Source organism: Dipodomys merriami, unplaced genomic scaffold, assembly GCF_024711535.1.
Source record: "Dipodomys merriami isolate MVZ:Mamm:240054 unplaced genomic scaffold, mDipMer1.0.p SCAF_9, whole genome shotgun sequence".
In the NCBI taxonomy this organism is placed as follows: domain Eukaryota; kingdom Metazoa; phylum Chordata; class Mammalia; order Rodentia; family Heteromyidae; genus Dipodomys; species Dipodomys merriami.
In genome coordinates, this window is record NW_027206512.1 from 10,574,467 (window position 1) to 10,646,555 (window position 72,089).

The 72,089-nt window shown below is 37.6% G+C and overlaps 1 protein-coding gene and 1 pseudogene across 1 annotated transcript; both read left to right on the top strand.

Annotated features, from left to right (window-relative positions):
- The first annotated feature begins 18,693 nt into the window (after positions 1 to 18,693).
- Positions 18,694 to 29,777, top strand: Dmp1 (dentin matrix acidic phosphoprotein 1). Its single transcript, XM_070013046.1, has 6 exons — positions 18,694 to 18,775; positions 23,930 to 24,004; positions 24,506 to 24,550; positions 26,114 to 26,146; positions 26,297 to 26,344; positions 27,545 to 29,777. The coding sequence occupies exons 2-6, from the start codon at positions 23,951 to 23,953 to the stop codon at positions 28,838 to 28,840; spliced, it is 1,476 nt and encodes a 491-aa protein (XP_069869147.1). The 5' UTR covers positions 18,694 to 18,775; positions 23,930 to 23,950; the 3' UTR covers positions 28,841 to 29,777.
- A 20,551-nt stretch (positions 29,778 to 50,328) lies between these two features.
- LOC138820941 (myosin regulatory light chain 12B pseudogene) lies at positions 50,329 to 50,976 on the top strand (annotated as a pseudogene).
- The last annotated feature ends 21,113 nt before the right edge of the window (positions 50,977 to 72,089 follow it).

The following is a 72,089-nucleotide window of genomic DNA, read 5'->3' on the forward strand; positions in this document are numbered from 1 at the left end:
TTGCATCTTGTCAAGATTTGTCCATTTTTCTGGGATGATAAACAGAAAGCTTTTTTTTTTTACTTTCTTTGTCTCAGCTAGTTCTCAGAGATATATTTCTGCTTAGTCCTTTGTCCGGGTGCCTGTGTGTTCTTTAAATATTACCCCTTCAAGATCACACTTAAAGAAGCTTGCATCACTTCCTTTATTCTTGCTTCTCTTTTGCTGATTACTGTCTATACCCTAAACACACATTACCACAGAGTCTGAGTCTTGGTATTTGGAACACAGATTTCCCTGGTCAAATTGGGCACTGTGACACAACTTTTCCACTCTCACTTCTCACTTGCTTTATGTAGACTGAGAGGTCAACCTGCTGTCTCTAAAACATGGCTTCTAGACATTCACCATGGCTGGCCAAGTCCTAGAAGTTAATCATTCCCTTCCTTAAAAATTTGAGTCATCCTGGGGCTGGGAAAGTAGCTCAGTGGTAGAGTGCTTGCTTTGCATGCATGAGGCCCTGGGTTCAATTCCTCAGCACCACATAAGCAAAAAGAAAAAAGCCGGAAGTGTCGCTGTGGCTCAAGTGGTAGAGCACTAGCTTTGAGCTGAAGAGCTGAGGGACAGCACCCAAGCCCAGAATTCAGGCCCCACGACCGGACCAAAAAAAATTTTTTTGAGTCATCCTGAAAGTCAGGTTTTGTGATTTGTGTGGTAGTGGTGGATCTTTAACTTCATGGGTATTTTCTCAGGAGTCTCTGTGATTGTGGTTGCTGAAAATTTAGTTATTCATTTGGAAAGTTTAGTTGTTCATTCCCTAATATTGTGTGTATGTGTGTGTGTGAGTGTGTGTGTGAGTGTGTGTGTGTGTGTGTGTGTGTGTGTGTGTGTGTGTGTATGTGTGTTGAACTCAACAATGTTCTCACTCGGTTTTCTTGCTCCCAGCTAGTGCTCTACCAGCTTTTTACTGGTTAGAGATGGAATCTTATGGATGTTTCTGCCTAGGCTGGAAGCCACGATCTTTCAGCCCTCAGCTTCATGAGTATGAAGACTACAGGCATGAGCCACAGAGTCCTAGCTCTGTTGCCCAGATTCTAAGGTCTCATCCCTTTCATTTTCTACTAATAGCACAGTCATTTCATTTAACAGATGTCGAGGCATTAGTCATGTTGATCATAGTAGAGAACAAAGAGAGATTTCCAGCACCTGATCTGTTCCTTGCTTATCTCTGCAGTTAGAGCCATGATATGTATATTATCTTCCACTGATATATTTGAAGATAATTTAGTTACCTAATTCCCAGTTGGCCAGTCAGTTGATAGATGTTTCTCAAACTATTTAGAGGGAATATCATTTATATATTTTTATTTCAAACTTATTATGGATTGACATTTTCATAAAATACAATAAAAATTAGTTATTAGGCACCAGTAGCTCATGCCTATAATCCTAGCTACTCAGGAGGCTGAGATCTACCAGCCCATGAGACTTTTATCTCCAATTAACTACCAAAAAAGCTGTAGTTGGAGCTGTGGCTCAAGTGGTAGAACACTAGAAACCAAGCTGATGGTTCATTATGGTATCTTTGGAGGCATTGTGGCCTCTCATGAGCCACCAGTGCCTGGCAACTCTAAGATTTCTAAAGCAAGTATATCCCTCATATATACAGTAATTCTTTTATTGATGGAAAAAACTAACTGAAGGCTGATTAAGTTGTGATGGCTCAATAATCTATCCCCTCTTTCTAAGAAAAGAACTATAGATATTTAAGATATTTCATTATAAATAAGAAATATCATAATTTTACTGGACATAAGAAGCACATAGACTGGTTTTGAACCATGATCCATGATCCTCAGATCTTAGCTTCCTGAGCTGCTAAGATTATAGGCATGAGCTTCTGGTGCTCTGTTTGACTTATTTCTTTGAGATAAGAATAACAAAGACAAGGTTGATGTTGGCTAGAAGAGAATAAGGGACAAAATGTATTAATCAAAGGTCAGGACACTGAACAAGAGACCTGTGTACAATGAAAAATATCTGCTCTATCAGTAAATAGTTTCTCCTAGATACTCCAATTTATCACTTGCTACTACTGCTTTCATGGATCTCTGGGTACACAGCAAAACCACAAGTGTAGTCACTGACAGAACTTTTCTAACTCCTTCTAGTTTTAATGCATTAGGATTAAAATGAAAGAAAAACACACATATTTGTTAAAGAATGTGCATAGCCTTACCTAATGACATGGGAGACACTGGTGGACCCCAGACTAATGTGTTTACAGTCTTCTTATGATACACCCTGGAAACCTGTGGAAGTGGAAGGTGGTGCAGAACAAAGAGGAAGATTTAAATGATAAAAAGGAATAGTGAAAAACAGACAATCTTCTACAAAAATGACTTTATTACAAACTCAGTTATTCATAGAAAAAAGTCACTTAAGAACCTTCTTTAGTTCATTGCAAAAAAGCACTTAATACATGAGCTAAGACAAAATATAGAAAAACTAGCCCTAAATATACCTTACCTAGAAAACATAGTCAATTATCATCCATCTGGCCTGTGTGGGATTTTTTTTTTTTTTTTTTTTTTTTTTTTTTTGTCAGTCATGGGACTTGGACTCTGGGTCTGACGAGCTCTTCAGCTCAAGGCTAGCGCTCAACCTCTTGAGCCACAGCACCACTTCTGGTTTTCTTAGTGGTTTATTGGAGATAAGAGTCTCACAAACTTTCCTGCCTGAGCTGGCTTTGAATAGCGATCTTCAGATCACTAGATCTGAAATCTGGCTCTTATAATGAACATTTCTAGTTTTCTTTCAAAAGAGAGTAACAGTTTAAAGAGGATGCAATCATTTTTTGTGAGGAGGCTTGCTACCTTTATGTGAATTTTGTTTGGAGTTTGACATGTGCTAAATATAACTTCTGCTCTCTGAGACTGTCTTTTTTAAAATTTTATTTATTTAATTAATTAATTTTTACTGGTACCAAGGCTTGAACTTAGGTCTTTGAACTTACTCTGCTCTCTTGCTCAACTGGCTTTCTCTCATTTGAAATATACTTCCAACCTAAGTATTTGGTGGTTATTTTGAAGGTGGATTCTTATGGACTCTTCTGCCCTGGCTGGCTTTAAACCTTGATCCTTCAAATCTATTCATAGTTGGGTGAATAGCTAGGATTTTAGACATGAGCTATCAGCACCTAGTCCCATTTGTGTTGTGTGATATTTACTGAGAACTACTTTTTCCTATTCATTAGGCATTATGAATAGGCTAACCAATGAAAATATAGCAAAGTCAGCCTAGTGCTGGTGACTCATGCTCATAATTCTAGCAACTCAGGAGGCTGAGAGCTGAGGATCACGGTTGGAAGTCAGGCCAAGCAGGAAAGTCCTTGGGACTCTTATCTCCAATTAACTACCAGAAAACTTGAAGTGAAACCATGGTTCAAAGTGACAGAGCACTAGCCTCGAGCAAAAAAGGTCAGAGACAGTGCTCAGGCTCTGAATTCAAGCCTCACGACTGGATATATGTATGTGTGTGTGTGTGTGTGTGTGTGTGTGTGTGTGTGTGTGTGTGTGTGTGTGTGTGTGTGTGTGTGTGTGTGTGTGTGTGTGTGTGTGTATATATATATATATATATATGAAATCCAAAAAATGCCCATGACATCTTAGAACCATTGACCCTATGAAAGGAGAGAAAGGGGGATCAGTGTGGAGTTTTCACATAAGAAACTTAAGTTTTGTGGTTAGTCTCTAATGAGGCCCACTGACATAGTTGGTGATGTTCTTTCAAATGACTCTCCTGTATGACAAAGCATTTCAGAATAATGATTAAAAGGCTAAGATAAAATTTGTACTGACCCCAGAATTCCTCTAAAACATCTCTCAATTATCTTTGTTTCTCCTCATTTTCGTTCTTGGCTCTTTCTAGCTCTTTGTTTTGGAAAAATGAGATATCTGGTTTGCCAAAAAAACAATAAGTACAGACTCCTGCACCCTGCTCCCCTGCACCTTGCCCCAAACTTGGCTGAAACTGTGATCCTTGAGGTCTCAGGCTCTTGAGTAGCTAAGATTACAGGCATGAGCTGCCAGCTCCTGGTAAGGAGGGAATTATTAATGAGGAGAATCTCTGATTTAGAAGAAAAGCATATTGAGGATTGGAATGGCCATATCAGTATGGCTAGAATACAAACAGAGTGAAATTATGGAAAAGAAAGATGAGTTAAGGAGGTAGACAAAAGTAATATAGTACAGCTCTTATATTTCAAGTGTTTTAATTTTTAATTTATAAAATAGTAATTTCAAAAAGTTGACCTAAAATAATAATAATAAGTTTGATGATGGAAGCCAGGCATAGTAACTCACACCTAGTATACCAGTGACTCAAGAAGCAAAGATGAGGATTACAATTTGTGATCAGTCCAGGCAAAAAGGAAGTTAGACCCCATCTCAATCAATAAACCAAGTACAATGGCACACATTTGTCATCCCAACTATGTGGGAGATTGTATGTAGAAGAATCATGGCCTGAGACCCAGGAAAATGGTAAACTTTACCTGAAAAATTAATTAAAGCAAAGGAGAGCTGGTGGTATAGAAGAGACCTGTGTTTAAACCCAAGGATCACAATAAAAGAATGGAAAAAACATTTTTGACCTAAAATTAATGAGAATATTTAAAAGCTGTGTAAAGATTAGTGATTTACACATCTGCATTTAACAAGGACAACTTGGATTTCATTCATGTGAATTCTTAAAGATACAGATCATGCCAAGAACAGAAGGCACAATAATATCCAAGAGAACTAGTATAGAGTTAAGTGCAAGAACTGGTGCATAGCCAAGTGAAATGTGTCCAGGTGGAGAATTGCTGCTGTTAGAGGTTTTTCTGATCATTATGCTTCTGCTCATTTACTTCAAATACCCCAGAGCAGCAAAACATTTTCCAATGAAAAGTCAGGAGTCACTTCCCCAGAGGGAAATGGGAAATGAGTCTGTGGGGAGAGAATCATGGAAGGTGAAAGGGCTGACTGATCAAGAAACACTGGAGCTGGGTACCAGTGGCTCACGCCTGTATTCCTAGTTACTCAGGAGACTGAGATCTAAGGATTGCAGTTCAAAGTTAGCCTGAGTGGGAAAGTCTGTTAGACTCTTATCTCTGATTAAACTTCAAAAAAGCTGTAAGTGGAGCTGTGGTTCAAGTGGTAGATTGCTAGCCTTGAGCAAAAAAGCTTAGGGACAGTGCCCAGGCTCTGAGTTCCAGCCCAGGAGCAGCACCAAAAAGAAAAAAAAATAGTACTGGACATTTAGACATGTTAAACTGTAATCTCCTCATACAATGTTTTAAAGTTCAGAAGAATAAAACCAAAATAAATATACTTACTTATTTTTGTGCTGGTTCTGGGACTTGAACTCAAGTCCTCAAAAATATCTCTGAGCTCTTTACTCAAAGCTAGTTGCTCTACCATTTGAGCCATGGCTCCACTTCTGGCTTTTTGGTCATTAATTAGAGATAAGAGTCTCATGGTCTTTGCTGCTTGGGCTGGCTTCAGACCATGATCCTGACATCTCAGCCTCCTGAGTAGCTAGCATTACAGGTATGAGCGTCCAGTGCCCAGCATTATTTATTCTTTAAGAAATTATTTATTAGCATATTTTGTGAGACATTATCTCAGTATTTAGCCTAAACTGATTGAACACTTTATGTGAAGTAGTTCAGACTAACCTTGATCTCATGTTCTTTCTGCCTCAGCCTCCCAAGTGCTGGCATTATAGACATGTGCCACTATGCCAGACCTACAAATTAGACTTATGAAAATACAATACAATTTGTTTTGCCAAAATATACTTTATTACCAAATTACACATGTGAATTTTTTTTTTTTTAAAAAAAACCCTCACAAGTAAAGGTAAGAAGAAAGCATTTGGGAGGAAATGTGTTGCAATTGTGAAAGGTTTTCTCTATCTCTGACTGGACTAGTCTTGTCAATGACAGAATAACTTTACATTCAGATTGAGATGCTCTTTTCTAGGCAGAGTAAGAATGGACACTTGGAACCCTTTCACCCACTGTTGCGGGGCTGAAGGAAGGAAGCTGTATGTAGGAAGCTGGAGATCTGATACTGTAATCTCGCCTAAGTATTAGTCGAGTTTGGCAGGGAAAAAAGTGGGACATAGTGTACCCAGCATTATCCATTCTTATTCACTAGCAATTTTCTCCAAGATGAGAACATTCTGAGATCTCCAGACTGGCAAAGAATCCATTTTTGCGGCAGATTGAAATCAACCTCATGCAAATAACCAAGTTGTGGTCTTGTAAATTCAAAAATAGCCCTACAGAGTCAACTTCAATTTTCAAATGGTTTTGTTTTCACAATAAGAAAGTTCAAAAAGTTATGTTTATCTACTTCCAAACCTCAAGGAATTAATTAGCCTTTTTAGGGAAAGGAGAAACTTTAAAAAAATTGAAAAATAATGTGGATATAAAAAATGTTACAAGTCCCCTCTGCACGGTACTTTCACAATTAAAAAAATGTTACAAGTGCTTGTTTACGTAATATTAGGAAAACAGACTGTGAGCAAGGTCCATAAAAATGGTGAAAGTACATTATGAGTTTATAGAACAGTTACTCGTAATGATCACATGCAAAATAATGATTATTTTTTATATGCCAGTACAGAAGTTTGAACTCAGGGGCTGGGAAGGTGGCTCAGTGGTAGAGCGCTTGCCTTGCATGCTTGAGGCCCTGGGTTTGATTCCTCAGCACCACATAAGCAAAAAGCTGGAAGTGGCGCTGTGGCTCAAGTGGTAGAATGCTAGCCTTGAGCTGAAGAGCTGAGGGACAGCGCCCAGGCCCAGAGTTCAAGCCCACGACTGGACCCCCCCAAAAAAAAGAAAAGAAAAGAAGTTTGAACTCAGGGCCTCACACTCTTGCTCAGCTTTCTTGCTCACAGCTGGCACTCTGGCACTTGAGCCATGCTTTTCAATTCGCTGTCTGCTAGTTAATTTGCTCAGTGAGTCTAGTTTACTCCTCATAATCTGGAACTGGGAAATCCAAGATTAAACTATGTTTAGACTACATAAAACCATCCAGCTCTGTTCTCATATGGTAAAGGGGGAAAGAAAGCACTCGTCCCAGTCATGTAGTGATCTAGTTCTACTACCATTACCTTCAAAGTTAGAATTTTAACACTTAAAGCCATAAGCGGACAAGGCACAGATACCTAGACAATAGCAATGTGAAGCGGAAATGTCCTTTAGCAGGGCATTGGTGGCTCACACCTGTAATCCTAATACTCAGAAGGCTGACATCAGAGGATTTTGGTTCAAAACAAGCCCAGTCAGGAAACTTGCTGAAAGTATTGTCTCCAATTAACCACCAAAATCTAGAAGTGGAGTTGTGACTCAAGTGGTAGAAGGCCAGCCTAAGGTGGAAAAAAACAAAACAAACAAACAAAAAAACAATGAATGGACAGTACCCAGGCCCTGAATTTAAGCCCAAGGAGTGGAAAAACAAAAGATACTTTAAAGAAGATACTTTAAGAAGATTCTTGTTTAATGAAGATACTTCTTTAAAGTGTGTTTATTAAAGAAAAATAGATCTTTACCAATTAGTTGGCAATATACATCTTTTAGTTCATAGCCAATGATTGGATAATACAAATAATGTTTTAAAATTGTCATGTAACTTCTATATGTGCATCAAAATTTTATCATATTTTTATTAACATATGTTAGTTATTAGCATACATTAGCATATATCACAAGAGGGAGTTCCTTATGAAAATTCCACACATATACACAATCTATTCCAATCAATATCAACCCTTCTAGCATTCTCTCTTTTCTCATCTGCCCTTCCTGAAACATGTCAATAGGTTTTATTGTTCTGTTTTCATACGTGCAAATATTAATCTACTTCAACCATATTCATCCTCATTCACCCTCTATATTAGCTCAATCCACTTCAGCCAGAATCCGCACCCTTTTTTAAATTACAATAGCTACAGACATGAATTTGTGAATTTTGAACTTGCATAAACTCAATAATATACATTGTAATAATCTTTTTAAAATAATCAACTGGTCAGAAATTTAGATATGAGAATTTGGCCATTTGAATCTTATTTTTTGATAGTGCTGGGGTTTGAACTTAGGGCTTTGTGCTTGCTAGTCGGGCTTCTTTCCACTTGAGCCATGTGCTCACAGATAAATTTATGTGTATAATCCATTTTGATCGTGTCATCTTCTTCCACTCTCATCTGTCCAACTTCCTTAAGTTTCTGAGTTCGTTTTCAGGTATGTACATGAGTATTATTGCTATACTAACTTATTCGTCTCTCTATTCTCCATTTGCCCCTCCTCTTAACACCCACCTCTTTTCAATCAAGACATGTCTTCATTCCCTAGTATTCATTTTGTTCGAAAGGGTTACACCATGGAAACACACGCCTGTGTTTATCATACATTAATCAGTTTAATCATATATACAAATATGGCTCTGCATGTGTTTTCATATATGCTTAAAATTTAATTTCACTTCCACATATGAGAGGAAAACATGTGTCCTTTGTCTCTCTGAGTTACTTTATTCAATAGAATTTTTCCTAGGTTCACTCATTTCTCTGCAAATGACATAATATTATTTCTGATGGATGAATAAAACTCCCTTGTACAGGTAACTTGATGGGCTGGATAAGGGGTCAAATGATGAGGGGGGAATAATGGGAGGGGAGGCATTGATCAAGAGGCATTATGCTTATAAGTTGACCTGTTGAAGTTAAACCCCTTTGTATAATGACTTAAAATAGAAAATTCTAAATACATACATATTTACATATGCATATGCATATATATATATATCTCCCCACGCACATGCGCGCGCACACACACACACACACACATTTTCTTGATCCATTTGTCAGTTGTAGGGCATCTGGGTTGTTCCCATAACTTGACTATGGTGAATATTACTGCAATGAACATGGGTGTGCAGGTACCTTTATCTCCTGAATTCTAGTCTTATTTATAAATGCCCAACGGTGGTATTGGTGGATCATAATATTGGTCTGGGTTTATTTTAGTGCATTTGTGTGTGTGTGTGGCAGTCTTGGGGCTTGAACTAGGCATCTAGACTCTGTGCCTGAGCTTTTGAGCTTGGTCCCTGAGTCACAGCTCCTCTTCCAGCTTTTTGTAGACTTTCCTGCCGGGGCTTGCTTTGAACCATGATCCTCTCAGCTTTCAGCTTTCTGAATAGCTAGTGTTACAAGCATGAGCAACTAACACCCAGTTCTACTTAGCATTTTGTTTTCTTTTAAGGAGTTTTCATATGAACTTTCATAGTGGTTGTGCTAATTTACATTCCCGCCAACAGTATTTTGGAGCTCCCTGTTCTGACATTCTCACCAGCTTATGTTGTTATTTATATTCTTGATGATGGTCATTCTGATAAGTTAGAGGGAATCTCAGTGCTATTTTGATTTTCATTACCTTTAAAGCCAACGTTTACTATTCCTTCATGTATTTATGGGCCATTTGTCTTCTTCTAAGAAGGATATAATTCATTTGCCCACTTATTAATTGGGTTATTGATTTGGGAGGATTGAGGAGGTTTTTGGTTGAATCTTTATGCTGGTGCTAGGGCTGGAACTCAGAGCATCACTTTCTCACATGGCTTTTTTGATCATGACCATCCTTCCAGTTACAGGGGTAGGAAGTTTTGTTCTGTTTTTTTTTTAGCTCCTTGTCTATTCTGGTCACTAGACCCTTGTCAAATGTATAGGTAATAAAGATCTCCCATTCTGTAGGCTGTCTTTTTTAGCTTAATGACTATTTCCTTCTTGGGGCCTTCTATCCTGATGTAATTTTGTTTGTCAATTCCCTATCCTATGTTTGAGACTCTGGAGGTTCCTTCCTGTGCCAAAAAGTTCTCATATTTTCCCTACTTTTTTTTTATAGTAGGTTCAAGATTTCTGGTCTTAAATTGAGGTTTAATTAGATCCAATTTCAATTGATGTTAATGCAAGGTGAGAGACAGGGATCTAGTTTCCGTCTTCTACATATGGCATCTAGTTTGCCAAGTATCGTTTCTTCAAGAGACTCTTTATTCCACTACCTATCAGATGACTATTGCTATGATGTGTGGGTTAATTTCTGAGTTTCCTATTCTGCTATGCTGTTGCATTAGTCTTCCAGGTATGTTTGTGTGTGTGTGTGTGTGTATGTTTTTCTGTGATTCTTTTTGTATGTTTTGCTTGATTATTTTGTCTATTTGATCTCTTTTTAATTTTTAAAATTTTTAATTTTTTTCTCTAGCTCTATAAATAATAACACAGAGATTTTGATGCACTGAATTAGTAGATTGCTTTTTGCCAACATGACCCTTCTCATGATATTAATTTGGCCAATCCATGAATTCACATGGTCTTTCCATCTTCTGGTGTCTTCTTCAATTATTTTTCTTCAAAGGCTTATAGTTTTAATTGAAGAAACCCTTCATCTCCTTGCTTAAGGTTTTTCCTAGGGATTTTAATTTTTTAAGCCTTTGGGGAATGGGTTTTCTCCTAATTTCTTTCTATCTGGTAGTTGTTGGGATATAGAAAAGCTACTGGTTTGGGGGGTGTTGGTTTTATATCCTACTACTTTGCTGAAGGTTTTAGCTCCAGGAGTTTTGAGGTGGAGTCTTTGGGTCCTTTATATATAGCATTATATCATCTACAGATAAGGATAATTTTGACTTCTTTCTTCCCTATTTGGATTACTTTTCTAAATCCAAAAAGATACCTCCAAAGTTCTTCTTTCTTTTTCTAATAATTTATCTGCTAAAAAACCTAGTCATTTAAGCTGAGCACTGGTGTCTCACACTTGTAATCCTAGCTATTCAGGAGACTGAGATCTGAAGATCATCAGCCCGAGCAGAAAAGTCCATGAGACTCATATGTCCAATTAACCACTAAAAATTCAGACATGAAGCTGTGGCTCAAGTGGTAGAGGACTAGCCTTTAGCAAAAAAAGCTCAGAGACAACACCCAGGATCTGCATTCAAGCCCTAGGACCAGTACAAAAAAAAGTTTAAAAAGAAGATCTAGTCATTTGAATAACAATTCCCTATTGTCTAATTTTTATATTTATATGCATTCTTTATATACATGGTATAATTCAAAGTACTTTTATGTTTGTATTTCCTGAAGCTTTCCTAAATCCAGAAGTTTAATCACATTGGGTTTGATCTTCTGACAAGTTAAAGGTGATCTTCTGTTATATTATCAAGAAGCACATATCTGGTTGTCCATTTTTTGGTAATCTAAGTAGCTATTAATGTGCCTAGATTAATTCATTGGGAGTTATCAAATAGTAAGTTTTATCATTCCCTTTGAATTTATCAACTGTCATTCAGTCTTCACTTTGACAAAATATCTAAGAATATCAATTTAGAAGGGGAAAAGATTTATTTTGGCCATGGTTTTAGACATTTCAGAAGTTTTAGTAAATGATTGCTTGGTTCCATTTTTTTCTTGGCAGGGGCCCATAAAGCAGAATATCATGTTTGAAAAGTATGGGGGTGAGTGAGCTAGGAAGTAAACAATGAGGGAGGGAAAAGATTGGCTTCCAATATCCCTTCAAGGGCATGCACCAATGACTTGATTATTTTTTTCTTTTTTGGTTCTGTGATTTGAACTCTGGGCCTGGGCGCTGTCTCTGAGCTCTTTAGCTCAAGGTGAGCCCTCTACCACTTGAGCCACAGAGCCACTTCCAGTTTTCTCGTGGGTTTTTGGAGTCTCACGGACTTTCCTGCCTCAGCTGGCTTTGAACTGCAATCTTCAGATCTCAGCCTACTGAGTAGCTAGGATTACAAGTGAAAGCCATCAGCACCCAGCTGACTTGAATTATTTTTTCTTTTGTTAGTCCTGGGGCTTGAACTTGGGCTTAGGTGCTGTCCCTGAGCTTTTTCACTCCAGGCTAGTGCTCTATCACTTTGAGCCACAGCTCCATTTGTGGTTTTCTGGTGGTTAATTGAAGAGTCTCAAAGACTTTACTGCCTAGCCTGGCTTTGAACCACGATGCTCAGGTCTCAACCTCCTGAGTATCTAGATTACAGGCATGAGTCGTTGGGGCCAGGCAACTTAACTTCTTTCTACTAGGCTTTATCTCCTAAAGTTTCCACTTTCCAATAAGGTCACAGGCTGACCTCCAGGTTTTCAACACATGACATTTTGGAGGTCACTCTAGCCAAATTAGAACACAATACTTGCATAAAGATAAGTTTACTTTCACCTCTTAATATAGTGCTGGGAAAATGTCACATTCTTTCAATCTGTTTGCAAATTTTCAAGCTAATGATTTGACAGCCTACCATCATCCCAAACTGACCAAATAGTGTTCTATTATATTTTTATAATCATTATAAACTCACAGATTTAAAATTACTGGAAGTCTTTCAGAATGCCTTAATTTCATTTAAGATTACACTGTTTCTTGTTTGGCCAGTGGAAGATTCTTATTCATACTGGTTCTTGAGTCCATTTACAGAATCCTAAAAGTCTTCAATAACTTTCCTACAATTTGAAATGGTAACATGTCCCAGATTCACTTTGGACCTTCCAAGCTTCAGGCCTAGAATCATAATCCATCTGCTAAGAAGCTAGGCTACAATTTATTGTTAGGAACACTAGCTACTTTCTGCATTGTCATTATTGGTAGGTCTGAATAGGGATAAGGCTACGATGTATATGTGTGTGTATGTGTGTGTGTGTATGTTTGTGTGTGTGATTTCTGAGTAAATTCTAACTTCAGATTTAAGACCACTGAATAGGGTTTTCCTATTTTTTTCTGTGTCACATTTGTATATCCCATATTAAAATATAGAATGGGTACAGAGAATCTTGATTCTTAAGGACACATTGATTAAAAGGAGAACAATTCAAAATTACTGATTTGTTTGTTGTACATCACACACATTCCTAGGATAACAATAATATTATAATTACTTGGATAGTTAATAAGAATGGTTGAAGTTATTTTGGGATACGTATTCCTTATTTCTCCTAACTTTTAAAAAGTTTAACTTTATCTGTGCTAAAGCCAGTCAAACAATAATATAGCATTACATACTTGACTCATCCTTTTTGTTTCATTTTTCTCTACATTTGTAGTGCAGTAGCATGTTTGATCTATTCTTGGACAATGTCTCCACAGTTATTTTGGGGGGATGTGTGTGTGTGTTTTAATTATTTTCTGATGTATTCTCCAGGAAAGATTAGAGTTTACAATATTTCTTGTTGCTAATCGTTGTATATGAAACTTTTATACTTGAAAGTTGATTTCAAAGTCTATAAGATTCTTGGTTCACATTTTATTTATTTCCAGTGCTTTTAGTATTATTCTATTTTCTCTAGCATAAAGCATTTCTATCAAAGAGATGATAATATAATTTTCTTTCCTCTATTAAACACTTGCCTCTTTTGCACAGAGGCCTGGTGGACTTTTCTTCATCTTCAAAATCCAGTAATATTATTAGAACATGTCTTCGAGGCCAATATTCTCAGGGGCATAGAACTTTAAATATGAATTTTATGTTATTTTTTAAAAAAATCTATAAACATTTCCTTGAAATACATACAAATGCAGATATAAATTAAAACAATATAATATTCATGGATACTTCATTTCTTTTTATCTTCTTCAGTGATTCTATTGTCAATAATTTAGATCATCTTTGACCATCTTCAATGTATGTCACTTTTTTATGTTTTTTTTTTTAATTGTGAAAATACTGTACAGAGGGGTTACAATTACATGGGCAAGATAATGACTACATTTCTTATCAAGCATTGTAGCCTCCTCTTTGTTTCCCCTTCCCATCTCTTCCCATCCTCCCCTTGCCCCCCCAATCTTCCCCTCCCCGCCCCCGCAAAGTTGTAAAGTTCGCTTTCGACATAACAACTTGTACATCTCATTGTTGCAATGGGTCCACCTGTATTCCTATTTAAACGATTTGTTTTTCCTCTTCCCCTCCACAAATTATACCAACATCAAATACAGTGAAAGCAGGGATTATACTGTGGGGGAGGAATATACAAAGCAACAAAGAAATAAACTTATAAATGTGTTAGAAACAATCGCATGAAAGAAAAAAAAACATTTGAATACATATCTTAGGGTTCATTTCCCTAACATCACCTTATCTGACCTTTTCTGCTTGACTCATACATATACTAGATATTACAAATAAGGGAAACCATGGGGCCTATGTTTCTTTGGGCCTGGCTTACTTCACTTAATATAATTTTTTCCAAGCCTTTCCATCTCCTAATAAATGGGACAATGTCATTCTTTCTGATGGAGGCATAGAATTCCATTGTGTATATAAATGTATGTCACTTTCAATCCCTGCCTCCCTTCTTCTCTGCCTCTCTCCCATTTCCCTATTTCTCTTTCTTTTCTCCTTGTTCCTTCTTTCCTTCCTTCCTGCCTTCCTTCAGTGATGGAGTTTAATTTAGGGCCCATGCTTGCTAGGCAGTCCCTCACTTGGGACATGCCTCCGGCTCTTTTTGCATTAGTTAATTTTTGGACAGCCTCTTCATATAGTCATGAGTTGGCCTGGAAGGTATCCTCTTATTTACAGTTCTTCTGTTGCTGGGATGACAGGTGCATGCCACTAAATCCAGCTACTAGGTCTTACTTTATCTTTTTTTGTCTGGGCTGGCATTGAACTGTGATTCTCTTGATCTCTGTCCCTGAGTAGCTACCAACACAGGCATGAGCTACCATACCCAAGCTCTTCATTTCTTTTACAATTAAAATCATTTCCTCTATTTTTCTCCTATTTCTCTTGAGATATTTGCCATATTTATTTCTTTTCATGTTTACTCTTTGGTCTTTATTTCCAAAATATTGTTTTATTTTATTTCAAGTTCTTTTCCTGATTCCTGATGCTTTACTTTTGAGTTATTCTAATTTTAATTTATGGTTTTTCATCTATTGTATAATTTTGTCTTGGTATTTTAAAATAGAAAGCTATGCTTTTAATTCATTCCTTAACTATGTCTTTTCGGCATGCTTTCATTGTCTAGTAGGCTATTATCTCCTAGCTTGTGATATTTAGCTTTCAGAGTTTCTTTTTTCTTTCTGGGAGTACTGAGGTTAGAACTCAGGGCCTCCTGCTCACTCAGCTTGCTTGCTCAACTGGTTCTGCCACTTTAAGCCAGACCTCCAGTCCTGCTTTTTGTTAGTCATTTGGAGATGCGATCTCATGGACTTTTCTTCCCAGGCTGATTTTGATTTACATTTCAGATCTCAGCCCTCTGACAAGCTAGGAGAGGATTTTAGGTATCAACTAATACCCAGCTCAAAGATTGTGTGTGTGCATTGTTGGTGGGAATGTAAACTTGTTCAACCACTTTGGAAAGCAGTATGGAGGTTCCTCAAAAGACTTCACATAGATCTCCCCTATGATCCAGCAATCCCACTTTTGGGCATTTACCCAAATGTTTACAAACAAGACCACACTAAAGCTACCAGCACAACTATGTTTATTGCAGCATTATTTACCATAGCTAAGATATGGAACCAACCCAGATGCCCCTCAGTAGATGAATGGATCAAGAAAATGTGGTATATATACACAATGGAATTCTATGCCTCCATCAGAAAGAATGACATTTCCCCATTTGTTAGGAAATGGAAAGGCTTGGAAAAAATTATATTAAGTGAAGTAAGCCAGGCCCAAAGAAGCATAGGTCCCATGGTTTCCCTTATTTGCAATATCTAGTATAGGTATGAGTCAAGCAGAAAAGGTCAGATAATGTGATGTTAGGAAAATGAACCCTTAAATATGTATTTTAATGTTTTCGTTTCTTTCATGCATATGTTTCTAACGCATTTATAAGATTATTTCTTTGTTGCTTTGTATGTCCCTCCCCCACAGTGTAACCCCCGCTTTCACTATATTTGATGTCAGTATAACATGTGGAGGAGATGGGGGCAAACAAGTCGTTTAAGGACTCAGGTGGACCTGTTGCAACAATGAGAAGTACAAAATGTCATGTCAAAACCAGCTTTACAATGTCGGTGGGGGGGGGAGGGGGGTATAATTGGGTGGGGGGAGGGGGGAGGCTGGGAAGGGAGGTGAAGGGTAAACAAAGGAGGAGGCTGCAATGCTTGGTAAGAAATGTATGCATTATCCTGCCCATGTAATTGTAGCCCCTCTGTACAGTATGTTCTCAAATAAAATAAAATAATATTTAAAAAAAAGATTGTGTGTGTGTGTGTGTGTGTGTGTGTGTTTAAAACATTTGTTTTATTTAAATTTCATTGTTCTATACTTTAAAAAGGAAACACAATTGAGGGAGCTTTCTGACTACATGGCTTCCTCTTCTTTCTTTTGATGATTTCCTGGCTCTATTTCCCCTCTCATATTTTTTTTCCTACTTTTCAAAGCTTATTCTCTATATGGATCAGTCCTAGGGTTATCTGTGTGAATTTTTAAGGTGATTTTTCTGTTGGAATTCTGTTCCATGTTCTTTAGATGTTATTATGTGCTACTGACATACAACAACAATAATTACTGACTATTTTAGGATTCTCTGGTCCTCCTATCCCCCAGATATCTGGTTGCTTCACTCTGCTTCCTCCAGTCTAGACACTGTAGGCCTTGTGACAGTTGGTGCTTTCTCTCTAGTCACTTTGCATTCTGTGAGTATAACTTGTTGTGCAGTGTGGTAATTAATCTCCAAGGATGGTCACAGCATTTCTTCTAATCTCTATACAGGATATTCTTCTTCTTACACCATGAGATAGAGACTATGTTTTCTTTTAAGTCTGAGATAGCTTTGTGACTGACCTGACCAATAGAAGGTAGAGAAGTGGCATTCTGGACAGCTTTGTATACCCAACCACTAGTTGGTAATTATACCAAGTCATAGGAGAGACCATATAAAGAGCTTCTGAAGCTATCTGAAGATTCTACCCCAAATGAGTCCTTGGATGACTGTAGATCTAACATAAGAGATGATAGAATGCTTGCAGTACAAGTCTCACAGTTCAAAGCATTGGAGTGTTTTGTTTAGTTTGCTGGTTCTGGGGCTTGAACTTAGGACCTAGGTACTATCCCTGAGTCTCTTTATGTTCAAAGCTATTGCTCAGCCACTTGAGCCACAGTGCCACTTCCAGCTTTTTCTGAGTAGTTTATTGGAGATAAGAGTCTCATAGACTTTCCTGCTCAGGCTGGCTATGAACTGTGATCCTCAGATCTCAGCCTCCCAAGTAGCTAAGACTACAGGTGTGAGTGTTTTTAACATATCTCTAGATAAACTAAAACTCCTCATTTTGTTATAAATGTCCATGGTTTTAAATTTTATCTAGTTTCTCCTTTGTTTTTATAGAGAGATTTAGAGAAAATTTAAAACAATGTCTTGTTCTAAACATTCCCAGAATTCACTCTGACATAAGATTATAAGGTTCCTCTAAGATAGACCTCAGTCAAGACCCATGAAACCACCAAGAAGTATAATTCAGACCCAGAGCAGAATACAGGAAATTTATAGCTTCCGCCTATCAATTTTGGCCTTTTCATCGACCCTATATGAAAATAGCCTGCTTTCCCTCATTTCTTGCCCTCTCACCCATGTTGCAGTTGACACTGAATAAGTCAATAAGCCATAGAGTTAATATAAGCTTTCAAATTAGGTGTTCTTATTCTCTTATATCTAGATTGTTAGTAACATCAACTTAAAAATTTATCATAATAATTTTTAAAGGGAATAAATCATGTGGACACATAGCATGACAGTAATGTGGCTCATTTCTAATCATTCACAAAATATTTATTGTACTCATTATAACTTAAAGACTGTCCTAGGACTTGGGATATTTGGTACATGCCAGTAAACAAAAAAAAAACATCCCTACTTTTAAGGAAATTAAAGTCCAGTGACTAATGTTGTTTACATGTTTATTCAGTAGTCACCTTTTGGTTATTTGAGATTGCTCCTGGAAAGGAGCCAAACCCACTTCCACATAAAATAACATATTAGAGGTATCATTTTTTGTTAAGAAAAAGTTACTTAGGAGTGGTACTTTAACACTTCCTATTGCGTAAATAAATGGTACTTCCTGAGGTTAGTAAAAATTTGTAATAATAGTAAGTAGTAAATAGAAAATAGTAAAGAGTAAAAAGTATGTAATATACAGGGGTTGGAAGATGGGAGGAAAAGGAGATGAGTAGTAGAGGGTTGTTAAAAGAGGAAAAGAGAAGAAAAAAAGTCTATATTCCCAACACCAATAATTTCAGAAAAACTAGTATTTTAGTAGGTTTCCCCCATGTACTACCTGGAAATGTACATCAACAGGAAACTTTCTACCCACCTCTGACTCTGCTTTTCCCATCCTTAGGTCTTTCTGGGATCTGTTAGTGGGTGGAAAACCTTGTCATTGTTTATAATGTTCATAAGCATGCATGGATGTGAATGACATATATTTAGAAATCAAAATAAAACTTTAGGAAGATCTTCAATTTAACGGAAACTAGTCTAGTCATTTGGGAACCACAAGAGCTTTTTAGGGAAAACCTATCTCTGCCAGCTGGAGGAAGTGTGGGTGTCTGGGGTCCCCATGACACCTGTGATGTCAGTCACCCCCAGCTTGATGCTGATTGGCTCTGAAAAGTTTTAGTAGAGTTTAAATTCCTGCACCATCAGGGAAGTGTCAGAATAGCAACACAAGAGTGGCTTCATTTCCTCTGTGAGAACTTCAGTCTGATTTTGGAGATTTGGGGAGAGAAAACCTTGTGAACTCAGGAGGGTAAGATATTTTCATCATTTAATTTGTTAAAATGAATTTGCATGCTGTGTGAAAATATTAAATATGTGCAGATGTTGAGAGATCTGCTGTGCACAGAAAGAAGAGGGCAGCTAAATTTTGTGGGGAGAGAGAGAGAGTTGATTCTCATTTTTGTTCCTTGTGCTAACGCCACAGTAAGAAATGATATTACAATGACATGTTTAGCCAATAGATCCAGGTGTTTTTCCTCGGTAATGCTTTAATTAGATCTTTGCAAAGTAGTTTTGTAGGTATGGTGAAAGAAACTAAACCAGGGTGTTAGAACTTCATTGAATATCTAGTAATATTCACTTTGAATTATAAAAATCATTCAAAGAATATACCAAGTTCACTGAAACAAATCAAGGGAATAGTTCTAATGTATCTGTATTGGTTAACTAGATATTCACGTTAGTATAATCCTTTGAATACAGTAAATTCAATAAGTTAGATGTAGTTGTCTTTTAAAACAATTTGCAGTCTGGAAGACTTAGATGTGTATATAACCCTATCCTTATTACATTTATCATATTCTTCACTCGTCCCAGGAAGAGCTATCCCTCACAGTGTCACATGGCCTGTGGTCAGGCCATGCATTCTTGTGACATCTAGAAGATCCCGTGAGTGTGGCAATAAGCTGTCTTCTTCTGGAGGAATGACTTCTTGTTGACCAAGCTTTCTGTTTATCTGAAGCTCACATAGACTATTCTACTTTAAACTTCATTAAAAACATGTGAATCAACATACAATTTTATAAAGGGCATTCGTCCATTGACTGGCTCCAAAATGGTAACATAGACCAATGTGACCATTAGATTAAGAGGATTTAATCTATATTTGGGGCATCTAGAGTTATTTCACTGTGGCTGAAGGCATAAAACATTGGATTGATTGTTACCAATCTCAAAACAGTTAAAACTACAGGAAAGATTAGAATTTTCTGGATGGGTTATTTGTTTAGGTCTCTGAATTCTGGTACAGTTTACAACTTGGTCAAATTCCACTTTATTTTCAGAGTAATAATGAAACAAATACTAACAGATGGAGGCTAGTTTCACATTAGTGAGACTTGTTTATTATTATGATTGTCATTAACACTTTATGATTGTTATACATTACTACATATTCAACACCTAGAACAGTACATTGGCTGCTTTCAACCAATATTTATTAACTGCCAATAAGTAGATATAGTGTTTATTAATATTCTTCAGAATAACAATTCTAAGATTAAAAAAAGTAACATAAATTGTTTTCAAGGGCAAGACAGAGCCTATGGATTTTTCATATTAGTTTTTCTTCATTTGGCCTATTTCTTTGATTTTGGTTTATGTAAAAAAGAAGTCTGTATTTTACAAGTGAATTTTGAGCAAATGAAAGTTTCTTGAGAACACAAGTTTTGGTATAATTAGAAGACTACAATTCATTTTTCTAGATCCAACTATTTAAGTCTTTTCAACTTGAGGAAAACGATTGAGAAAGTTTGAAGATCTCTGATATACTGACTTCTGAATGTGTGGAACTCAATTGAAGGTTGAAGATATTCTTTTGTTACATGGTTGCATAATTCACATGAATGTAGGATGTACAAATGATATTAATCGGAACTTGGTGCTGTTCAGGATTCTTAATCTTCAAGCTTGTAGCTATTTGGTTAATTTACTATTCATACTGAAATGACTGAATAGCTATTTTTACTTTTAGGATAGTAGCTAAAAGTTTATACAAATATGGTGCTCTCATCTGAAAATACACTTCACAAAACTACAATTATAAAAATGTTAATTGAAAACAACATAATTTTAAAATCTGGCTTACCTTAATATTTAAGTGTGGACTGTGACGATATTCTTTGAAAAGAACAAACCCTTTGTTGTAACTCTAGAGTATCTCATATTGTAGTCTGCCAGGTTACTATTTAGGAAATTACTGTTTTAGGTTAGGGAGCTAAACATTATTTCCAGAAGCCTGCACAAGTTAGTACATCTCCACCTGAGATTTCTCCATGAGAAAACCTGAACACTGGAAGTATGTACTTTTTTTGTTGAAATCCCCACAAAGTTTAGAATCATATGCATGAACATCTTTCATCTTCCAATTATTAGAGTTAGTGAAGCTATATGAAATACAAAAGCAATCAGTGGTTATTGACTTTTTACCACGGCTGGAATAATTGTTAGTGTTTAGAGCATCTTGAGACTATTATTCTCTTCAAATTTCACTAGGAAAATTTTGTAATTTGCCTAACCTTAGATTCACCTTTGGAACTGAAACTATTGACAGGTAGCTATTTTGAAGATATCATATTTGACAAAGCTTTACTTGTGAAGAAGTAGTTCTAAGAAGTTAATGTTTTGAGAGTAGGTACTAAAGGAAAGAAATATCTGTAGAGCTAGATTAGGTTTAGGTGATAATGCAGATTTTCAAGTTGGACTAAGCACCTGGGCACTGTCCCTTAGCTCTTTTGCTTAAGGCTGGCACTCTACCACTGTGATGCACTTCTCTTCTTTCTTTTTTTCTGATTAGTTGGGGATGAGTCTCAGGGACTCTTCTGCCCAGTCTGGCTTTAAACCATGATCCTCAGATCTTAGCCTCTTACGTAGCTAGGATTATAGGTGGAAGCCATGAATGCCCAGTCTTAGTTGATAGTAATCAAAGGATTTTTAAAAGAAATTAAAATAATATCAAATCATGCAAACTGATGCTTGCTTACATTTTTTGAAACAAGGTCTCTATCTTTACTCAAACAAGCCTCAAAATCACCATGTTGAAATGGCATAAAGAAAATAACCAGGGCCTGAGTTGGAGCTAGCTACTGTGGGGAGGAGGGGGGTGGAGGGGGTGGAAGAGGGGTGGGGGAGTGTGGGGTGGAGAGGGGAAGGGATGGGAAGGGGAAACAAAGGAGGAGGCTACAGTGCTTGATAAGAAATGTACTCATTACCTTGCCCATGTAATTGTAACTCCTCTGTATGCTATTTTCACAATTAAAAAAAATTAAAAATAAATAAATAAAAATAACACCGATTAAGAATAAATATAAATTAAGAAGAGGGGTAACGTGCTTTGTGTGACTGTTTGGGCTATAAGAAGTAGAAATGCAAAACATTTTTAGTCTCCATATCTTAGTATTTTTATTATTTTCATGAATAAATTGGAAAAAACTAGTTGATCAGATGACTTCTTAAATCAGGTTTCAGATATAATTGAGTATATTAAGATACAGGCAAGACATTCCTACTTTGTAGGTCAAGAGTGAGGAAAGGGATGAGAATGAGAGTGAGAATATTGAAAAGGATGACGTTGATCAAGACATATTGCATTCAAGATATATTGCTTTGTTAAATGGCAACTCCTTTGTAAAACTACTTAAAGATAATAATTTTAAAAAATCACTTGAAGTATTTTTTAAAAATCACACATACAATTAAGTCTAGTGAACTGACTTATTATCCAAAATGGGATTTGCACATTGATATGTGAAAAGAAAATTTTCCCAGTCGCTAATAATATACAACCAAGATAGAAAATCTTTGGCTTAAATCTCTTATCATTAGTAGAATATGTATTTAACACATAAAAAAGACACAAATGTGAATTCTGAAATTAACTCTCAGGATTAAAAAATATATGTGCAAGTCCCAGGATAAGTACTTTAGAGAAATTACCAGTGATTAGCAGTGCAGGGAAAATTGTTTTCTTTAAATTATTTCGATAACTTTTTACATTAATACCTAGTGGTGCCTATTTTTAAATATGGGACAAAAATGTTCTCAAAAATCATGTTTTTGGGGCTGGGAAGGTGGCTCAGTGGTAGAGGGCTTGCCTTGCATGCATGAGGCCCTGGGTTCGATTCCTCAGCACCACATAAGCAAAAAGAAAAAAGCCGGAAGTGGCACTGTGGCTCAAATGGTAGAGTGCTAGCCTTGAGCTGAAGAGCTGAGGGACAGCGCCCAGGCCCAGAGTTCAGGCCCACAACTGGACCCCCCCCCCAAAAAAAAAAATCATGTTTTTGAATTGTGAAATAAAGCTACTTTACAGAAAAAAAGATTTGGATTTGATATTCTTCTCTTGGCATGATTTACAAATATCCCAAACCTGTAATCTCCTCCACATCCTTCAGAACTGTGAATGACACCCGAGGGAACTTAGCATAGTCATCTGAATGACTAAATGTATCATAGTAAATATTAAGAGCTTTTTGGAGCTATCATAGGAAGCCTATCAGTGTTTTTCTTTTGCAGATCAAGAAGAGCAAAAATATCTATTTTGTCTAGACATTTTATACCATTATAATTGCCACTTAGAAGCTTGTGTGTATATGTGCATGTGTGTGTGTTTGAATGTATTTATGTGTGTACAAGTATCCTATCCATGTCAATAAATGTAGTATTTTAGGGAAAATAAATTGGCTAGATTATTCTATTACACACAAGTTGTGGAATTATTATTTAAAAAAGAACAACCAGAAACTTCTCCATATACTATTTTTTTTTACTTTTACCTCATTTACCATATTTATGTGGACCTGAAGAAGTATTTATAGACTCCTCATTGAAAAGTTCTAATTTTTGTTTTAGAAGTTAGGTTTTTATTTATTTTCACAAACAGCTTTATTGAGATGTAACTGCCCTCCCACACATTTCTCCTATTTGCAGTTACCAGCTTAGTGATCATACACATCTTCCTAGGTCTTAGTAATATTCACTATAATCATATTTAGAATATTTCCATCACTTGTAAAAGAAATTCTGTACTTCTCAGCCAACACCCCTCAACCCTTCATCTTCCCAGCTCTGGGAGACTATTAGTCTACCTTCTGTGTCTATGGATTTGCCTACCCTAGGACATATCATATAAATGGAATCATGCAAATGTGCTTTTTCATGTTTGGCTTCATTCACTCAGCATACGGTGCTCAAGGTTCTTCTACTTGGTGGCACGCATTGTTGCTTTGCTTGTTTTATAGGAGAATAATATTCCATTGTACAGATAAAGCACACTTTTTTCAATCTATCCATGCATCAGTGGATGGATGTTTTTATGGGTTCTATTTTTTAAATTGAAACTTTAAAAAGTTCAAGTGTCTTGATTTATTTAGCATGGAGTTACAAAAGACTCCTGTGTCCTTCATTACAGGTAGAGGCATCACAACCAACTATGAAGACCAGCATCCTATTTATGCTCCTGTGGACTTTATCCTGTGCTCTCCCAGTAAGTATTAGGGGGAGGATTTAATGTGTGTGTGCATACATATACATATACATACATGTGCATATGTGTATATACATGTATTTGCATATACATGTATATACATATATACCTATATATGTATATGTACATGTATGTGTATAAATACCCATTTAATTTTTTTGTTGGTCATGGGGCTTGAACTCTGGGCCAGAGCCCTGTCCCACAGCTCTTCAGGTCAGGTGCTCTACCACTTGAGCCACAGCACCACTTTTCTGCTTATGTGGTACTGAGGACTTGAACCCAGTACCTCATGCATACAAGGCAAGCATTATACCACTGAGCCACCTTCCCAGTCCCCATTCAATTTTTTTATATCTAAACATCACAATTTCTATCAACTATGAACCCACGAGATCAAAGTATGTTTCAGTAAGATGATAATAACAGTTTCTAAGAAACCTGTTTTCTTGAAAATATTATCCAAATTCTCTATAGCTTGACTATTTCTAATTAAATTTTTAGGTGTCCAGGCACCAAAATGCTGAATCTGGAGAAACTGGAGCACTGGTGAGTAGAAATAGGACTTCTTGAAATATTTTAATTCTACTCTTGGTTAGTATTACCTAACTGATTCAGTGGAAAATCTTGAAACTGCTAATGATTCATGACATTAACAATGACATAGTAGGTAGTAAGAATAACCTTGAAGTTTATTAAAAAAATATTGCTGAATTCAAACTTAGTAATATGATTTGGGGAGGAAGAATTTTAGCTTTATTCTTATAGCTAATAGAAGTAACTAAATCTGGCTTGGTTATATGGTTAATAAGTGTGCAAACCAGAGTTTGAATTTCTGTTACTAGCTGCAGAATCTATATCTTACTCAGTGTGAAGTATCTCTCATAGGAAGGGAGCTGGTCTAAAGACTGGCAGTAGTTTTGGGGTTAAAATGTTGTACTAAGAGCATTGTATTCTCTACTTTGTTTCCTGATGGCTTTGCTTAATCCAGCTTGGTCTTAATGCTTCTGGTGGTAGCCAAATAAAATCAGAGATCTATAGGGGTTTTGCACTACCTCTGCCTAGAATATACATTGGTGTTGTATTTAGAATGTTTTTCAGAAAAAAATCTATGGGCCAGTTAGTTTTAAAGCAGCCCACTGAATCTCTCTTTCAATTAACCTCAGACTCATAAATGTCTTGTTCTCAAGTCTAGCCTTAGTATGAGAAAAGTAGCGGTATCTTGGTGCCACCTGTTAATTCCAAATGATGACTGACTAGAGCAGACATTTGTGTCTGCCTGCAGTATCATAGACCAAAGACAAGTGATTATAGCTCCTTTCTCTGGGTTGTCCCAGACTGGTTACATTCTTAGGTGATTCAGAAGAGTGAAACAAGTTCAAACTATGGTTACCACAGTTAAATTTCAGATTTAGAATTTTCTTAAATCTCAGTGCTCTTCAGTGGTTCAAGAAAGGTTTAGCTAGGTGGCAGTTTACATTTGTAATTCTAGCTACTCGGGAGGCTGAGATCTGAAAATTGAAGTTTGAAGCCAGAGCAGGTAGAAAGTCCCTGAGACTCTTATCTCCAATTAATCACCAAAAAGCTGGAAGTAGAGATATGGCTCAAATGGTAGAATGTTGGCCTTGAAAAGGTTATGGGACAGTACTCCAAGCCAACTTCAAAACAAGAAAGAAGAGAAAAAGAGAGAAAGAAGGAAAAAGAAAGGCATTCTTTTTTTTTTGGTTTGTTTTTGGCTTGTGTTTTGGTTTGTTTTGTTTTGGGGGCTTGAATTCAGGACCTGGACACTATCCTTGAGCTCTCTTGCTCAAGGCTAGTGCTCTACAACTTTGAACCAAAGCTCCACTTCCAGTTTTCTGGTAGTTAATTGGAGATGAGTCTCACAGACTTTTCCTGCCAGGGTGGCTTTGAACTGTGATCCTCAGATCTCAGCCTCCTGAGGCGCTAAGATTACAAGTATGAGCCACCAATGCTGGTCAATAACATTCTTCATTTGATTTTGTCTACCACTGGAATTTTATTTTAAATGATTCTAAATATTTTAATGACCCAATTTGCCAATTGATACAATTTTCCTATGAAAAAGTGACTTGTTTCTTTCCTTTATTTCAGGATCAGTTGGCTCAATTAGCAACACCATCCCCGGTAACTGTCTCATTTATCTTTGTCTCATGACTTTAATACATTCCTCATTACCTTTTACTATTTGAAAGGAAACTTAAGCAACTGATGTGTACCATAGTTTTCTCTTTCCTGGGGAATTACTGAAAGAAAATGTTATTTCCTCTCTTTCAGGGAAGCAGTGAGTCATCAGAAGAAAGTAAAGTTAGCTCAGAGGAACAGGTAATTAAACAGGCTTTCTTAGCTTTTACTGGCTGCTTAGGAAATGATGATAGATTAAATTACCTGGCAACAGTTCTAAATATAATATTTCCTAACTATGGGTTATGTTGGCTAAATAGTCCTATAAAATAAAGGAAAATGAGCAAGGACAATTCAGATGTGAACATGGTGTTCATTCCATTTTTACCATTGGAGACATAGTGGTCCCAAATGTCTCTCATAGCTGAAGAGAAACATTCCCACATGTGAACATAGTCATTGACTATATCAGACAAGTATTAGCTCACACAACAATGTTAAAATTGCTTTTACAACTGGAGCAATACATATCAGGCAGAGACAAATACTCTGATTAACAAAATGCTCTCTGAACCTAGAGAAAAACCCCATGCCAAGGATCCTTTTGGGAATAGGAGAGGAGCTTTGAGGCAGCTTTATGAAAACAGCTGCTGCTGCTTCTTCTAACTAGGCCTATGCATGGTTGAGAAGTGAAAAAAAATCAGATTTAGATAATATCCTCTTACTAAGAAATGTGCTTAATTCATTTTCTAAGATTAGATGTTATTACTTTGACTATCATCTATCTATCTGTCTATCTATCTGTCTGTCTGTCTGTCTACCTTCCTACCTATCTGTCTATGTCAGTCTGTCTTTCTGTTTATCATCTATCTATTATCTCTCATCTACTATCTATCTCTGTCATCCATCCATTGATCTATCTTTTGTGCTAGGGCTCAAACCCTTGATCTCACATGTACCAGGCAAAGCTCTCTATCACTGAGCTATATCCCTAGCTCTCCTATCATTGTGATCAAATTCTATCCTGAGGGGCTCGAGAGATTCCAAGGATGCTTTGCTGGACATTGCACTCTATACAATAGCATGGGTTCGAAGATGAATTATTAACCTGTTCATCCCTATTTACTAATGGTTTATCAGAAGAACATTCTACAAATTAAAAAGTAAAATTAGAGAAATGCTGTTGCAGTATGGAGTGAAGTGAGCATCTAGATAGCCCACAGATAGAAAGACTTGCATTACAACTTTTCCTCATTCCTGTTAGGTTCCGGTAGACATGTTAGTGAGCAGTAACATTGATCCTGGGTTGGAGGATGGACATGGGATCTGAGATCAGCATGACATAGCTTCCTCTAGATCAGTTCCCAGAGGACTGACTATGTCTGTTTACCTAAACTCCAGGTAAACGATGACCCCAGTGACAGTGCAGAAACAGTGGAGCACCTGGATTCTGCTGATGGCCAATATATTTATAGACCAGCTGGTGGCCTCGCTAAAAGTGCAGGAACAGGAGGCCATGATAAGGAAGATGATGAAGATGACAGTGGAGATGACACCTTTGGTGACAAGGATTCTGGCCCAGGGCCTGAAGAGGGACAAGAAGGAGGAATCTCCAGGCTTGACAGCGATGAGGATTCTGCTGACACCACACAGTCCCGCGAAGACAGCACCCAAGACACCACCAGTGAGGAGCTGAACAGCAGGCTTGAAGGAGGAGACTCCACCCAGGACAGTGAGAGTGAGGAGACCCATGTTGGAGGCCTCAGTGAAGGAGAGAGTAGCCATGGTGATGGCTCTGAGTTTGATGATGAAGGAATGCAGAGTGATGATCCAGACAGCATGAAGAGTGAGAGAGGCCACTCCAGGATTAGCAGCGCTGGAGTCAGGTCCAAGGGGTCCAAAGAGGTCAGCGAGCAGTTGAGCCCTCGGGACTCAGGCCACATCCCATCAGTAGAGTATCCCAGCAGGAAGTTTTTCAGTAAATCTCGAATTTCTGAGGAAGATGGTAGACATGAGCTGGCTGAGAGCCGTTCTAGAGAGGAAGTCCAGAGTGACTCGGTGGGGGACGCTGACTCCAAGGCAGCTGGCCTCAGCCAATCCCGGGAGGACAGCCAGAATGACTCTCAGGAGGACAGCCCTCAGACTCAGTCTCAAGAAGACAGTCAAGATGTCCAAGATTCCAGCAGTGAGTCCAGCCAAGAAGATGACCTGCCATCTCAGGAAAGTAGCAGTGAATCCCAGGAGGAGGTGGTGAATGAGTCTAGGGGAGACAATCCAGACTACACCAGCCAGACAGAACAGAGAGACAGCAACTCCAGCGAAGAGGCGAGCTTCCATACCTTCTCCAACTCAGAGAGCGAATCCAGAGAGGAGCAAGCAGACAGTGAGTCCACATCATCAGAGGAGAGCCCAGAGTCCAGTGAGGATGACAACAGTTCCAGCCAGGAAGGCTTGCAGTCTCAGAGTGCCTCAGCAGAGAGTCAGAGCCCCGAGAGCCAGTCCGAGGAAGAGGCTGACAGTGACTCTCAGGACAGCAGCAGATCGCAAGAGAGCAGCTCCAGGGAGAGCACATCGAGCAGCGAGGAAGATGGCCAGCCCAAAAACATGGAGGCGGACAGCAGAAAACTCACTGTGGATACGTATCACAACAAACCCATTGGGGACCAAGATGACAATGACTGCCAAGATGGCTACTAGCATCTGCTTTCCTCAGATATGGCTCACACAGAAAGAGGGCTTGAGAATAGGGACAACTATAATTTATTGATATTTTGATCGAAAGGATAACCAGTGGCCATTTCTTTCTGAAAGGAATAGCTGGACGTTACTTGTTTCATAGGGAGTCACTGTCTCATGAGAATTTACATAGTATGGAAGGACAGGAGGACACAGTCAAGAATGGAAGCTTCTGAGCTGAAAGAGCTCCTAAATCATTCATTACCCACTGAATAGTTATTAATATTCTATTAGTCACCAGGCACTGTGCTAGATGCTGGGGAGAGGGGGGGATTAGCGAAGCTCTAGACCTGTTTCTTGCTCCTGAGGAGCTTATAGAGAGAGAGATAGGCAAAACTAAAAAATGGAAGAGGGATAAAGGTGAGAGTAAGAAGCATTGTAGTGAGCCACATAGTAAATGCCATAGCAGGATGAATAAAATATAAGAGAGTACCAAAAGCAGCGATCCATTTTGTCCTGGGGAATTAATGGGCAGCACAGTGGAAAAAGCCATTGGAGTTGGAGAGCTGAGAAAGATTTCTCCAATGAAGATAACAGAATACTATTTATTCTTCAGATAAACAATAATCAATCATATTCTTTGATGTTAATTTTGTAAAAGTACTTTCAACAATGGCACAATGGGGTGTTTTGGATATACAGCCTCTTTCCTCTCCCGTGCTTTGTATGGACCTTCCCTGGCAGATCACCTGGCAATGATCTATTCAAGCTTAAGGGGAGAGAGCTCCCTCCTTACAGAGAGGGTTTTTAGTGATAACTTTTCCAAAATCAGTTTTATGTACAATGTTGGAAAAACTGTTCCCTCTAGTTTTCATATTTGTTACCCACAGAAAAGTTCTGTATATATGATTCAATTAATTCGAAGAGTTACCTCAAAAGAAAGTATTTGTTTTATAATAAAGACAGTAATACCTAGAAAAAAGTGTGCTCTTTTTTTTCTGTTTTCTTTTTTCTTGTCAGGGTGATGTACACAGGAGTTACAGGTGCATAAGTAAGGTAGTAAGGACATTTCTTGTCAAACTTGTTACCCCTTCCCTCATTTTTCTCCTACTTTCCCTCTTCCCCACCCCTCTTTTTTTTTTAGTTAACAGTGGCATTGGTAGGATTTATGTATGGTGAATAAGTCTTTAAAACATTACCAAAGAGTTTAGTAGTGTTCCTTTATTATACATAAAAAGGTTCTCTTAAATTACTTCATAAAAATTTTCTTTGCAATTCAGATAGCATTTTTTCTTTCCTTTGTGTCAGATTTTATGTAGGTTTATTAAAATATGATGTGCTTACATAAAGTCAAATGGTAGTCAATGGCTACTGCCATTGTTGCTATTTGATTGCAATCTTTAAAAAGGATGATCTTTTACATTAGACTATGAATGATAAGACGTTGTTTTTCAAACTATACATTAGGCAACATTTTAATAAAATTGTAGATTATCTACAATATTTCACTAGATACACTTATAGATGAGAGGGAAGAAAAGTTAACTATTGCTGAGGCCATACCAAATGTTCTGGTGTTTGAGTTAAACATTAGTTCTTACTGGTGTTGCAGACTCTAATTTGTACATATTCCGGAAAACACAATGAAATACATTCCTTTGAAGAAAATGACTTCACCTCAGTTCTACTCGCTGAGAAATTTTTGTCAATGCTTATCTTGGAGAACATCTGAATTCCTCTACAAAATATATTACAAGTATCATGATGACTTCTCCATTCATCTCAGTTTTTACACTGCTGTCCTCTGACAAGGTCAAAGTTGTGTTCACCTGGAGAGATTTTACACATATGTAAATGAATTTATATGATTATATAGAGAAATAAACTCATATATATATATATATATACACACAGTATTCTGTAATTTTAATTAAATCTAGGGTTCTCTTTTTTTTTTTTTTAATTTTGGTGCTGGCCCTGGGGCTTGAACTCAGGCCTGGGTGCTGTCCCTGAGTATCTCTGTTCAAGGCTAAAATTCTATCACTTGAGTCACAACTTAACTTCTAGCTTTTTTGGTAGCTACTTGGAGATAAGAGTTTACAGACTTTCTTATCAGACTGTCTTTGAACTGAGCTCCTCAGATCTCAGTTTCCTAAGTAATTAGGACTGCAAATGTAAGCAACTGGAAGCTGGTGTAGGGTTCTCTATTTTTAAGAGGATCCAAGAACATATATGTGTGTATGTGTGTATATGTAAATATAGATGGATATAGAGATAGAGAGGTAGGTGATAGATAGATGAAAGATAGATAGTCCCACAAATATTTAGGTTCTATTGCTTTTGTGTTATTTACCAGGTTCTATTAACCTATAACTTCTTCCAAGGAGAACTAGCTAATGCTGGAACTTCATGGGTGCCTGAGACCTAAGTAATCCATTCTTACTACTCAAATGTCCCATACCATTATAAGCAATTTGACAGGGAGTGCCCTGACCCTGGGGAAGTTGCTCTGTAGTCTGCCGGCCTCTTAAAAAGAGTGTTTCAAAGGCTCTGCCAGAATGTAAACAATAATGGCTTGAGTTCAAATCCATTTTTCCTTTTCCAGAAATTTGAATATTTAGGAAGACAGAAGTCAGAAAGTGGTTAGAAATAGAAAATAATATGAGAGGCAAAAGTAGAATTCCATTCCTAATTAATGTGATGCATAAACTGAGATTGATCTCCTAATGATGAGGGATAAAAACCACAATCTTGCTACATCCTTGGCCCATTAACCTGTTATTGCTACTGGGATTCCAGTAATGTTTTCTCAGTGTATTCTCTGTCACTCAGTTTAAAGCAACCTGAGTAAACTTTTGCTCCTTGAAATATACAAAAGCTCATTGTAGCCAGGTGCTGGTGGCTCACGCCTCTAATCCTAGCTACTCAGAAGGCTAAGATCTTAAGGATCATGGTTCGAAGCCAGCCCCGGCAGAAAAGTCCATGAGACTCTTATCTCCAATAAACTACTCATAAAAGGCTGAAAGTGGCACTCTGGCTCAAATGGTAGAGCACTAGCCTTGAGAAAAAGAAGCTCAGGACCAGTCCCTAGTTCAAGCCCCAGGACTGTTAAAAAAGAAAAACTAAGGGACCCAGATTTTGACTCATGTATTGAGCTAGCCAGTGTTCCAAGGTGCTGGCACACCTCCCAGGCTAACTCACAGGACTTCTAAAAGGAAGCATAAGAAGAATTTCAGTCCTGATCATGAGAGAAATCCTCTAAGGCTGAGGTATGTAGGTTTTCTTTCAAGTTTCCCTAGCTCATTCTGCATATGAGTGTAGAAACTGATGCTTCTTGCTAGTGGAAGTGGGAGAGAAATGTTCAAAGGAAAGCTGGCTGGATTTGGTCTTTAGCTTTGAAGATGTTTCTTCATGAATCCTCATTGAAGTCTGTAGTAGATAGGTCCAACTGAAAAGCAAAATCATAATGGATAACCAGTTTTTAATTTATAACAGTCTTAATAAAAATATTCTTTCTTTATAGTCCAAATATGGATTCTGAATTGGATGTAGATACCGTAGACTGATCATTGTTCCCCATTTCTGCTCTCCTCTTCTTTGCTCAGGTAGAAACTGGATTTGCCATCCTTCCCCACAGCTAGGTCTATGTACCTGCCTAAATCCTGACCAATGCAATGTGAGCAGAAGCCATTGCTCCACCTCTTTCTGTTCCTCTCTTCTCATTGGATAGTAGTTGTAAATACTGAAATAACCTCCTCTTACCAAGAGATACCTTCTTGATTGTACCACAAGAGAAACAACAACTTTGGTTTTAATATACTGTATTTTGGGATCTTTTTATTACAGCAGTGTACTCTACATACTACTATATGAATACATATGTATAGTCGAAAACATGTGACTATGCTACTTTTGGGGTCTAGTACTGGGGTTTGAACTTAAGGCCTGTGAGCTCTCCCAAGATTTTGCTTGGCTAGCATTTTTTACCACTTGAGCCACAACTCCACTTTCAACTTTTTAGTGGTTAATTGGAGATTAGAGTCTCATGGACTTTCTTACCCAGGCTGGCTTCAAACTACCATTCTTAGAACTCAGCCTCTTGAGCATCTATAATTACAGACATGAGCTATCAGTGCCCAGTGTGAATATTCTTTTAATAGTAAAATACTCTAAGTTTTTAAACAAAACTTGAGTAATCTTCCCTCAGAAATGAAGAAAATGTGGTCCCCCAATATCTTTATACATATTAAATTGGCTTTAGCATTATTTAGGTGAAATTACCAGTATGACAGAAAAAATACACAAAAATTCAGTTAAAATCAACGTACTATTTTTTTTAACTGTATTTTTTTTTGTCTTTTCTTTTTTGGTACTGGGGATCGAACCCAGGATGTTGCACTTGCTAGGCAAGCACTTTGCCACTGAGCTACATCCCAGCCCAAAATCAATGTACTATTTAGTCTTTCAAGTATACTGATTAAGAGAATGCTCTTACATATAAATAATGCTCTTACATATAAATTATGTTGAAGGAATAAATGGAAATTACACCATTTAAGGAATCTGCTAGATACTATCTGGTAAATTACTATACTAAAGGCTAAAACTGTTGGTCAGAATTTCAAATTGAGAAATTGGTTGTTTATGTAGTTTTTCTTATTATGACTTACTGTTATGACTGAACGTAAGCAAAAGGAGATAGACAATCTTGATTATATTCCATTAAAATTTGTCCAGTAGTGATGATTTTCAGCTCTTGCTAGAGCTCACCTAAGGAACTCTCAAAACTTGCCATTATCTTGGCTTCATTCCAGGAATTCCAATATAATTAGACTGAGATTGAGCGTTGGCATTGGCACTTTTTTAAAGTCCCAGGTAATTCTAAAGTGTAATCAGCATTGAGAATTTCTGCCATAATAATTCTGGAACATTTTGACCATTATTAGGTCACAGATGTAGGTCTAAATTTGGGGATTAAAAACAAAACCATACTTGCTGGGTGTTGGTGGCTCATGCCACCTAGCTACTACTGGCTACTCAAGAGGCTGAGATGTGAAGTTTACAGTGCAAAGCCAGACCTGAGCAAGGAAAGTTCATGAGATTTTTGCCTCCAATTAACCACCAGAAAACCAGAAGTGGAACTGTGGCTCAAGTGGTAGCACACCAGCCTTGAGCATAAAGCTCAGGGACAGCACCCTGGGCCTGAGTTCAAGCCCCACGACCAACAATAACAACAAAACATTTTTGGCTTCCTATGCCAACAAGTTAACATTTAGGTAAGTGGAACATGTAACTCTCATCAGCTCCCAGATAGTGACTAGTTAAGACATAACTAGTGATTAGAAAGAAGAACATTTTGCTTTTTGGTGAACAGCCTAACCTGAGGTTAGTTATAATGGAATATTTCCGAATATTACTCTCTCTGGCTTTCTATCAGTGTCTGCTTCATCATAAAAATAAGTCTAATCTAAGCCTATATATATTTCCCCTCTGTCTTGTATCACAACACAACAGGTAGAAGAAATTATGGCTGGAAAATAGCTACATATTGAAGGGCTTATAGTCAGAAAGCCTGGCTTTTTGCCTTTTGACACAGATCATAACAGTTACTTTAAACAAATGAATTTATTTATTTATTTACTTTTTGATAAGCAACTGAATTTAAATTTAGAGTTTGCTCAGAAGCCTTATTCTGTTACGAATATGAAAGCGAATGCTATTATTCTTTTGCATAAAACACATCATCCTTTACAAATTATAGGTCTAGAGACTGGCTAGAAGTTCCCAGGAGGAAAGAAGGAGGAAAGTGTACAGGGAGAGTAAGCAACGCCTCACCAGTACTGCTGCAGTCCTCCCTACCTCCTGCCCTAAATGCAACTTCAGAGTGTTCTTGTCCCTTTTGTAGGGGTGGGCTTTTTCCTATCTGCACTCCATCCCCTTAACCCAGATTACAAAGCTAGAGAAAAAATGATTTTGCTTAGGTCTGAAATGACAATTGCTATACTTTAAAATGGCAGCAATACCAGTAAGGGAAAGTTTTGCTTGTCCATTAGACATTCACACTGTTGAAGGACTTCACAGGGCCATTGTCCTCTGTCTGACCTATGTAGGACTTGAGAAGTGTGACTTTCTCTCTCCATTCTTGTCTGCTCCATTCTCAAGAAGAATCAAGAAGAAACTTGATTGAGCCAAATGATCTGAAAGGATGAAAAATGAAAAAAAATAATGAAGAGTAAGAAGAAGACATCAGGTATAGGAGGCAGACAGAAAGGGAAGGTCAAGAGGGGGAGACTGCCTTGTGTTTTTTAAAACTGGATTCAGGATGGGTTAATTTTGGTGCAAAGCAAAGAATTGTCCACTGTTTTCTAGAGATTATGTATGTCTCTAATGAGGTGATGTCAGCATATTTCTATACAGGCACAAGTGGCTCAGGACTATAATCTTACCTACTCAAGAGGCTGAGATCTGAGAGTAGCAGTTGAAATCTAGCTAAGGCAAGAAAGTCCCTAGGACTCTTATTTCCATAATCCATCAAAAAGCCATGACTCATGTGCCAGAGCACCAGTTTCAAGAAGAAAAGCTAAGGGACAGTGCTCAGGCCCTGCTTTCAAGCCCCAGTACCAGCATGTGCATGCACACACACACACACACACACACACACACACACACACACACACACACACACACATACACACACACACACACACACAAAGAGATTTTTTTCTTTTTAAGAATAGATTATATCTTTATAATTTTTCAAATAATAAGGAAAATATTATGGATTATGGTTTGGATATAAAATGTCTTCCATGGGCTCAAATATTGAGGCTTGGTCCTCAGCTGGTGATCCTGTTTTGGCAGATGTGATAAAAAAAAAAAAAAAAACTGTAGGAGACAGGGCCTACCTGGACAGAGTAGGTCATGGGGCATGCCTTTGAAGGTTATATCTGGTCCCCAGTCCCCTCTCCTCTCTCTACTTCTTGTCCTCCAGCAGGGGAAGCCTTTGTCATAAGCTTCAGCCATGCTGATGTTCTGCTCAAGCAAACGCACACTGAACCTTCTGACATCATGGGACGAAGTAAATCATTCTTCCCTTTTAACCTCTATCACGTGTTTTCGTCATAGCTAGAGAGCTGACAGACACAGGCATCATAAAGAAAATGCAAATACTATACTCCAGAAGTTTACTCCATCATAATTTAATATGAAGTTTCATTACAGTTTCATCTGTAATTATACAGTTTGACCTCTTGGCCTTAATAAGTAAGAAAGTGTATTTTTAACAAGTCGTTTAAATAGGGATACAGGTGGACCCATTGCAACAATGAGATGTACGAGTCGTTATGTTGAAAAACATACCTTACAATTTTGGCCCGTGGGGAGGGGGGGCTAGGGGGGAAGGGGGGAATATGGAAAGGGATGGGAAGGGGAAACAAAGGAGGAGGCAACAATGCTTGATAAGAAATGTACTCATTATCTTGCCCATGTAATTGTAACCCCTCTATATGGTATTTTCACAATTTAAAAAAAGTGACTAAAAAAAAAAGAAAGTGTATTTTTAAAGAGTTCTGGTGAAGGTGATTTAAATATTCCCATTCTATTTACATACTTTTTGTGTACAGTATTATGATTTCAAGTTATCATATATTACCCAAATTAATTGTATACCTTTTCTCTTTTTTTCTATAGGTCTTAGTGATGGAGGAATGACTTTTATATAAATATCCTTTGCTAAATGCAATATTGGGTTATCTGTTCTAAATTAACTTTCAAAAAAAGAGCACTGCTACTAAGAATAATAGTGAAAAATATTTTCCTTTGGAAAGATGTATTTGAATGTAGCTACAGAATACCTTCTTCCACCAACTTGAAAAAAAGAATTATGATATCACATATAGCTTTTAACGCCTGCTCTATTGCAAAATACATTTAACCAGGCTATACTTCTTGATTTAAACTGGTAATATGATGGCACCAACTGAGAGTAAAACATAATCAAATAGGACAGTAATTCTTAAATCATAGCCCTCCTAGAGTTTAAGTCTGTTAGTTATAGTTTTAATTAACAACTTAATAACATAATTATGACCTAAAAATAAAATTATTAAGCACAATTGGGATTTGTTTACATCCGCCTTTTAAAGGGATAGGGTTCGTCTTTTTCATTTTTATTATTACTATAACGGAGATGTACAGAGGCATTATAAGTCAAGTAATGAGTACATTTCTTTATGGACAATGTCACCCCAAGGATCTTTTTTGATACAGCTTCAAAGCTAAAGCAAACATTTGGAATAGTCCAATTCGTTAATGTCTCTAATACCCAGCAGGTGGCAGTGTTGCTTGCGGGTCACACACGGAGAATAATCTGTGGGCAGTTCTCACACTAGAGGGAGGCCTTCCTTTATACATCACTAGTAACTTTTAAACCGTTTATTACAGTTAGCTTTATTTTGAACAACAACTCTTTCTCACATGTCACTGTCCCACATAAGCTTACATTGTTTTCCTCTGGTTATTGTAAACCCTTTAGTTCCTTAATCTAAAAATTAAGAGCATCTATCTACTTATCCTAATTTACCTGCCTGTTAGTGAAGTGGCAAAGGAGTTAAGAACATGCCCCTCCAATATTCCCCTCAGGTACCATAATAAATATTGAAGATGAAAAGACACGCTCACCTTTCTTCTGCTTCCTGATAGCAGGAGATGAAATTCTCAAGCCCTCCCCACATCAGAAGGAAAGTAACAACCATATTATAAACAATGCTTGATAAGAAATGTACTCGTTATCTTGCCCATGTAATTGTAACTCTTCTGTACGGTATTCTCACAATAAAAAATAAACAATGCTATGCACATATGCATGTGTGCTCAGGTAGAGAAAAGTAAGATGGGTTCAGGGAGCAGAGAGCACACAACAGCTATTCTAAGTCTAAATCTCTCAACTCATAGGAGATCATTTTTATTTCTACACAACAAAGAAGAAAGAAATGAATAAGAACTCTCCTGTTATTCAATCTCTGTCACCTACAAGATCCCTACCTCCTCCCAGCTTTCTGTCTACTCCCCTCACTTATTTAGAATTGCCAGGCTTTCTGTTTAGGCTGAGCATCTGTGCTCTGTGCTTTGCAACCTCCCCAGAGACCACATCTCATCTTTATTATTATTATAGTATTAAAATATTAAATATTAAATATTAAAATAGGAACTAGGGGTCAATGGCTCACCTATAATCCTAGCTACTCAAGAGGATGAGATCTGAGGGTTGAAGTTGGAACTCAGACAGGGCAGCAAAGTCCATGAGACTCTGATCTCTAATCAATCATTTAAAAAAAAGCTAGCAGTGGAAGTGGGCTCAAGTGGTAGAATGCTAGCCTTGACACAAAAGCTCATAGGAACAGCACTCAGGCCCTGAGTTCAAGCCCCAGGACTAGCAAAAATATATATATTGCCAGTGTTTTCTGTCCAGATAATCCATTGCTTATCTCATTCTTTTACAAGAAAGTTTCCAAAAGACCATTTATTTTTCTTTGGCTTGATTTTTTTAGCGTTCATTTATTTTCAACCCACTGCAATCTGACCCATATTCATCTCTTATCTGTTAGCAGAGTTCCTCATCTCTGATTTTTTATTCTTTCAACAAATTTCTTATTATCTCAAATTTCTCTATTACATTCAGCTTGCTGGGTGCATTGCTTTGGCCCCTTCAAGTGAACTGCTATTGGCAAATTTTAAGATCTTTTCTCATCTGATCTCTCTCTCTCTCTCTCTCTCTCTCTCTCTCTCTCTCTCTCTCTCTCTCTCTCTCTCTCTCTCTCTCTCTCTCTCTCTCTCTCTCTTTCTCTCTCTCTCTCTCTTCATTAGTCAGGGGGACTGAATTGAGAGCCTGGGCACTGTCCCTGAGCTTTATTTGCTCAAGGGTAGTGATCTACCACTTTGAGCCACAGCTCTACTTCTAGTTTTCTGGTTGTTAATTGGTGATTAAGAGTCTCATGGACTTTTCTGCCTGGGCTTCAAACCTCAATGCTCAGATATCAGCCTCCTAAATAGCTAGGATTACAGACCTGAGCCACTGGATCTCGGTGTTGGGAAGTCCCAGGACTCAGTTTTAGTCTTCTCTTCTTCCACATTTGAACTATCTCCTGTCAGTGTCTCAGAGATGGTAAGTGGTCATTAACTGCATTTTGAATGGTTCAATGTCATTCTTTCTGATGGAAGCACAGAATTCCATTATGTATACCACATTTTCTTGATCCATTCATCTACTGAGGGGCATCTGGGCTGGTTCCATATCTTGGCTATGGTAAATAAAGCTGCAATGAACATGGTTCCAGTGGTGGCTTTAGTGTATCCTTGCTTGTGCTCTGTTGGATAAATGTCCAGGAGTGGAATTGCTTATAAGGTAGTTCTATGTTTCATTTTTTGAGGGACCTCCATACTTTCCAGAGTGGTTGAACAAGTTTATATTCCCTCCAACAGTGTAATAGAGTTCCCATTTGGCCATATCCATTGTTAATTTTCTTGATAATGGCCATTCTAACTGGGCTGAGGTGGAATTGCAGTGTTTTGTTGATTTGCATTTCCCTTATGGGCAGAGATGTTGAAGATTTTTTCATAGCTCCATTGGCCATTCTTACTTCTTCTGAGAAGTGTCTCTTTAAGTCATTCTACTGAGCCATCAGAAAGAATGGCATTGGGAGGGGGGGTATGATTGGGTGGGGGGAGGGGGGGCTGGGAAGGGAGGTGTAGGGTAAACAAAGGAGGAGGCTGCAATGCTTGGTAAGAAATGTATGCATTATCCTGCCCATGTAATTGGAACCCCTCTGTACAGTATGTTCTCAAATAAAATAAAATTAAATTAAAAAAAATGGTGGGGGGGCAGTCAATGGGAATTCAGGAAAGAAGACATTTATTTGCATCCCATGGGCTTGTCAGATGTCCTTTGGATTAAAAACAATCACTCAATTAAAAAAAAAAAAGAAAGGGAAAGACTTGGAGAGGGTGTAAAGTGAAGTAAGCCAGATACAGAGAAGCACAGGTTGCACTAGGGGACTAGAAAGTGCCTATAAATCTAGAACTAAGCTCACTAGGTGGCACCCTAGCAGTTATAAATGAATTAACTGAAGTATAGTAGAACTGTGGAGAGTGCAAATAGTATAATTCTTTAGAAGGAGGAAGTCAGGCCCAAAAGACTGAGAACTGGAAAATTGGTACTTGAGTGGGAGTGGGGTAGAAAGAGGGGTAGAAGAATGGAAATGAGTAGAATTCAGGCAAGAATGCATTGCATATGCCAGACAACTGAGAAAAATAAAAGAAGGGGAGGAGGGCGGAGGACATTAAAGGGATGACACAGATCAAGATGCATTGTATACATAAATTGCATTGTTAAGAGGCAAAAAATTCAATACATAACCTAAAAATTAAGAGAAGTGAGGGAAGGGGTGGATGAGAATGTTAAAAGGGGTGACATTGATCAAGAGACCCTGTATTCATAAACTGCTCTGTTGAATGGCAACTCCTTTGTATAACTACCTGGGGAAAATAAAAGTTTATTTTAAAAACTGAAACAAAAATGCATCTTGAATGCACTTTATTAAACATGACTAGCCAAAACATAATTGTCAAGGCCAATTGTTTCATCTCAGTCTCACTGCTTAGCATTTAAAGCTCCATATCTGTATTCTCTTTTCCTGCTTTCCTGGCTACACATTCTCTTCCTGCCTGGCCAGCCCTTACTGGTTTGTGTTACAAGTTCCTTTTCTTCTTAGTCAGGAAGGTCACCATCTGTCTTTGGTTTTATATATTCTTCCTTCATGATCTTATCCACCCATAAACCTATTTCCAGGGTGTCCTCTAGATCCTGTCAACATTCCACAGGCATTCCACACTCGATCTGCTTACCTGAGTTCACAGGTGCAGGCTTGCTCTCCCTCATTTTTTCTTATTTTTATGAGCAAGTCATCATCATTCCTAAGCTGGAAATCTCAAGACCTTCCTCAATTATATATTGCCCTTGTCATTCTCAAATCCAGTTGACATAGTCACATCAGTTTTACATTCCAAATATGTATCAGACCACTCTTATGCTGACATTCCAACCACACACTGGTGACTTTCTCTTGTACACCACATTGAACGCTGCTACCCAAGGGAGCTTTCTAACAGCCAAGTGCTACGGATTGAGTGGGATGGCTTGCACCTGTAATTCCAATTACTTTGGAGGCTGAAATTCAGCAGATCATGGTTCAAGTTTAGCACTGACAAAAGTGTCATAGGACCTGGTGACACAAACCTGTCATCCTAGCTATGCAGGAGACAAAATAAGGAGGATTATAGTCCAGGCTAGCTTGGGAAATAAATGAAATCTTTTTAAAAAATGAAAGAAGGATGTCTAAGGGCATGGCTCACGTAGTAGATACCTACCTAGCACATGGGAGGTCCTGAGTTCAAACAACAATACCACTAAAAGAATCCAACAGTGTATTTTCTTCTCCTTGCTCTCACATTTAATTTTTTCTGGGTATTCTAATGCTATCAAATAAGACCATACATATCCCATGAATGCTGACTGTATCTTTTGCATCAAAATAACACTTTTTTGCTGAGTATATTTAGGGAAGTTACAAGGAATTGTTACAGGACATAGTACTCACTATTGAACTATTGCAGGGAATTTTGTGAAAGACATAATCTTATAATCACCCTTCATTGATCTTGAAACCCTTCTTCTTGGAAGGAAATGCTGTGTCTCTAAAAATACTGTTTTCGTTTTTTTTTTTTAAACCCACAGACTCTAAATGGTCAGCCTGATAATGTTTCTCTCCCTTTTGGCCCATCATAAGGTTTACCTGGAATTTGATGTACTAAACTGTTCTCTTGGCTCTATTTTATTTTCCTACCTAGTTTTCCCCTTTTCTCAGAGGTGTTCTTATCTATTTTCTTCTCATTTGCGTGTTTTTATTTATTTTTATTTTTTATTTTTTTTGGGGGTCCGGTAGTGGAGCCTGAACTCTGGGCCTGGGCGCTGTCCCTCAGCTCTTCAGCTCAAGGCTAGCGCTCTACCACTTGAGCCACAGCGCCACTTCCGGCTTTTTTCTTTTTGCTTATGTAGTGCTGAGGAATCGAACCCATGGCCTCAGACATGCAAGGTAAGCGCTCCACCACTGAGCCACCTTCCCAGCCCCTCATTTGCGTGTTTTTATGTTATTTCAAATCTATAACAAAGCAGACCTAAATTAAATAAAAGTATGATTATTTCATTGAGTGTGCCTGATTCTTAAGGGAAAATAGACTCCTACATATATGAAGATGAGTATAGGTTTTACCAACAGTGTGCAAAGTACAGGAGGCAGGGAATTGTTTACTTAGAATATCAAGAAACCAAGTTCTCCTCAATTAACGTTTATTCCAGAGTTTGACATTTACCTCCTGAAAAAAAAACTCATGCTCTCATAAAATTTGTAAAGAATTCCTATGTTCCTCGAAAGCTCTTTTAAATCATACTAAACAGCAAGATTACCCCGATGTTTTCAACACCTGTGCAGGGGTCCTGCTACCCTGTGATAGTTGAGTTTAACACTGGGCAGCTCTGGTTAGCTGGTGGAAATTCACCATTACCCTCTGAGATGCACCACAGAAACTTGTTCTTCAGTTATTGGATCACTGTGGTTTAAAAACAATCATAATGAAGATTCCAGGACAAGAGATATACGGTTCAAGTGGTAGAGAGTTTACCTAACAAGCATGAGCCGCTAAGTTCCCAGTACCAAAAAAAAAAAAAAAGAATGAAAAAGAAGCTAGAGAGAATTCCACAGCTTGATTTTTTTTGTTGTTGTTCCCAGGTTAAGATTCTCAAATGATCCTCTTCTATGCTTTGCTAACAAATGAAATAACACATAGAAGCTATGTAAATAGCTGTTTAATGTTTTGGATTTTTTATGTTTTAAAAGAGTTTTTATCATCCTAATAACTTAGTGAGGCAACTGGCTTCATTACACATTAAGAAAAAGCAGATGGAAAAGGAAAAGGAGCTTATTCTGATAGTCCAACCTAATTGCTGTTAGAATGAGGGGTTAAATACTGATCACTACACTGTAACTGAACACAATGGATTCACTCCCTCAGTGAGTGCAAAAACAATACATTCAAGCATGAAAACAGTGAGAGAGGTGTACTACTTGCAGAAAACAAGGAGGGCTCTGGGGATGACCTGCAGAGCCCTGCATTTCTAAACAAGGAAGCAAGGCAGTTCTCCATATTTAACCTGTAGCCGTAGCACCTTCCTACGTAAATGTAGGTCAAGATCATGCTTCTTCCATTATTAAAAATAATAGATAAAGTGGCTTGGGGGCATAATTATCATTGTGCATCATGATGGAACTACAATGACCAAGGTTTATCTCAGGTCAGCTAGAACAGTGGCAGGGTGGTTTGGGCTGGTTGGTAGCAGTTCCATGGGGTCTTCTCTATTTTATCTGAAACAAATAAACCACTTAAAGGGATTTCCACAGCTTTCAGCACTCTGTAAGAATCAGCTTATTTTCAAATTAGATATATAATTTTTGACCTTGTCTAAAAATATATGAAATTTGACAGTTGTCCATTAGGCTCTCCAGCAGTTGCTGCTGATGTTCAGTGAGTTTGTAGTGGTATCTCACTGTGGTTTTAATATATGTTTATCAGTGATCACAGTTTTGGGCATTGTGTTTATTGGACACCTTCTGCCAACTCTTCCAGTTCTTTGACTATTTCATGATTTGTTTGTATTATTGAATTGTAATACTTCCCTCTTTTACTTACATGTATGTACATAGATATATAAACATACATATAAAAGATAAATAAGATTTTATATAATATATATGTATATATAAGTTGTGCATTTTTTATTTTGTGACTATTTTCTCCTTTTTCTATATCTAGAGTATCTTTTAATGGCAATGAGCCTTCAAACCAAGTACTGTAAAGCCCTTCAATTTTATTTTCCATTATAAGCTTCTTTAAACTATTCTAGATTGCTAATGTTTCCACAAGTAGTTTAGAATCAGCTGAGAATCTGATTGTGAGTCCACAGAATCTTTTGTGGAAATTTGATTCCAGCATTGTGCATCTGCTTGACCTCAACACCTTTCTTTCTTTTTTAAGAAAATTATCTTTGGGGCTGGGAAGGTGGCTCAGTGGTAGAGCGCTTGCCTTGCATGCCTGAGGCCCTGGGTTTGATTCCTCAGTACCACATAAGCAGAAAAAGCTGGAAGTAGCACTGTGGCTCAAGTGGTACAGTGCTAGCCTTGAGCTGAAGAGCTGAGGGACAGTGCCCGGCCCAGAGCTCAGGCCCCATGACTGGACAAAGAGAAATAAAGAAAGAAAGAAAATTATCTTTAAGTAGTTGTACAAAGGGGTTCCAATTCAACATGTGAGTTGATGAGTATAATGTATCTTGATACATGTCACCTCTTCCATTATCCTCCCCCATCGGTCTCAACCTCACCCATTTCCTCACATTACTTAGTTCAAGTTTCACATATACTATATATTGAACATTGTATTTGTCTACCAGTTTTTTCTCTATTCATCTGTCCCTTTTCTCCTCCACTTTCCTTCTCATGACATGTTTCAGCTTCCTGGTATTCATTTTGTTAACTGTAACTTAGTTGTTCAAAGGAGTTATATCATTGGAATCCTCCCCTGCACACACCGTACTTTATTCCATTTGTTTGTGTATGCATGTATATGGCCTTGTATATGTTGTCATATATGTTTATAATTTAGATCTAACTTGCTCATGTAAGAAAAAGAATGTGCCTTTTGTCTGTCAACATCTGTATCTTGGAATCAACTAGTGTTTTAGACAGGATGCTTTTATCTTTTTTTTAAAGTTTATTCCTAAGTATTTTATGATTTTTAAGATCAATCATTCTAGAGATGTTGCTTCTTTTGAGTTCTACTTGCAATTTATATTTCTTTTCTTCTTAATCAGACTTCGTTGAGATCTATCAGCTTATGTTTTCAAAGAGGTCAATTTTATTTTTATTTATTTCTTCTTAAATTTATTACTCTCTAGTGACTCTTACTAATCCTAGGTACTCAGGAGGCTAAGATCTGAGGACTGGGGTTTAAAGCCAGCCTGGCCAGAAAGTCCATGACTACCTTATTTCCCATTAATTACTAAAAAACAAAACAAACAAAAGTCAGCCAGAAGTAGAGTCATAGCTCAAGTGGTAGAGAACTAGTCTTGAGCAAAAGCTCAGGGACAGCGCTCAGGCCCCAAATTCAAGCCAAGGACTGGCACAAACACACAAAAAACAATTGATTACTGCTATTATCTTTGATATTTCAGTCTTTCATCTTTCAATTTAAATTACTACTGTTTTCTCTTAAGGTAAAACATCAATCATTGATTTAAAATCGCTCTTCTAATATACACATTTTAAAACTGTGCATTTCATTTGAAGTACTACATCTCAAAATATTTTCTAATTTACTTTTGTGAACTATTTTTACCTATGCTTATTTGTAAGTGATCGCTTAATTTCCAAAAATATAAGTAATTCTCCCTGCTCTGGCTTTTTAAATTTTTAATTTTATGTTGGTCTAACAACATAGTTTGTATTATTTCAGTATTTTACATTTTTAAAAGCTTTTAAAAACTATCCATTATTATTCATTATTGAGTATTCTACAAATGCTGGTTGATAGTGGGGTCCAGCTCTATACTCTTATTCTTTTGTTCCTTTGTACATTTTAACAATTACTGAGGAAGAAGTGTTACATAATCCAACAATTACAGATTTGCCTGTTTCCCCCTTATTGCTTCATTTCCTTTAAACTTCTATTATACATTAATACATTTTAGCATGGTTATATCTTCTTACTGAATTATCTCTGATTACATTCATATATATATATATATATATATATATATATATATATATATATATGGGAGAGAGAGAGAGAGATAAATGGTACACTTTGACATGAGTAATCATTTCATTCCAGATTTCTTCTGATTAATGTGCATGGTGTTTATTTCTCCTATCCTTTTTTTTTTTTTTTTTTTTTTTTTTTTTTTGGTCATGGGGCTTGAACTCTGGGGTTGGACGCTGTCCCTCAGCTCTTCAGCTCAAGGCGAGCGCTCTACCACTTGAGCTACAGCGCCACTTCTGGTTTTCTGGTGGTTTATTGGAGATAGGAGTCTCACCGTCTTTCCTGCCCGTGCTGGCTTTGAATTGCGATCCTCAGATCTCAGCCTCCTGAGTAGCTAGGATTACAGGCGTGAGTCACCAGCATCCGGCTCTTTCCATTTTTTTTAAGCTGTGTTAATGTCAATAGAATCTTCCAAAACATAGTATATAGTTTTCTCTTGCCTCCTTTGCTTTTTGATTGACTAGTTTTGCTTTTACACTTAATGTTGATATAATTAGGTTTAAGTTTCCCATCTTATATCACCCCCCATCCTGTAGTTACTACAGTTTGAATTCTACTTAGCTAAGCACACCCCCAACCCTTTATTTATTTATTTATTTATTTATTTATTGCTGGAAACTAGTCTTGAACTTACCTATAGTCACTCACTTATCTGAGACCACAAGTATGCACCACTATACCCACCTTCCCATATTTGTTTTCTACTCAGCTTATATATTCTTTTTCTCTTTTCCACATTTCCATGATGTTTTATTTATGCAAGTATTTCTTAGTTTATTTTTCCTCTTCTGATTTATCTCATTCTTTTATTTCTTTAATAACCTCAGTACAGATGCAATATGCATTCTTAATCTATCATAGTATACTGCTTCAGTGTATTATAAAAGCCATATTTAAATATACCTTCATTTATCATTTCTCCACTTTGTGCTATTTTCATAATCTTACTTTAACATATTGTAAGTCTCATGAAACACATTATTACTTATGTTTAGTCAATTGTTTTTAATGTTGACCCATTGCTGCAACAATGAGATGTACAAGACCCTATGTCGAAAAACGAACTTTAGGGGCTGGGAAGGTGGCTCAGTGGTAGAGCGCTTGCCTTGCAATGTATGAGGCCCTGGGTTCAGTTCCTCAGCACCACATAAGCAAAAAAGAAAAAAGCCGGAAGTGGCGCTGTGGCTCAAGTGGTAGAGTGCTAGCCTTGAGCTGAAGAGCTGAGAGACAGCACCCAGGCCCAGAGTTCAGGCCCCACAACCAGACCCAAAAAAGAAAAAAGAAAAAAAAGAAAAACGAACTTTACAGTTTAGGCAAGGGGGAGGTGGGTGGGTACAAGGGGGGGATGTAATTGTGGAGATGGGAGGGAAGGAATGGTAGGGAGAAAACAAAGGAGGAGGCAACAATGCTTGATAAGAAATGTACTCATTACCTTGCTCATGTGATTGTAACTCCTCTGTACAGTATTTTCACAATAAAAAACTTATTTAAAAAAGAAAATTTGAAAGTAGAAAAATATGTAATTTCTACATAGTGTAATTTCTCTTAAGCCTGAATGAATCTATGCAATATTTTTTAAATGTAAGTCATCACTTGTTTTCTATAACTATTTTTCATATTTTCTTCATTTATGAAAGTTTGCTTTTAAAATGCAATTTAATAATTTATTTTCTTAAGCATTTTAAAGATGCTATTCCCTTGTATTCTGGTTTGTATTCCTTTTGATGAGAAGTGATTATGCTATTGTTCCATTCTTTCATGTAATGTCTTTTTAATCTGGGTGTTTTGAAGTTTTTATTTTTAATTTGGTCTAAACTTATTATACTAGGATATGCCTAGATGTGGTTTTCTTTGTGTTTGTGTTGTTTGTGGTTCATTTCCCCATCTTGGTCAGAATCAGAAGCTGGGATTTTCAAAACCAAGTTTTTAGATGTTGACTTCTTGCTGAGGAAATCAATGTGTGTCTTCAGAGACATTAGTTTATTAGATACTAGACAATGTTCAATAGTGTTATGTGAATTATTTTATTGTATATGTGAAATATTTTATTGTATTTAGGGATCTGAGGGGATATTACTTTTTATGCTTTAAAATATGCAACACACAATTTCAAACACTATTTTTATACAACTCCATAGCATTTAATTTATATGAATAATTAACACCAAAACTATACTGTACTTTTAGCAAAATCTAAAGACACTGATTCATCACACACACATACATGCAATACATACATATACACACACAAGTCCCTTTAAATGACATATACTTTGTTGTAAAATTTGGTTAGTGTTTACTTTTGAAAATAAAGGGCCTACCCAGGCACTGGCTTAGGCAAAGAAATCTGATAGACTCCTATTTCTAATAAACCAGACAAAAAAAGTTGGAACTATAGGTGTGGCTCAAGTGGTAAAAAGTCAGTCTTGTGGGGTGAGGGTAAACAGAGCCCAAGCCCATAGTTCAAGTCCCAGTTTTCACCTTAGGTAATTATTTTTTTCTGCCAAAGTCTCTCTTCTGAAATTTCTATTCCATATATGTTAGATGTCTTTAAAATATTCCACAGGTCACTGAAGCTCTGTATGTAAAAAATTGTGAAGTCTGTTTGTTTCTTTGTTTACTTCAGTTTGGATAGTTTCTACTCACTTTCTTCCATTGTTTTCTTTTGTAGTTCCAAACTGCTATTAAGTCCAGTCTACAATTTTAAAATTTTCAAATGATGTATTTTTTAGCTTATACTTTTCATTTGCTTCTGTCATCCTTTTAATTTCCATTTTTTTCTCTGATATTTTCTGTTTACTCATTTGTTCACCTTTGTCTTTAAATCTCTGACTTTAACTTTTGTCTACTAATTGTATCATGATATCATGGTAAAACAAATTTTGTGATATCTGTAAGTACTTTTTTCATCTTATGCCTGAAAATGAAATGACATACTGTTGAGATTGAGATTGAGAAGTTTGGCCAGGCATTGGGCGGCTTACATCTGTAATCATATCTACTCAGGAGGCTGAGATCTAAGGAACGTGGTTCAAAGCTAGTCCAGGCAGGAAAGTCCATGAGACTCTTAACTCCAATAAACCACCAGAAAACTGGAAGTGGTGCTGTGGATCAAAGTGGTAGCATGGTAACCTTGAGTACAAAAGCTCAAGGACAGTACCCAGGCCCTGAGTTCAAGTACCGTGACAGACAAAAAAAGGGGGGTAGGGGGAATGTTAGGTTTTACTTGAGAAGAGAATAAATTTATTGGCAGCTCAGCTAAGGCTTGATTTTGAGCTTTGTTAGAGTAGATTTGCTGTAGGTCTATCCTATATATGATGGCCACAGCTCAATTAGTCCTACTGCAAATCATGAGTTATCTGGACCCTCAGTAGTCATTTGTATTCCACTGTCTCTTAACACTGTGTATTCTCAGATATCTCCATGTAGGCCACATTTCAAAGGAATTGCTGCTTCTAAGCCTATCTGAATTTACAAATGTATGCATAGGTATCCAGGCAAGGATTCTAGATGGGTGCTCTGAGACTCCTCTGCCCTGGTTGACCTCAGACCACAATCCTCCTAACTCTGCTTCCAGGGTAGCTGAGATTGCAGAAGTGTGTCACCATACTCAGCTCATGTGGCATGGCACTGTTCTTGCCTAACAATATATATAGTGCTCAAAGATACTTATTAGTTTCCTAGGGTTGCTGTAATAAGTGACCAAAAACCAGTAACAATAAAATTTATTCTTTCACAATTCAGGAGGCCAAAAGTTCAAAATCAATGCACTCCTTGGAGAGAAGAGTGGCTTGACTCTTTGCAGTTTGCAAAGGCTTTGAAAATTCCCAGCTTGTGGCTGCTCCAACTTCTGCCTTCCTGTGACCATGGTTTCTCTTCTCCCTCTGTCCTTTTTTAAAAAGTATAAATATAAAACGTACTGAAATTTAAATATAGTTCTCAAAAGAGTACTGTAAGCAAAATATAATTACTCTTTTGATGTATTTCAAAGTACTAGTACCACTTAAATTTGTTTTAAAAAGTAATACATTTAGCATGGATATCCATTGGCTAATCTAGGATAATCTCAGCGCAAGACACTTAATCACATTTGCAAAGATCCTTTCTCCGAATGTGGCCACATCCTCAGGTTCTGGAAGACATATATTTTGAGGCGCACAAGAAATATTTTTCAAATGAAAAAATACATGAATAAATCCTGTGCTTCTTGGGGCTGGGAAGGTGGCTCATTGGTAGAGCGCTTGCCTTGCATGCATAAGGCCCTGGGTTCAATTCCTCAGCACCACATAAGCAAAAAGAAAAAAAATCCTGTGCTTCTTGCATACATAAAGGATAAGCACAAGAAATACTGCAATTTTAGCATCTTTGCTACCTTCTATTTATAAATCAATTTTGCAAATCATACACAGTTGTTGTATGATGTTAAGATTCTGTTATGGTAATGCCAAGTAAAAATTGTTAAATAAAAGAACACAGTAAGAAAATGTATATAATAATTCTAACTGGATTAGTGTTTTTCATGAGGATTTTTTTTTCAGATTAAAAAAATTTAGATTTCGACCAGTGCCGCTGCTGTCCATCCACAGCCCAGCGTTCGTGGCCCACGCTAGTCCAGTCGCGCGGAGCTGCCCCGAAGCTGGTGTCTGGCCCCGGAACTAAACAGTCACCATGTCGATCAAAAAGGCCAAGACCAAGACTACTTTAAGAAGCGCCCACAGCGTGCAACGTCCAATGTGTTTGCTATGTTTGACCAGTCCCAGATCTAGGAATTCAAAGAAGCCTTCAACATGTTTGACCAGAACAGAGATGGTTTCATCGACAAGGAAGATTTGCATGATATGCTTGCTTCTCTAGGGAAGAATACTACAGATGCATACCTGGATGCCATGATGAATGAGGCTCCAGGCCCCATCAACTTCACTATGTTCCTCACCATGTTTGGTGAGAAGTTAAATGGCACAGATCCTGAGGATGTCATCAGAAATGCCTTCGCTTGCTTTGATGAGGAAGCAACAGGTACCATCCAGGAGGATTACCTGCGGGAGCTGCTGACAACCATGGGCTTTCGCTTCACAGATGAGGAGGTGGATGAGCTGTACCAAGAAGCCCCTATTGACAAAAAGGGCAATTTCAATTACATTGAGTTCACACATAACCTCAAACACGGAGCGAAAGACAAAATGACTGAAAACTTCAGCCTGCACTTCACAGTTACATTATCTTGCTTTACTTAGACACCTCTCCTGCCCTCATAGGACCTGCTGCATGCAACTTAGTCTCACAGCTTTGCTTTGTTTTCCTTCTTTGATGTATTTATTCCAGAACTTTCTGCCATTTAGCACTTGTATTATCAGACTGGAAATGGGGACAAGGTTGTAAATTGTATTGAAAAACAGGTTGCGAATAAAAATCAACAAATATGAAAACCCAGGAAAATATATCCGTATTTCTGGTTTTGCTGGATTTTTACATTTTTATTTAATAAAAATACTATTTTGAAAGAAAAAAGAAAAAAATTTAGATATCACATAAACTCCTTTGTCAAGTAAGAGATAAATGGAGAAGGCAGCATAGAAATAGAAGAAGGGGTCAGAAAGAGTCTTTTCTCTTGGTTCCTTAAAACAAAATCCCTTTCAAGAATCAGAGATTGAAGGAAGACCAGCCGTTTGTTCTTGTAGAGAATTATATTTGTATGTTTCATAAACAGAACAGGTTGGGAAGTTACAGACATAGAAAAAATATAATAAAAAGGTCTAGATTCATTTCTTGTTTGGTTTTAATATAGTCATTTTCTTTTTCTACTTTCAATCTGACCAAAAGATTTAGTGTGAGTAATGCCACAGGAATGTGGTTTCAAAGAGGAAAAATGTTCAAATGTCTGCCTCCCTGTTCCTCTCTTTAAATAAAGAATAATTGGTTGGGTGTCAGAGGCTCTCGCCTATAATCCTAGCTATTCAGGCTGAGATCCCAGGATCTCAGTTCAAAGCCAGCCCAGGCAGAAAAGTCCATGAGACTCTTATCTCCAATAAACCACTCAGAAACAGGGAAGTAGCACTATGGCTCAAATGGTAGAGTGCTTGCCTTGTGATGAAGAGCTGAGGGATAGTGCCCAGGCCCAGAATTCAAGCCCCACGACTGACAAAATAAATAAATAAATAAATAAATAAACACTAATTTACTATTGTGTGTGTGTATATATACATATATATGTATATATAGAGAGAGACACACAAAGATATCCTAGAGATTCCCTTCATTTTGCTGATGTTTCTGCCCTTTCTTATAAAAGTTAATAAATATAAAACATACTGCAATTTAAATATAGTTCTCAAAAGAGAATTGTAAGCAAAATATAATTATTCTTTTGATGTATTTCAGAACACTAGTGCCACTTAAATTTGTTGAAAAAGTAATACATTTAGCTTGTATATGTTTTGGGGCCAGATCCAATGTTTAATTTTTCAATATAATTTCTCCAGAGATGGTTCTTGACTTTTTCTGAGAAACCCATGAGTCTTTATAAATAGAAAATTGGAAGCAGGAGAATTTAACTTCAAGCCTTTAGTTTGGGAAGATGCAAACAGCTAGGGCATGTAGACATTTCAGTAAGACTCTTTAAAGGCCACAGATTGGAGGAGGAAGAAATACAGAACATCTCAGACATGTCTGTTCAACTTTCAGCAGGATTGACAGGCTCCAAATTATATTCTCTTCTTTCCTGTCTTCCCTAAACATGTGTGTAACTTTCTAGTCATGCTGTTTTATTGAATCTTTCCTTCCTCCCTACCTCCCTTTCTCCTTTCTCTCATTTTTCTTTTCTTTTTTCCTTTCTTTCTTCCTTCCTTCTTCTCCTTTCCCTTCCCTCCCTTCCCCCCTTCCCTCCCCTTTCCTCTTATCCCCTTCCTTCCTTCCTTCCTTCCTTCCTTCCTTCCTTCCTTCCTTCCTTCCTTCCTTCCTTCCTTCCTTCCTACCTTCTTTCCTTTTCTTCCTCCTTTCCTTCCTTCCTGAGTCTTGACTTTATGGCCTTGAGTGGATTTTTCATTCATAGATGGCACTCTAGCTTTTTGCTTACTGACTACTGATAAGAGATCTGTCTACCTGGGCTGGCTTTGAACATTGGTCCTCAAATCTCAGCCTCCTGAGTAGCTAGGATTATAGTTGAGTCATGAGAACCAACTGTCTTTTCCTTTCTTTCTTTTTATTTTGTCAAAGTCTGACCTGGTTGGTTCTACTAATAAATCCAAGATTTGGAACATCATTCTTCTTCCAGGACTTCTGGCCAATAGCACTAATTAATAACAATATTATTCCTGGATTTGGTCTTAAACACAATTCTTCAGGTGACTATTTGCTTGCTCAAAAGTTGTACAAGATGATTTTTTTCTGTGTTTTCCCCCTAATTCATAATCTGGGATCCATATAACCTGTGTAGCTCTTGATAAACTCCTTCTTCATGGAGGCAGAATCTTGCTTACTCTATTTTACCTACTATTTTGCTACTCATAGGACTCCTGCTAAGAACCACACTGCTGCCTGGCTCCCCCATCTCCTAGTCTACTTGCTGGATCAGAGTCCTTGGTGCAGAGGGCTGTCTCAATTAGATCTGAGATCACTACACCTCAATTACTACACATTACTGTGTGCTGCATTTAATTGCAAGGCGCCTCTGCATTGGAGCCTGCTATCGCTTGAATTCAGTTTGTACTAAATTTCTATTGAGTGAGATTCTTGAGATCCAGTCACATGTTGTTTCAAGACTGCTGCTATAACACCCACACATTTGACCCAGTTGTTTCCTTTATAATATGCAATTTTGTCAAAATTAAATGCAATGACATTTTTTAAAGTGGAAAGGATTTTATTTGGCAAAGAAAATAGGGACATGAAAATAGGAAAAAGAATTGCTTTATGTATAAATTAAACATCTCACAATAGCTCTTTTAAAAATAACTGTATAAGCCAGGTGCCAGTGGCTCATGCCTGTAATTCTAGCTACTTAGGAGGCTAAAATCTGAGGATTGTGGTTTGAATCCAGCAGAAAGTCTGTGAGACTTTTACCTCCTATTAACCAGAAAAAAACTGAAAGTGGATATATGGTTCAAGTGGTAGAGTGTTATTCTTGAGGGGGAAAAGCTAAGGAAGAGCACCAGGCCCTGAAATCAAGCCCCAGTACTAGTACTCGTGAGCACAGACACACACACACACAATTGTTGCAAAAGATGAGATTCATTATGGAATATTTACATAGGTGAATAATGGACATTGATGGTATTTATCCCTCATCCTCATCCCTGTCTTTGGCTCCCTTGGTCCCTTTCCCTTTGTGCCTCCCTTCAACTAGTTCCCCATTGAAGCTCATGTGTTTTTATTTGTGTTTATAGATTTAGGTTATAAGATGGTTTCTAGAATAAAATAAGCATTTAATAATAGATGTTATATAAATTCTGGTATCACTATCATCATCATCATCATCATCATCATCATCACCACCACCACATCTACAAGGGCCTCAAACCTAATTCAAGAAAGACTTCTGCAATGATCAGAAACCTCTTTTTTTTGTTATGTATCTGAAAAAAAATCACATTTTCAGGAAAGTTTTCTTCAATTTTTACCAAGTATCTGGAAAATCTTTTCTGAAAAGCACTTTCTTTTAAAAGTGTGATTCTGGCTCAGGTGAGGGTGGTTCTCACCTAGCTACTCAGGAGGCCGAGATCTGGAAGATTGAAGTTTGAACCCACCCTGGGGAAGAAAAGGCTAAAACTCTCCAAGATAATCAGCAAAATGTCAGACTAGAGGCATGGCTCAAGAGGTAGTGGTAGAGCACCCACTGAGCAAGCAAGCAGAATTGGCACAATAACCTGAGTTTAAATCCCAGTACTGCCAAAACAAAATGTGTGATTCAGGGAAGTCAAGGGTGAACTTGGTTCAAGTGATAGAGTGTCTGTCTCACAACCATCAGGGCCTGAGTTTAAATCCTAGTATCACTACAAGTGTGAGTTAATCACTTTACATACTCACATTCAGTATTATAAAAAAGAATTATTGGTTGGAGAGGAAAAGCCAAATCAACAGAGCTGGTGGTTTGGTCAGGGCCAGCTAGACCAGGCAAACCTCAAAGGCACACTCTGAACTCTTGGCATGAATGGCTGGACAGGCTGCCAGGCTATTCAAAGGCCATGAAAATAAACAAATGAAAAAGCTACTTCTATTTCCTCTGAGGATTCCCTCATTAGAACTGCATACATCTTCTAAAGGCCAAGAATGAGGAGCTGAAAGACAGAAAAGACTTGGTTAGTAGTTCCCACAAAACAGTTTCTTTGTAGAAGACACTGTTCATTGAGAGAGAGGGATGCTTCAGTTGCACATTCTGTTGGAAAGTGGGTAGCATTGATACATTCATTTGGTCTGTGGTCCTGGCTATACTTGCTACAGGGCTAGAGTCAGCAAAGAGGATTCACCCTTTGGTTGCTGATTGAGAGGCTGATTTTTTGGAGAAATTCCCACCCTACTGAACTGTAGTTGGTGGTTTATAATGTGTCCTGCCAAAAATAGGAACATCCCTTCCTATAGGAGTAAGTTCCTTATTATTACTCAGTTGTAAATTATGCTTTAAGGTAAAAGGAATTTCTGCCCCGTGAATACTGTAAGAGTAACAAATAATTATAGACATGTTTGGAACATTTGCTCGTAACCAGGGAACTTTGCATTATAAAAACTCCCAAGTCTTCTCAGGAGAGGCTGTTGGAATTTTGGGCTCTATGTAATTTGCGAGCAAGACTTAGCAGGTAGTGCTATTTGCAAATGCATTCTTTTCTTTTTTAAGATGGAACCATTTATTTGTTTTTTAAAGCATCATTGATATTTATTTTCATTTGTCAATCTTGCACAAGAGAGTACTGAGTGTACAGTTTTTTATACTTGAGCAATGATTTGGTCTTCTCTTTTGGAAAAATAATCACATAGTGTCCAATACAGATATTAACATTGTCAACATCTAGTCTTACAGCAACACTGGGTCATGAAGTATTTCAGCTCTACTCATTGCATGAAAGGCTATTTAGTGTTATTTTTTCCTAAGCTCAGGAAGGACTATACTTGCAAGGTGACTCAACATCCTGTAGCATCCCACAGTGCATCAGGCCAAGAGGCTCTATTTTCTTTCTTGTATGTGGTACTGTCTATACTGTCTCCCTTCTTTCTAAATCTGCCTTTCCCAGACAGAGTTGGTCTAGAAGTTGTTTGTACTGAGTGGTTTTTTTGGAGGTAGTGGTGGTGGTTAAGAATAGCAAATCCAAGTACATTATTATTATTTTCTGTCTTCAAAAATGTCGGGCAGTATGCATTTACTTGTATGAAGTAAAAATTGTAATTCCTGGTAGAACTATGCCATGAAGGATGGGAAACAGATGCTTTGGTCAGACTCAAGAGTTGAGTATAATACACCATGGAAACACACCCCCACATACTAGAAAACCATTGTATAGTCACCACATTTTCCTGAGCTCATTGACCTAGATGGCTAGTGTCCACCTTCCTTTAGGGTTTTGCTATCATGAGGTTGGCCCCATTTCTGATTTTCACAAGCAACAGAGGAATATTTGAATCTACTTTGTCTAATCCCTCCCACCTGTTTTGATTCCACATGTTGGTGGAAGATGGGTACCATGGAAAGACATTCATTTATTTAAGTAGGACAAAAAGCAAATGCTTGAAGGGAAGATGAAGAGCCAAATGGTCAAATTACAAAGTTGTTGGAATCACAGAAAAGTCCTTTTAAAATTTTCATAGTGTGACATATGTTTTAGGATGAGCTCCCAGAAACATATCTGTAGTAAAGGATTTGAGTACAAATAGCTTGTTGATCAGTCAGTGATCACAGGAAGCAGAGACAGGAGGGGGAACATTTGGAGAGAAAAGGAAAGAGGTGTTCATATGGGTAACATTCTCGGTCCCTCTAAGGAACCCTGGGAAATGGTAGAAAAGCCTCAGGTTGTTCAAGAAGCAAGAATACTGGGCATTTATCTACATTCTCTCACCCTTCACTGGTTGAGAATTATCCATGGAGACATCCATTTCTCAGGACCCTAGACTGGCCTGAGTGTGGGCAGGACACCCTCCTACAGGCATCCTGAAGAAAGAGAGTTGTATTGCTTTTGGTTTCTGTGGAAGTGGTAAGAGTGGTTGGGTAGCAGCAGACAGTGTCTCTCCAGAATGGAGATATGTTCACCCTAGACAATATTATATACTGGGCTAAGTGAGTCAATATTATATACTATTCTAAGTGAATCAATGAGTCACGCAAAACTTTGTTGCCATATCTACATGGTTTCAGCTTATCTTCTTAGAAAACACTGGCTAGTTATGAAGGCAGATAAAGTAAGCTGACAGTGCAGAACTCTTGCAAAACCACTTTAACCAAGTGGTCAAAGCTAACACATTATTATGAATTCGATATCCAAAGGTTAGGTATAGGTGAAGGATATTTTGAAAGTGAGACTTTGTTCTATGACTTCTATCAAATCTCATTATTTTGATTCACTGCAGGAGGGCAGTTTAAATTAGGAAAATGAATGTACTCAAAATTTCATTTCAGTACTCAAGCCATTTAAGAGCCTATTATAGTTTTCTCAAGTTACTTAATTCCTGTTTTGTTGGAATTCACTTGAATGGGAAAGATGAATGAATTCAAACATAACACAGTGGAATAAAGGCCATTAGTGGCTTGTGAAGGAGATCACAGGGAAACCAGGACTCGGGACAGTTTTGATAGTTGAGAGATTTGAATATTTCAGGCTAACAAATCAGTTGTAAGCAAAAGTATGGAGACCAAAAATTCCTTTGAGAGTGCTTTGGTATACCTAAGAGATGGTCATGGTAGAGAATGAATCTGAAGAGTTAGGTTGGGTAACATTGACTTTCATGTTATGAAGAATTCAAATGTTATAAACATTTTAAGAGATGATCCTGGAATTACTTCATTTAAAAAAATTTTAGTTAGTCATAACTTTAGAGAGATGAATATCTTTAAGATATTTGAAGGTAGTACCTTATCTTAAATTTCTAAAAATATTTCCCTTGAAACGTCATTTTTATCCATATTCTTAGACACTACCTAGAAGTGATATATTATCAGAATTCATAATCAAATCCTATGATTCCCTTGTCTTTCCATGCTCAACAGATAATCATCAATTTACTTTTTCCTTTATATATATTAGAATTTAAAAATTGTCACTACATTCCCTGGGAAAACATTTCTAAGACTATATTTCAAATAAAAAGCAATGGATCATCAGAACAAATTTGAGAGGAAATAAAACAAGCAAAATAAATAGGCTCTTAATTGTAGGGTTTTCCAGGGTCTTTGATATGTAAGTATGCATTGTGAAACTCCAAAAAGGTAGAAAGCAGCAGTTTAAATTTTTACATGACAAATATTTACATAGAAAACTACCTAATATATGCTGAAGAAAATCAGTTTTCTATGGTCATAGAAGAAGAGCCCATTTTTGATCCATCCAGGATACATGATACACTTCAAAACACAATGAATCAGATGGCCCACTGGAAGCCGCATGCATTGCAGAATGGTGACAAGGAATTCTTTCATTGCAAACCCTCCTTTAGGGTGTCTTGCAGAACAATGATTAATTTTATTATAGCTTAGATTCTTCCTCTAAACCATTATTTTTTCAATAAAATAAGTACAGTCTACAGGTGCTTATTTTTATAATAACTACTTCTTCTATTTATAGGTATTGTTTAGCTGGGCAATTATACATACCCCTTATAAAGTCACAAAGGTTTATAATGACCAGGAGAATGCAAGGTACTTTCTGTCTTTAGCTGTGCAAATTCAAGTCAGCTGCACCAAACCCCCTTTTACTTTTAAATTCTGTATGACAAAATGGTATGTGTCAGATCAGATTTGCAAGTTTTGAGTATTGAGACCCTCACACAAGACCTAAATCAAGCTGGGAGACTTTACTGTTAACAAGCTTCCCAGACGATTATAATGCAACTTGCTGGCAGTTTAGCAGATTGTAGTGCTCTGTAGAAATTTGTTTCTAGTAGGCAACCAAACTTTGCTCATTAAATATTCATTATCTCTCTCCTCTGCCTGAGAGTGGGGATGAGAGATTGCTAGCAGAAGAAACTTTGTAAGCTGATGGAAACATCGTACTTAGATTATGTCAAGATTCCACAACTATGTGCATTTGTCAACTTGGATTCAACTATACTTTCTTGTATGCAAGTTATACATTAATAAACCTGACTTTCTCCAAAACTTCCTGCAGAGGTAAATTGGTTTACATGGGTGGGCCATTTGAGCAATATTTAATGGCAAAGGGTGGGAAAAATTCTGGATTTGGACACTTTGAATATAAGACTAAAAGGGTTTATCTAGCTGGCTATAGGTCAAGAATGAAGTAAATGTACTAACAGGTGTCCAAGCTACAAGATTACAAATTAGAGAGAACTTTCAATGTGTGTGTGTGTGTTAGTCAGTCCTAGGGCTTGAACTCAGGGCCTAGGCACTGTGCCTGAATTTTTGTGGTCAAGGCTAGCTCTCTCCCAACTTGAGCCACAGCTCTACTTCCAGCTTTTTGGTGGCTAATTGGAGATAAGAATTGCATAGACTTTCCTGCCCAGGCTGGTTTCAAATGGAGATCCTCAGATTTCAACCTCCCATGTATTTAGGATTATAGTTGTGAGCCACTGGCTCTCAGCTCTAACTTTTAATTATTAAAATAATTAGTCAATGTAGGAAGGAAGAGCCACTAAGAATGAGAAAAAGAAATTAAACCTGTAAATGTTTTTTTCTTTTTTTATCTTCTTTCCTGATAGAGATGTTTACTCCTCTCATTTTATATTTTTTGTCATCTGTTTACGACATTTGTAACTAGTTGCAACATTTCTCACAAACATAGAAATACAATGATGCTGGGAAATAGACAAGCTTGACATTATACTCAATTTGTCTTTAATTATTCCTTCATTAGGTCTTTTTTGCTTTTCTTTTCTTTCTTTTTTTCTTTTCTTTTTTTTTTTGTCGGTCGTGGGGCTTGAACTCTGGGCCTGGGCGCTGTCCCTCAGCAATTCAGCTCAAGGTGAGCGTTCTACCACTTGAGCTACAGCGCCACTTCCGGTTTTCTGAGTGTTTATTAGAGATAAGAATTTCAGGGACTTTCCTGCACGAGCTGGCTTTGAACCACGATCCTCAGGTCTCACCTCCTGAGTATCTAGGATTACAAGCGTGAGCCACTGGAGTCCGGCTCTCATTCGGTCTTTTAAAAGAAATTCTTGATTGCCTCAGATGAACTGGTGCTGTTGTAGGTGCTCAGAATACAATGTAGACTACGTTGGAAATTAACAACAACAACTTACTGGGAGATGAAAGGAGCTGTTGTGTGTTTGTGTCCCTTCTAAATTCATATGTTAAAATATGTCCTAACCTGCAAGACTTCTCAACCTTACACCAGGAAACAAGGTCATTGTGGAGCTATTTAGAAACATGAAATCATTCAGGTGGGTCCTGACCCAGTAGGACTGGTACCCACTGGTATCCACCACACCCAATGAAAGAATGGAGGTATAGAACAGGTACTAAACTTTGAACATAAGGACTGCCAGAAGATAAGAGAGAAACATGAAGCAAATTTTCTCTGTTCTGCTTCTAAGAAAGAGTTAGTGCTGCTGAAACAATGTCAGACTTATAACCTCTAGAACTGGGAGATAGTAAGTTTCTGAGGCTCAAGCTGCCCAATTTATCATGTTTTGCTCCCCAAACCCTAAGAAACAAATATGAGGGCAATCAAAAAAAAAAAAAAACAGGAAAAGAGCAAAAGGTTCCAGAAGTCACTTTCCTATCAGTCACTTTCATATAGGGAAAAGAAGTGCAACCATTTCTTCCACCTGATAGAAAAGCTGACTTTGGGATCTTCATCCACCATCCCAGCATTTTGTTGGCATCTCCCTAATAGCTCCCATCAATTTTACAGAATGCCTTCTTTCTGTAGTCATCTACCCACAAAACTGGGAGTGTTTCAAATACCAGGATAACCTGAGAAGCGCTCAATATATAATCATTAAATAAATGGAGACTGCACGCAAATTCAGCAAGAATTTAATGTATGCATGTTTTCTATGTTCTTATTTCATTTGTATAATTAAATCTATAATTCATTCTGAAGCTATGTGTCAGCAGCTGCCTTCCCAGCAGCTCACTGGGAACTAAGGTTTTCCAAGGCCTCAAGAGGCTATGGGAAGAACGCTATCTCTAAGTTTCTTGCTTCCTGTGTAAGATTTGTGAATCTCTGTCTGACAGCTGAAGAAATACACATACAGTAAATTTTCACATGACATCTGGTATAGAGTAAGCCCCTTTAAATGGCCACTCATTGTATTATTGTTCACTTGAACAGAGTAAAAAGGTTATTAAATGATTTCTGCAATGCCGTCTATGTGCCAAGATTACTTGTGACTAAAGTATCACAGAATTGTCCTTGCTACTCCTGGCATTGACTATCTAATGGGAAAAGGCAGAGATCCATGAAATAACCATAAAGTAAAGGAAACAGCGCAGATGTCATCATTGCTCTGAAGGGGAAATACTGGGTACATTGTGGTTTTAGTTGGCTGACGTAGTCAAGAATAGAGTTAGATTGAAGATGTAAGAAAGAATGACGCCCATGAAGAACAGCACTGCAAGCAGAGAGACAATACCATAGGCCTAAAATCGCAGGGGTTTGACCAGTTCAAGGAAGGTAAGGAGATTAAAGGGGGGACAGTAAGTGACAAGAGTGATGCCTTCTAGAGATATGAGTTCCTTTCTCCACTGATTAAAGAATTAAAAGGCAGAAGAGGCCGGGTGCCAATGGCTCACGCTTGTAATCCTAGCTACTCAGGAAGCTGAGATCTGAGGATCATGGTTTGAAACCAGTCCCAGCACAAAAGTCCTTGTGTGACTCTTATCTCCAATTAGCCACTCTAAAACCGGCAGTGGTACTGTGGCTCATGTGGTAGAGCACTAACCTTGAGCACAAAGGAGCTTAGGAACAGCGCCCAGACCCTGAGTTCAAGCCCCACAATCAACAACAACAACAAAAGAGATGGGCAAGTGTTTATAGAAGACAGAGCAAGTTTATTTGAAAATGAAGGGTAAGCAGCAAAACAGATGAGCTCCAAAGATGAGGGGGTCTGTGAAAGGTGGTCATGCCTTATGCAACATCTTGTGATTGGTTCCTCCACCTCAGAGCACCAGCCTCAAAGGGGACATCACAAGGAAGGGCCGTGCACCTTATCCTAGCTACACAAGGTGCATGCTCTTTGTGGACCCGGAGAAGGAAACAACATGGCTATTTTGTGCTATGTCATTGCTTCTGCCATGTGAGCACCAGTCCTAGCCACCATATTCCACCACTCCCTAGCTCTCCCTCATGAGCATGGTTCACGGTGATGGAAAGCTTTGTCACCCTATGTATTATTGGCTCAATGAAACCCATGTGAAGTGTTGGGAGTCAGTTCTGGGAACCATAGGCACAGAGTTTCATGGTGAAAATTCTTTTCTGCAGTGTACACAATGCTGAAGGGGCACAGAAGAAATGTGGAGCACACTCCATGCCCTTCTCCTCCATCAGAGGGAGGCCTGATGGGAACTTGGGATCTAGTGGTTGTTATTAAAATAGAGAGCAGACATGGACTGACGATGAATGGAGACAGAAGGGGCTACCAAGGACCAGGACCAGACTGAGATGGGTCTCTGTTGGTCACTGAAGAGAGTTAGTTTGAGATATACTGAGCACAGCGGCCTTTGAGACATCCAAAGGAAAATGTCCACCAGTCATTTGGGCTCATGGCTCCGTGGTACAGGAATGAGTCAGATAAACACAACGTACCCAGGCATCTGTTGCCTGAGGGAAAGATGTGAGGGAGTGAGTATTTTGTGGTCTGATTGTCCCTCCATCTCTGTCCCGGAATGCAGAGCTAGTCCCTGGGAAAGAGATGGACCAAGTAGCCTAATGTGTCATACTTTCTTCCATTCAACAATTTCTATTTTAGGCCCCCAATCCACTGTGTAACCCAACCTTAGCCACAGTCAGAAATCTAGAAATTTGTACAGAACTCTGTCTACATGGGGAGCTCACCTTTTCGGTGAGGACACAGGATTTTCTGTGTCATCTGATTAGTTACCCAATCCTCAGCCCTCTGTTCACACAAGTTATAATGACAGGTCCCCATGTGTCCACATCTCTTCAGAGATGGCAGCTCTTTTTGTTTCTTGCCCATCACCTATGAGAGATGAAAATTATTCTGCTGCTCCTGTCAGGAGACTCCTGTGTTGGAAGCACAGACTCTCAGCCTCTTTTTTGATCAAGAACTTAGTTGATTTGCTGTTCTTTTCTATTCCCACCCCAGAACTCTACTATAGGAAATGTAGAGCACTGTTCCCAGGAACCTCTTCTGTAATCTTCCTGCCTCACCATATGTAAGCCAGGAAGTGGGAAGGAAGGTGTCGCATTCTATGTATCAGAAACCTTTTGATGATCCTGATAGCACTCAGGGCCTATAACCCAGGAAACACATGAGAACAGGTTCAACTCTCCTTCCCAACCATGATTTCATACTCCTTGATCCAACGTTAGTGCTCTTCAATCCATACATGCAGCATTGGAATGGTTTTCTAACCTGCTTTTTTATCTCTTCTTCTGAGGATTTTGCTTTTGAAATGGAAGCAAGGAACACTTTTAAAAAAATTCTACTTTATATGTTCCTGTCTCCAAGGAAACTATTTCCAAACATCCTAGCTTCTCAATAGGAAAAAAAAGAAGAAAAAGAAAAAGGCAGAATCAATGCTTAAAAAAATGTCTTCATGGGGCTGGGAAGGTGGCCCAGTGGTAGAGTGCTTGCCTTGCATGCATGAGGCCCTGGGTTTGATTCCTCAGCACCACATAAGCAAAAAGAAAAAAAAGCCGGAAGTGGTGCTGTGGATCAAGTGGTAGAGCACTAGACTTGAGCTAAAGAGCTGAGGGACAGCGCCCAGGCCCAAAGTTGAATCCCCATGACCTACAAAAAAAAAATGTCTTCATGCCACATCCAAGAATCCAAGAGACAAAATACTCCTTTACTTCTTGTAGGTGATTTTACAACCAAATAAATTGTATAGGTTATGTTGGGAAAAATATGATGAACAATTAATCTTGTATCTCAGGAAGAAACTGTTTTACATATCCTTCTGACTTCCATTTGCAAAAATTGTAGTTGATATGAAAGCCCATTGAATATGCTATTTTCTTTCTAGATATATCTTGACTGAATTTAATTAGAATCCTATGAGACAAACTTGCTACAACTGCAAAATCTCCTAAAATCATTCTAAACTGGGCATCAGTGACTCATGCCTATAATCCTAACAATATAGGAGGCTGAGATGTGAGTATTGCAGTTCATAACCAGCCTGGGTAGGAAAGTCAGTAAGACTCTATTTCCAATTACTCACCAAAAAGTCAGAAGTGATATTATAGATCAAGTGGTAGAATGCTAGCTTTGAATACCAAAACTTAGAGACAGTGCCTACTCTCTGAGTTCAAGCCCAGGAACAGGCACAAAACAAAACAGTGCATAATAAACCTGTTTCCTTATCCAACAAGGTTTACCAAACTAGACTGTAGCCCTGGACATTGCTGGCTTACACCTATAATCCTAGCCACTTGAGAGGCTGAGACCTGCAGGATCAGTTCAAGGCTAGGTAAGGCAGAAAAGTTCACTCACACTCCTCAATAAAGAACTGGTCTCCATGGCATGTGCTTGTTTTCCCAGCTACTAGGAAGCCTTACATAGATAGATTGCTCTCAGTGCATACCTGGTGAGAAATTAGGACCCTGTCTCAAAAATACCAAGCATAAATCAGAACTGGAGGTGTGGCTTGGTGTTGAGTGCCTGTTTAGTAAATATGAGGGCCTAATGTTCCCCACCAAACAAAACCAAAACAATCCAAGACTATTCCACCCATGTTTTATAATTGTTTTTCAGTTTCCAACAGTCACCAGGAGCTTTTTATTGGTTTTTAACACTAAAGTTGATGTCTGAAAAGAACATAGAAGAATTGAAAACATCACAAAGGTTTGTTACATAATTAGATGAAGAAAAGTACACCTAGTAGATAGGAAGAAAAAGTACTAGGTTGTATGTTATGTTAGTAGAGGTTTACATCTTCTTTTATCTAAACTAATAAAAATGTTAATAATATTTATTTAAGGAAATATTCTGTTTTTCTAAATATACAAGAAAAACACAAACTGATGATTTTAAGATCACCAGAATGTACAGCAGGTCACTTTTTTTAGTTTATGAAGAAAGTCTCCATGTTACTCTTCAGATTTGCTTAAATAGGAACAGCTGTTAACAATGTAAACCTAGATCAGTGATTTTCTTTTAGTTTGTCATAGTGGTACAATATAAATAAAAAATACTTCAGGAAAGAAGGTCAAGACAATAACATACATATAAGAATATAGCATCATTTTCTTGGAACTCTTCAAGCTCCTGTCACTGAATTACTTACTATGCAATGCTATCTGTGGATCACTCTGGTTTTATGTTATCATTATCACTTGAAATGAATTTGCTTTATTAAAAGAGGTAACAAGCTCCTTTGGTAGACATTATATGACTGAGGCCCACTGTACTCTTAATCCCTGTGGCTTGGATACAGCCACGATCTTCTTGGGACCAGGTAGAGACATGATTCCATCAACAAATGAGACTCAGTTTTGAGATTTTTTTAAAATGATAATTGCAAGAAAATTTATTTTCCGTTTTAAAGGCCAACAGTGATGGAGATTTAAACCTGAGGTATTTGGAGCCCTTAGCACCTGAATCAGAATCTAGATTGGAGGAAGCCAACCATGAGAAGAGCAACTCCAGGGCCTCGCCAGAATATTTGAGTCCCTGAATGCAGCCATATATGAAGGGAAGGTGGCACAAAATATACAAATTTTCTGCTCTCCGAATGCATTTTATTTCTAAAATGCATTCTAATTGCAAGTAGCTAAGATCCTATATTCGGTCATTCTGTAAATTCTTTGCTAGAATTAGAGGCTCTAAGTACCACATCCTTAATTATTTCACTTTGTAAAAGAACTCAATACAAGGGAAGATACATTAACCAAACAAAACATACTAATTCTTCAATAATTTAGAATTTACATCTCTACATTCTTATAATACATTTACATTGTTTTCTTCAAATGTCTTGACTTATTTTCTAAGGTTTTTCCTAACATCCAATCTATTTTGACATATCTTCCCAGGCATGGTAATATACTGCTATAATCCCAGCTACTTGGGAGTTTGAGATCAGGAGGATTGTAGTTCAAAGCCAGCCTAGTTAAAAAGTCATGACATAATGGATCACAGTAATAATCCCAGATGTCTAAGAAACATAGGTAGGAGGATAAGGAGGCTAGATCCAGACAAAAACACAAGTTCATCTCCAAAAATAACTCAAGCAAAAATGGCCTGATTCAAGTGGTAGAGTGCCTGCCTTACAAGTGTAATGCTGTAGTTCACCAGAACCACCTAAATACATACTTAAATGAATGAATGAATAAATGCACAAGCAAAAAGAGGAAAAGAAAGATTACTGGACTAATCTATAGGTCAATGTAGCAAATGCTCTATTGTACAAGAAGAGGTAACATTCCTTAAAAAGAGTTGCCTACAGGTAATTTTTAGTTAATGCTGTGCCCAAGCACAGAAAAGATATTGAATGGTAAGTCCAGAGATCTGTTTGCATCTTAATTACAAACTTGGTTACCTCTTTCTGTCACTAGTTCAAATACATATGCTTTTATCTCCAAGAAGAAGCTGTGTTCTCATTATTTCAAAGTCAGAACTAAGTGCCAATGGATAGGTTCTTCTGTGGCATACCATGGAGAGCTCTGTGGGCTTTGCAAAGTTTCCCAAGTCTCTGGCCAGCCACAAAACCAGCACTGCCAAATAGACACAGCATATGTTTCTAAGTTTGCCAAATAAAAGCAGATGCTGCCAGAAGGTTTAAAGCTGTGTTCTAAAGTAAAAAAAGAAAACAGAAGCATGTCACTGAGCCTGACCATAGTAGCCATCAAAGTGAAAGGTATGACTGTCACGTTCTTTTTTTTTTCAGTGCACCTGCCATAGCTTCCACATGTCTGTTATTATTTTATCCCATGTGTAGAATTAATTGACTCCATGAGACAATGTCTTTCTAGCCCAATGATTTATCTCCAGTATTAGAATAGTGATACTGACTTTGAGTCTTGGGCCTTTTCTCTGCACCAATGAAAAAATTATGAGGCAAGGGAAGTGGAGTAGAGGCGAAATGTATTTGAAAGTGAGAGGAAGGTGCCAAAAAATGGTGTGGGTAGCCTCTTGGCTGGCTAATACAAGCCCCCAATCAGGACTTGTGGCCAGGAGGGAGGGCTGCCATTGCCAGATGAGGCCCTGTCTACTTGCTTTTCAGGCATGGAGGAGAAGAGTAGAGACCTCTTTGTGTAAGAGAGTAAAGAAGTGGAGACTAGAAATTGGCTCATGGTTCTCTCTTTAATAGGTCTTTTGGGAGACTCTCAGATGTTCTGGCATCTGATTGGGTCATTGCCTATCTCACCTCAAAGGGAAGAGTTATCTGTCTGCTCTAGGGTCTCCAGAGACTTCACTTTCCTCAGAGCTGGTTTGCAGCTTCCCAGAGTCTCCAGGAAGAGAAGGGGGCATTTTGTCCATGGGGCCATTGTCCTTGTTTCCATCTGCCTAGTCTTCCTCCTTTTGTTTGTCCCTCAGTAGGTAGTACAGAATATATAGATCTGTTAATTCCCATGTGTCCTTCTCCATATCTTATTTTAGGCTATCTTCTTGGCTACTACTCCTGGGACTTCAACTCAGGACCTCAGTCTCTCACTCAGTTTTCTTGCTCGTGGCTGAATGCTATACCACTTGATTCATGCCTCCAGTCTGGAATTTCACTGACTAATTAGAGATGGTATCTCACAAGTTTTCTGCTGTGGTTTGTTTCAAACAGTGATCACTCAAGTTTCAGTCTCCTGAACAGCTAGGATTACAGGCATGAGCTACTGGTGTCAGGCTTCTGTAAATCCATTTTATTTCTTTTTTTTTCAAATTTTTTATTGTGATTAAGTGGTTACATAATTTCCCAAATTTCACAGTATTGTGGGATAGTGATGCTCAGTTAAAGTCACAAACACAGTCTAACTTTCCTGGATGTAAATCCATGTTAAAGGAGTGCTTCAAAGCTGAGTGCTGGTTGCTCATGCTTACAGTCCTTGCTACTCAGGAGCTTCATGTTTAAGAATTGTGGTTCCAGCCCTGAGCAGAAGAGGCCATAAGACTCATCTCCAACAAACTACTCTGTAAAGGCTGAAAGCCATGCTGTGGCTCAGGTGTACAGCATTAGTCTTGAGTAAAAGAGGCTTGGCATCCAGGCTCTGAGTTTAAGCCCCAGGACAGGCACACACCCAAACGAAATGTCCTTCAAGAAAGTTATAGCCTAACCACTGTTACAATAGCCAACTTATGGAAATAACCCAGATGGCATACAATGGAAGAATAATTTTTTTAAATGTGATACATATATAAAATATAAACATATGTTTATATATTACTATATGATTTTATAATATATGCAAATATAAAATTATATAAATTCACATGTAATATACACATTATATAATATATAGGCATATATTATATAGAAATCTTACTTATATGATATATAAATATTATATATTATATATAAAATTGTATTCAGCTGCCAGAAATAATGAAATTATATCATCTTTAGGAAATGGACCAATCAGAAAAAAATCATTCTGATCAATAAGTGAGCCTCCCCCCCCCAAAAAAAAGACAAAATTGGGGCTGGGAAGGTGGCTCAGTGGTAGAGCGCTTGCCTTGCATGCATGAGGCCCTGGGTTCGATTCCTCAGCACCACATAAGCAAAAAGAAAAAAGCCAGAAGTGGCGCTGCGGCTCAAGTGGTAGAGCACTAGCCTTGAGCTGAAGAGCTGAGGGACAGCACTCAGGCCCAGAGTTCAGGCCCCACGACCAGACCCCCCCCCAAAAAAAAAACAAAAAAAACAAAAGACAAAATTGCACATGTTTTCTCTCATATGTAGATCTTATAAAGGATTATACTGACTAAAATATAGTATATGAAGGAGTGAAACATGATGATGTAAACCCTTGAAAAATTAAGAGACAACAAATGAATACCAAGAAATTAAAACATGTTTTGAATGGAGAGGGGCTAATGGAAAGGAGTTAAATGAATGAAAAAGAAACAATGAATAAATACAATTTCAATACTCAATGTATGCATGTGAAAAAGGAAGTGGAAAACGATGTAACTTGTAGTGAAAGTGGTATGGGGGAAGAATGATGAAATGGGTGACTGATTACTCCACACATAAATCAACCTGTAAATTTGTAACATCCTCCCATAACTATTAGACAATTTTTTTAACTTTATAGCTTGAAGAATCTCAAATTTACATATTGACATAAAATCAGTATTTTCCCCTCCTCTGTTAACAAATTATCACAAAGCAACAAGGTAAATGCAAAACATCACAAAGAAAGACCTTCAGGGATAACATAGTAAGAAAATCAATTGGTGAAAGGATCCTATTGCTATATATATATATTTAAAAAAACTAGAAAATGTATACCTTACAAGGTTGATATAAGCATCATGCACTATTCTTAGCATAACAGTAAGTTCTTCAGAAAAAGGAAAATGATACTAGAAAGAATTTTTTTGTGTGTTTGCTGGAGTTAGGGCCTGAGCACTGTCCCTGACCCTACTCTACCACTTGAGCCACAGATCTTTAGTGGTTAATTAAAGATAACAATCTCATAGACTTTCCTTCAAATTGTGATCCTCAGATCTCAGCTTCCTAAGCAGCTTGGGTTATAGGTGTGAGCCACCAGCCTTTGACATGGGAAAGATTTTTAAGTATATATGAGGCAATGAAGAATACTGGAAATGCATGAATAGAAGAAAGTATATGTGTAGGATTCTTATTTTAAATTATTCTAAACATAGCATATTGTCTAAAATAAAGAGTAGCAATATATTGTGCTCATAGCATTTACAAAAGTAAAACATATGGTTAAAATAGCAAAAAGGATGAGAAGGAGGAATTATGAGGATTGTAAAGTCCTTATGCTGTATAATATATAAATGCATTAATATATAGTATATTGAGTTATTATATATAATAATTCACAACTAAGTAAAGATATAGACTGTGAGTTTGAGGACAAATATTAAATTTTGAGTAAACAGGATATAGTTTGTTATATAGCAATAATTAATAATAATTTGGTGAAATGGAATAAGAAAAATACTCAAAAATAAGGCAAAAAAGAGGGGGAAAACAGCTGTTTTGGATGACGCAGATTTTACCAATGTTCATATTTTACATCATTAATATAACTTCAACATAGATGGCTTGTAATTATAATCACCCTTTTACCATGAAGGAAATTAGGTACCAAGAGGTCAACACATAAACTTAAGAACGTTAGTGGGCAACAAATTTAAGAATTTTAGTGTGCAATAGATTTACAAATTTTAGAACTCTAAATACACTATTTCAAAAAATGAAGCAAATTTTTAGTATTAAAATTTCCCAAGTTTGCAATGAATGTATTTACTAAGAAAAAAATTATACAGTGCAAGCAATTTTGAGTGTTTCTTTTCTATGAAAACCTTCTTAGGCTATTTCCTCAATGTACTGCTATTCTGTTGAAGCACCATACTAGCCAGGTAAGCAGTAGGTCTTGTTTCAGTCCGACAGGACCAGGTGAACTGTTTCACAGTTACATTATCAGTGACTTCAAACACAAAGGAAAAGCTTATTGAATTCTCTGCTTCCTCAAGTTATTTTATTTTAAGGTAGGTGTGGTGATTCATACTTATAATTCTAGTTATTAAGGCAGAAATCAAGTTTTAGGCCAGTCCAGGTAAAATGTTGGGAAGACCACATTTTACCAAACAAGCTGTGTGCAGTGGTGTGTATCTGTGATCCAAGCAACATGAGTCAAAAAGTTGGGAGATAATAGTACAAGGCCAGCCTGGGCAAAATGGCAAGACTCTAATAAATGGCTAAATGGTCTGGGATGTGATTAAAGTGGTAGAAAACCTGCTTATCAAGGGTGAGCATCTGAGTTCAAACTCCTGTGTGGCAAAAAAAAAAAAAAAAAAAAAGAAGCAAGCAAGAAAGGAAGAAAAGAAAAGAAAGGAAACAAGAAGAAAAGAAAAAAAAGAAAATATCATTTCATTTTGTTTTAGTCTCCATTTTCAAATAAAAGTATACTGTATAATCCTCATGTAATGACTACATACGTCATTAAAGTTTAATTGAAATGTATTTGGCTCTTAAGATACATAATTAGTTTCCCATCTGTTAGCTAAAGTCTTTCAACAGAACTCTACATTTCCCTCCCAATTTACTGGATCATGCAATTTGTAATAATATTGGAATTGCGGATTTATTCTGAAAATGTCGAGGCTGGATCTGAGTCTATTCTGAACATATTGCTTCTAGTAATCCGTTCCATATCAAATATCAGGATGCAGCATGCATAGTGTAATGTAGTGACATCCTCTTGCCGTGCACTATAGTTCCATCATGTCATGACCTTAATATTTTTAGTTCTTGCTTCTCTTAAGAAAACAAAGAGTGCAAAAAATTGCAACATTGGGTGGCCTCTTGAACACAGACCTCAGAGCTGGCCCCAGAAGTTGGGTGTCCACACCATGAGAAAACAAACACATCCCATCATTGTTGACACTAATTATGTACTTCACTTCTTTCTTCTCAGAAGAAAAGCCAAGAATGAAATTGCTATGAAGCAGCTCCTTCTCATCACCAGGGTGGCCTCTGCAACACAGGGTTGAAGTCTAGTTCCAGTGGGGTTGGGATAGCTCACATGGCCAACACTATGCTATTCATAGTGTGTGAAGAAGCAGCATGCACGCTTAGGAAATCTACCATTCCTTGCTCAGCTGAAAATGCTTTACAGGAGTTAAGAAGGAATAGTATGCAGGAAAACAGGCAAGAGGGACTCAAAGACATTACTCAGAATTTCTTCCATCATAGACAATTACCTATGAAATATCACTGAATAACATGTGATGCACAATCAGATTTGTAATTTTTTTCAACAGTACAATTGGCCAAAGTTGAACTACTAATTATAAAGTATAGTGCTGGTCAGTCACCAACACAGTGAGTCTGAGTTATAGTTAGCAAGCCCATTTAATTTTCACACATTTGGCTCTCTCT

Bases quoted from the DNA above. Each gene is read 5' to 3' on its own strand.
- Dmp1 (XM_070013046.1), top strand. From the start codon at position 23,951: ATGAAGACCAGCATCCTATTTATGCTCCTGTGGACTTTATCCTGTGCT. The intron at 24,551-26,113 runs GTGAGTAGAAAT...CCTTTATTTCAG, and splicing joins CTGGAGAAACTGGAGCACTG to GATCAGTTGGCTCAATTAGC. The intron at 26,345-27,544 runs GTAATTAAACAG...CCTAAACTCCAG, and splicing joins AAGTTAGCTCAGAGGAACAG to GTAAACGATGACCCCAGTGA.